Source organism: Plecotus auritus, assembly GCF_963455305.1.
Source record: "Plecotus auritus genome assembly, chromosome: 2".
Lineage (NCBI taxonomy): Eukaryota > Metazoa > Chordata > Mammalia > Chiroptera > Vespertilionidae > Plecotus > Plecotus auritus.
Window position 1 is genome coordinate 139872717 of NC_137771.1, and position 72089 is coordinate 139944805.

The 72089-nt window shown below is 37.1% G+C and overlaps 1 pseudogene across 1 annotated transcript; it reads left to right on the plus strand.

The window, feature by feature from the left end:
* Positions 1-11053: 11053 nt before the first annotated feature.
* On the plus strand, positions 11054-45908 carry LOC308241216 (large ribosomal subunit protein uL10-like; annotated as a pseudogene). The gene is made up of 2 exons: positions 11054-11127; positions 45039-45908. The product of its transcript is annotated as a large ribosomal subunit protein uL10-like (transcript).
* The last annotated feature ends 26181 nt before the right edge of the window (positions 45909-72089 follow it).

Here is a 72089-nt window from a genome sequence, read left to right on the forward strand (position 1 = left end):
CTTCCATGTCAATTCATCAGAGACTTCCAAGAATGAAAAAAGGAGGGAGGAGGAAGTCAGTAACTGGAATCATTACAAGTTCATTTCATGTATTCTCTAAAATATGTCAGATATATCATCAGTAACCCAGTCCATGTCCATTTTGGGCGAGACACTACATTTCAATAATTGAATTAAATTGTGGCGTAGGAACTGTTTCAAATCTCTTTGTGTAGTAAGGAAAACAATTAAAGGGAAACACTGACAATCCATCTGGGCTTTCTTGTAATTCAACCTTGATCAAGAAATAATGCTTCATATAAGACTGTTTGAGGCAATGTTTCCAAATGAGGTAAGGCTAAGAAATATATATGGTGTCCCCAAAATATATATACACTTTGAATAATTATTAATTCCAATAAGTTAAATCTGAAAAGAAAGAAACATAAATTCAGCTATCAGCTGTTAAGTGTGTATTTATTTTTGGGGATGCCATATGTATATTAAGAGAGAAAGGGAGAGAGAGAGAGAGACTGCCTGAAATACAGTGGGACAATAGGTCATTAAGAATGTTATTTCCGCCCTAACCGGTTAGACTCAGTGGATAGAGCGTCGGCTTGAGGAATGAAAGGTCCCAGGTTTGATTCCGGTCAAGGTCATGTACCTGGGTTGCAGGCACATCCCCAGTAGGAGGTGTGCAGGAGGCAGCTGATCAATGTTTCTCTCTCATCAATGTTTCTAACTCTCTATCCCTCTCCCTTCCTCTCTGTAAAAAAGCAATAAAATATATTAAAAAAAAGAATGTTATTTCCTTTTGAAAGATGAAGATTGTTTTCTAAATGCAGAATTAAAAAAGGGGCTATCCTATATAATAAAAGCCTAGGTGGTATCATGTCCTCACGTGACATCATCACAAGGTGGCCACCACAAGATGGCCATCACAAAATGGCCACCACAAGATGGCCACCATAAGATGGCCGGCATAGGAGGGCAGTTGGGAACAACCAGGCTGGCAGGGGAGGGCAGTTGGGGGCAACCAGGCCTGCAGGGGAGGGCAGTTGGGGGTGACCATGCCAGCAGGGGAGGGCAGTTGGGGATGACCATGCCAGCAGGGGAGGGCAGTTGGGGGTGACCAGGCCTGCAGGAGAGGGCAGTTGGGGATGACCAGGCTGGCAGGGGAGGGCAGTTAGGGGCCATCAGGCTGGCAGGGGAGCAGTTAGGCATCCATCAGGCCAGCAAGGGAGTGATTAGGGGGCGATCAGGCTGGCAGGCAGGCAGGTGAGCAGTTAGGAGCCAGCAGTCCCAGATTGTGAGAGGGATACCCGACTGCTGGTTACCGGCAGTTGGACAACCCCCAAGGAGTCCCAGATTGGAGAGGGTGCAGGCAGGACTTAGAGACACCCCCCCCCATGCACGAATTTCATGCACCAGGCCTCTAATATGGGTATAAGAGATGGTCCAAGTGAGTTAACTTTACCATGAGGAGACAGAGCACCATGGGGGCATACCATCCTTCTGAAGAAATAAATCTTGAATGATACTCTCCTTCCTAACTGATATAAAGGAATAGCTATCCTAGCTACCATTTCAACCTTTATTTAAGGTACAATAAAATGTGTTTCTTAGAATTTTACATTTAAAAAAATAAATAATATGTGTATTTCCATGGTAGACTAGCATGACTGTATTGGTAACGTTTGATGATGTAAGGATGGCTCAAAGAGAGCAACAGTCTGACTTTCCTAGTAATTTCCTGAACAACTCAGCATAAACAAATGGGAGAGGAATCAAGCACATCTTGTATAGATAGACTCCTATGTAAAATTCTCTTTGGTTCATAAGTACTGGCAAAGATATCTAAAATTCTAGGAAATGCCTAACATCTACAAGATGTTGGAGAAGTAAGAACTGATTGCCACTTTATATGGTAGGAAGTTTGGCCTATGGAAATAAAAAAATATGGATGTGACCACTGCCACACCTGAATGATATTATTTATCTCTGTATTGATCTTTTTTTATTCCTTATTGAATTTCTTGCAGTTACCATCACTAACAGAAAAGTTACTATTATAACTCTTAAAAACTTACTTCCAATTCACACTTTACTTACCCCATAATCTCAAAGGTTTACCCATCTGGCTATACTGGAAATATTAGGGCAATTTAATAAAGACCCTTCAAATTTTCTATTGCATTTTTAACCTTATAGATTTTGCTAACATCTACTTAACTGCATAAAAATGCATTTATATTTTCCCTTCCAAAAAGAAAACATAATGAAATGTTAATTGAAGCATTAAGATTTCTGTTACCTGTTACTGTTATATAATTTATTCCATTTCCCCTTCTTCTTACAATGTACATTAAAAATCATTTTTTCATGTTGTCAGAATTTATAAGTGTTTAAGTAATCTTTTAGAGAATTTTACCTCAAAAACATGTTTGTAACAGTTTTTGTCACTATTTCACATTGTTTCTTAATCCTGAGTCATAGCCTTACATCAGTAAGATCATAGGGGATATCTTATTGAATTTTTACAAAAGAAAATATGAAATAGGTAGTATTATTTTCTTATGTTATAATTTAAGATGTCAAATATAAGTAACTTGTTCAACATTGCCTTATGGGTAAGTGAAGCAGATCTCAATTTGTCTTTTTCTGGATCTTATACTTATTTGTTAAGTCAACCAAAAAAAAATAAACAATCTACCAATTATAATACACTGTAAAATAAATACAATTTAACAATCTATAATAATAAAAGCATAATATGCAAATCGACCAAACGGTCAAACAGTGAACAACCGTCTGTTCAACCTTCCAGATGACCTTCCAGACAAAGCCAGGGCTGTGAGGGCTGAGGCAGCTGGGGCTGCAAGGTTTGAGCCCCTTGCACAAATTTCGTGCCGTGGGTCTCTAGTATATTATAATGACAAAATATTTATTTAATCTTAAATTATAGTAATAAAAGTGCAGTGTTACTATCAAAGGAGCAAAGTATATTAACCTCTATACTTTTAATTGGTCAAACTTTAGCAGATATTATGTATTTATTTTTTTAATCTTTTTATCGATTTCAGAGAGAGGAAGGGAAGGGGAGAGAGAGAAAAACATCAATGAGAGAGAATCATTGATGGGCTGCCTCCTGCATGTGCCTACTGAGGATGAAGCCTGCAACCTGGGCATGTGTCCTGACCCAGAATCAAACCGTGACCTCCGGGTTCATATGTCAACATTTAACCATACTGGTTTGGCAAACTTTGGCAGATTTTAAAGAGGATGTTAGTAAACAGGAGCTAAATTAGTGGTAGTAAGAATGATGTTAAGATCTAAAATCATGTCATATGAATAATGTCTTGAGAACATATACCATAGAAATATAAACATAGGAGGAGAGAGAGGCATTTTGCAAGTGCCCATTGGAAAGAGGTTAAATTTGATATAAATAATATTAGGAGGTAGAATGAAGACCAAGAACTAGTAGATATAGAAAAGCAGATTTTTTCTCAAAACAAGACAATATTAAAGTTATTAAATTTGGAAAGATTTAAATCATCATGGGAAGAACATAACAAATGTTGGGGTGGCCAATTAAAGCATGATGTAGAATAAAGTCCTTTCCTAAAATAAAAGTTTGTCAAGTAATTTAAAATAATTCACTTCTAAAATAAAAAGCATGACTATAGTAACAAAACTTAACAGTAATGAAAATATGTATATTTTCATAGACCTCTACATATATTACATGGACCTCTAGTTTCTATTCTGTCCCTTCCTGGGCCCTAGGCCTATTCCTTAAAGACTTACCTATATTATCAGTTTCTTGTGCATTGCTCTAGAGATGTTCTATCTCTATACAAGCATTTAACATAATTAGTAGAACACACTATAGACATTTCTGAACCTTCTCTTCCCTTTATAGATAATTTTATATCAGGATTTAAGACATGTCTTATTTTTCTTAGTAGCTACATAAAGTTCCCTTTAATATATGAAGTATAATGTATTGCACTCGTTTTCTATTGTAATTATATGGGTGTTTTCAGTATTGTTCTATAATAAATATAAAAATGTGTTTTGCTTATATCTGAGTCTATATTAGAATATCTATAGTATATATTTCTAAACATGAAATTCCCCAGTTAAAGGGGATATTTATGTTTGAGATTTTGATAGATATTTGTCCCACACAGAAATTTATATAGTTCTGCACACACAAAAAATGTGCAATTAAACCTTTCATAAAAATGCAGTTTTTAATTTTTCTTAACATAAAGTTAAGTGTCCTTTTATATTACAAAAATGCATTTGTATTCTATTTTACAAATAACTTCTGTTTTCTTGCCTATACTATTTTGTTAATGAGCTGTTGATCTTTTTCCTATCAATTTGCAGGAACACTTGATATTTTAAGTAAAATCATTAGAACTGAACTGTCAAATTGTTGCAAATAGGTTTTCCAAAGTCTGTCTTTTGATTTTGTTCCTGCTATTTGTAATGTTAATCTATCTTTTCCTCACTGTTATGTGACACCTTTACTGTGTAATGTTTCCTTATATATGGTCTATCCATTCATGTGTCAGAATCTACCATGATGTTTCAAAAATATATTAACAATTGTGTAGGTTGATTTTGCCCAATTACTTTCATTTTTCAGATATCTTGTAACTGTTATTACATATTTTTCTCATATCAACTATAGTGTCAACTTAGATTAAAAATAAAGCACACTTAAATTTGTTTGAATTATTTTAAATTTTTAAATTAGGCATCAGCAAATTCCAATTCAGATCCATATTTATTCATTTAGATACTATCTATGGTTATTTTTTTTTATTTTTTTAATATATTTTATTGATTTTTTTACAGAGAGGAAAGGAGAGGAATAGAGAGTTAGAAACATCGATGAGAGAGAAACACTGATCAGCTGCCTCCTGCACACCTCCCACTGGGGATGTGCCCGCAACCAAGGTACATGCCCTTGACCGGAATCGAACCTGGGACTTTTCAGTCCGCAGGCCGACGCTCTATCCACTGAGCCAAACCAGTCAGGGCATCTATGGTTATTTTTGTGCTACGACAGTAGAGGTTAAGTAGTGACCAAAACCGTATACACTGTAAAACCAAAAATAATTAATATCTGAACCTATACAGAAAAAATTTCTTGATCTCCATTCTTGATTAATGTTCTGTAGTTCAATATGTTACCAAATTTCCAAGGTAATCATCAAAACTCACTGACTTAACACAATAATATTGTATGACTTGTGTCTATTATTCATTCAAAGCAATTCAACAAGAGTGGTGGTGGGGTAGTCAGTTCTCATAATAGCTACTCAGGGACTTAGGCTAACAGATTTCATTTTGAAATTTGCTACCATAAATTCTGTAGAAAAATGTAGTAAGTTAAACATGTTAAATCATGCACTGGCAGTTAAAGCTCTTTCCTGGAAGCAACACATGTAACTTCTCATATTTTATTGGCCAAAGTAAGTCATATGGCCATATTTAACTTCAAGGAAGCAGGAAAGTCAATTCTACATGCCCAGAAGAAAAAAGAGACAAAAGATTTTTGATGTGCAGTGTTAATGACTACCATAATTAATGTAGGCAGACCTCTCTTTTCTTGAATGTTGAGGCATCCTACTTAAGAATATTATATGCCTTGCCAAAACCGGTTTGGCTCAGTGGATAGAGCGTCGGCCTGCAGACTGAAAGGACCCGGGTTCGATTCCGGTCAAGGGCATGTACCTTGGTTGCGGGCACATCCTCAGTGGGAGGTGTGCAGGAGGCAGCTGATCGATGTTTCTCTCTCATCGATGTTTCTAGCTCTCTATCCCTCTCCCTTCCTCTCTGTGAAATATCAATAAAATATATTTAAAAAAAAAAAAAAAAAGAATATTATATGCCTGGAATATTCATTAAAATTTCATATCAGTCCTTTGTATAGTGTGTTCATTTATTTCCATCAAACAACTGTTGAATAATGTTTGGTATATTTACTGCTCAATACTGTAATTTGTTATTTATATAAGTGGGATTTATAATTACTTGTTGTTTACATAGTGAAAAATATTGATTTTATGTATTACTTTTTATTCCTATCCATGTTATTAAAGATTATTATTGTTCTTAGTAACTTTTCATGTGTTCCCTTGGATGTTCTAGGTACACAATAATTTCTTGAGAAAATAATCATTTGTCTTTGACTTAGCTTATATTTAAGGTGCTTTCAATGTTTAAGTTTCTAGGGTATGCTTTGCCTGAATTGGTATCCTACAGTTTCTTGCTTCATTTATTGATTCATTGATTTACTCACTCATTTAGTATCCAATTATTACTTAACATATGAAGAATATTTTATTGTGAACCACAGATTGAAAGTTGAACAAAGCAGAGTAAGTTCCTACAGGAACTTATTTATATAGGCAGATATATTAATAAATAAATATGCAATATAAAAATCCTATATGTAAGATAAAAATGATGTCATGTGGAAAAATCTAGTAAAGTATGTCAGGTTTAATACTGAAGTTTAGCTGTGAGTAAGTGCATAGGTATGGTCATATTCCAAGTTCAGCTAATGTCACTGTAAAACTATTATTTAAAAAATCATTGAAAATAAACATATTTATATCTTAAAATAGTTGTGTCATTTTTGGACTTAAATCTTACCATATGCAAATTATAAATTTCAAAATATAGGGGAAGTGTAACTTTTTTTTCAGCAGTACCTAGTATTATTATAACCAGTGCATTCCCAATTAATTGTGTCTAAATTTGTTAATAGCAGCTTGGTTACTACTTGATTGAGTTCAGATTATTTCTAGAACAAAGGAAAGATTACTGAGCTAACCAACATAAAAAAAAAAATCTTAGCAGGTTTGAATGTGTTTTGAAATTATCAGTACCATGTTTAGAGACAATAATCGTAATAATAATAATAATGATAGCCTTTATACAGAATTTTACTGTAAATCCACTTGCATTTCCTGCATTATGCACTTTGATTTTTATATTCATGACTGAAGTAGGTGACCTGACAAAATTCAAGAACATCTAGAAATATTTACTTTGCCAGTACCAGTTTTGAAATAGCTCCACTGGGGAGGAAGTGGCCTTTGCCAGTTGCAAGGGTCTCAACACTTCTGCTTCTGTTTCAGAAGCCTGGGGGTGATTTGATGACTGATTCTTTTTTGGCTCCCTAGAGGATATAGTTAAATTGAGAAGAAAACAATCATCATAAATCATACACAATGTCTTGAGACTTAACATTCTTCATATATAACTCAGAGGTTTCTCTAATCATGACACTTGAATGACATAAAATAATAAGGTACATGTATCTCCAATTATCAAATCAGCGAGATCTCAAAGGAGGATAGGCATTTTTAAGATTGCAATATATGGCTAACAAGTTGTGATTAAACACTGGGTCAGGTTAGCAGAGAAATTGTCTCATTCTGATCCTATCCATTTTATTAAGTTGGGATTCTAGCAAGCTTAACAGAATTACAGAAGCAATCATACAAACTGGTTACTGAATCATAACTATTGCATCAGATATCTGTTCTAAGATTTTTTTTCTCAATTATTTGCAGCTTTATTCTGGAGACACACATTATTATAGAGAACCCAGTGGTACATTCAAAAGTAGTAGCTCAAGTATACACACAATTTCCTTTTAGTCAAAGACTTTTACATGTTGAATCTATACACATGTGTCCATCTAAAAAAATTATTCTTAGATTTTGTTACATTCCTAGAATTAGATTTTTAGTGAATGTCATTTAAAAAAATCAAAACATTTTTTCAACTCTTTGTTTATATTACATCTAAGAGAGGTAGCAATAATTCATGAATATAATTTTATGGCCATTATTTGATAACACATGAAGGAAATGGAACTAAAAATCCAGAGATTAAACCTCCAATGCCTTCTTTTTATCTACTTTTCCCCGTCATTCATGGGTCTCCCAAAGCTTCCCTCAAACCTACTTTCCAAATTTATTTCCCACTATTCCCTTATATTAATATTTTTTGCTAAAATCAAATTCACTTATTCATTATTTCCTGCACAAACCTCACAACTAAAATGCTTATGAAAACTACACTCATATTTTATGGACTCTTACATACATTTTTATGTGTGTAGTTTCACAAACTCATTCCAACCCATAGTGATCTTTCTTTAACCTCAAGAACTTAGTAAACAATGCTTCCCAAGTTTTTCATGCAATGAAAGCATAGGAAATCAATAGAGCTGTTCAACACACTGTGGTAAACCAGCATGTCTTTTTACAACATTGGAGACAAACAAAATAGACACTCTAAATGCCCCAGATCCAATAAAACCATCCAAGATTCAGAATGTGGTTCAGGGAAAGTCAGGCATGTCTGTAGGAAAGAGCTGAATTCTATGTCAACTCCTTGATGGCTTGTTGGGCACTTTCCTATATCACGACTTGCATCATTCTTCATTATTGGACTCTTCTTGCCCTTTTTCTTTATATATATATATATATATATATTATTGATATTTTACAGAAAGGAAGAGGGATAGAGAGCTAGAAACATCGATGAGAGAGAAACATCGATCAGCTGCCTCCTGCACACCTCCTACTGGGGATGTGCCTGCAACCAAGGTACATGCCCTTGACCGGAATCGAACCCAGGACCCTTCAGTCCGCAGGCCAACGCTCTATCCACTGAGCCAAACCGGTTTCGGTCTCTTGCCCTTTTTCTTGAACAAACCACACACTTCTTAAAACTAGAGATAATGTATTCTTAATCTTATTTATCACCTATCATCCATCTATCATCTATCAATCATCATCTATCTATCTACCTATCTATCCATCCATCTATCCATCTACCTATCTATCTGCTTAAAATTGTGATAACGTATGTAAATATACATGTACTAGAGGCCCAGTGCATGAAATTTTTGCACAGGGGAGGAGGGTGTCCCTGAACCCAGCCTGCACCCTCTCCAATCTGGGACCCCTCGAGGGATCCCACCAGGATCGGGCCTAAACGGGCAGTTGGACATCCCTCTCACAATCCAGGACTGCTGGCTCTCAACTGCTCCCCTGCCTGCCTTCCTGATTGCCCCTAACCGCTTCTGCCTGCCAGCCTGATCACCCCCTAACCACTCCCCTGCCAGCCTGATTGATGCCTAACTGCTCCCCTGCCAGCCTGTTTGACCCTAACTGCCCTCCCCTGCAGGCCTGGTCCCCCCCTACTGCTCTCCCCTGCTGGCCATCTTGTGGTGGCCATCCTGTGTCCACATGGGGGCAGGATTTTTGACCACATGGGGGCAGCCATCTTGTGTGTTGGAGTGATGGTCAATTTGCATATTACTCTTTTATTAGATAGGATAGAGGCCTCATGCACGGGTGGGGGCCAGTTGGTTTGCCCTGAAGGGTGTCCCGGATCAGGGTGGGGGTTACCTTGGGGCGTGGGGGGTCCTGGGCCTGTGGTGGTTTGCAGGCCGGCCATGCCCCCTGGCAACCCAAGCAGAGGCCCTGGTATCTGGGGTTTATTTATCTTCTACAATTAAAACTTTGTAGCCTGGAGTGGAGCCAAGCTTCTGCTTGCTCCATGGAGGCAGCCATTTTTTGGGGGATTTATGTATCTTCTATAATTGAAACTTTGTAGCCTTGAGTGGAGGCCTAGGCCGGCAAGGGCAGGCAGAAAGCTTGGCTTCCTCCATCACCGGGGAAACCCAAGCCTCCCTCCTGCTCTCTGTGGCCTTAGCCATCTTGGTTGGGTTTATTTGCATATTCGCTCCTGATTGGCTGGTGGGCGTGGCTGATGGGTATGGCTTGTGGGTGTAGCGGAGTGATGGTTAATTTGCATATTACTCTTTTATTAGATGGGATAACAAAATGTAAGTGTACATTTTAATGGCATTATATACATGCATTTTGTGCCCTCATCACTATCCTCTATCTCCAGAACTTATTTCATCTTCCTAAACTGAAACCTTGTATTCCTCCCTTTCTCTTAAGTTCCTGCCACCTACCATTCTACTTTCTGTCTCTATGAATTTGATACTCTAGGTACCTCATATAAGTGGAGTCATATAGTATTTTAATGTTGTGCCTGGCTTATTTAACTTAGCGTAATGTATTCAAGGTTCAAGAAACAAATATATATTATTTTGTATTACTCATGCTGATCTCTAAGAAGCTTACATTGCATAGCAAAAATTATATATTAGACAAGTTAGTTTCTGAATACATTAAAAACTGTGATCATATTTAAGCTTTATCTTATCTAATATCTTTGATCTCCTTTAAATTATTATGAGAATCAATATAACCATTTGTTTGAAGACAGTTATGACTGACTGACTTAGTTGCCAATTGACTTTGATGTATGGATTATAGTTTATAAGACAAAATAACTTAGTCTTCAATTAATTATAATAATTCAATTATTTTAAATTAGATTATAGTGTCATAGTCATTAATAAGACCATGTCTCTTGATATTTCTTATTTTCTGGAAGGCTTCTAATATACTTGTTAAGATGATTATTTCTAACACCCATCATTTCCTTAAAAATAATAATGATTTACTATTTTACATAGGCAAATGTAGTACACTAGATTTGTTAGAGTTTGTTTTGAGGAAAAATATCACTTATCTATTAGAAAACTCAAATATCTAAGAAATTCAATTTTGAATAAATCCTATGTTATTATATCATTATAATGATCTACACATGTAGTTTATGTGTGGATGAGAAAACTATTATTTAGTTTTACAATCAGATAAATTTCTAGACAGAAAGCATTGTTTTAGAAAAATACTGTAAACTGACTGACAACTATAGCTGAAACGGGAAACAAATCAGCAAAGACATTATTACAACTTCTATATTCTGATGTACAAAAGGTACTAGTTACTATTCAAATTAACTTTGAGAATGTGAATGAGTTAGTACTTGGTGGATGATCTCACATATTCAAAAGAATCTCTTGCCTTCATTTAGTTCTTCCTGCGCTTCAGAATTTTCTAAGACATGGAATGTTCTGAAAGGCTGAGAAAGGCTGAGTGCCAACATGGTCACAGCTGGGACGGAAACAATACCACCCATCAGTAAGCAAGCGAGTGAACCGCTGGAGGAGCTCCTTAAGTAACGCCACCGTAAATGTGGCAAGGCTGTCACAGGGCATTTTAATACAGCGTGCATTCATATTTACAGGCCACCTGCCGAGAATGTGGCGACCTTCCCCTGCTGTGATTTTAGTGAGTTTTAAAAAATATCCCTAAATGTTATGTCTTCCCCAAAATATTGGTCCTGTAGTACTTTCTGAGTTAATATTGAGAGGGTTAACTTGAAACGCCGGCAGCTAGGACGGGGTCCCGTGGAAACCAAGGCAGGTGGAACCCAGGCAGGGGCCGACACAGCAGTCTGAGCAGCCGAACCTCAGGAACCAACCAAGCAGAAATAACAACATGTTCCTGGACTCTAAGCGGGAGGCCTGGGAAAACAAGGCAGTAAACAAGATGTGGGAACACACAGAAACAGAGGAAGTTCAGCACAGGAACAGAGAAAGAACACATAGAGACAGGGACAGTTTAGGTCCGCTGCTCAGCAAAAACAATTGAGGGAATCAATCAGGTGACGACACGGGTAGACATAGAAGCAGGCTTGCAGCAACTCCGTACCCCTGGACGACAAGGCTTCCCCGGGCAGCCCATGCCTGGGTTCCCCTACCCCGGCGGGGAGTCTGAGTCTGCTTGTAATACATTTTCCACACTTTGCTTAGACCTCCTGGTCTGCGGAGCTCATGCTTCGGCGTTGTGAGACACGACCCGGGAGAACACCTTGGCTCACCGTTCCGGTTATCAATGTCAAGCATGCTCTTGCTTCTCCTTCTTAATTTAAAGGTAGGTAAACAGGTTCAAGCTAAAATGTGTTGATCTCACATTTAAAAAAACCAATCCTGTAGTCTTCTACAATAAAACAGAAACAAATAAGAAAACAGATTAAAAGAGAAATAATCAAATATATAATTTAGCATTTAAACATTAAATAAAACACTTAAACACTTAGCACAACTGATGAATTTATTGTCCTCATTTGGAGCAAATTTTAACTTGGATCTGGTATAGATTTATGCTATCCATGTAGCTACATATTATTTTACAAATAATGTAACTCCTACAATAACAGTATTTTTAAAGAAAATATTAAATGCCACTTGTCAAGTTAATAGCCTATTAAAGTCAAGTCCCCTTAAAATATGTACCTATTATATGTATTAATGATCTTTAGTAATTTAGAATTGCATACAATAACTGTGAACTGAAACGAAACTCTGATTGATTCTTTGTGGAAAATTAAAGTTGCAAAATAACCTAATAGAGTTTTCCTCAGGAAAGAGTACACAAACAAATCTTTAAAATGATGGACAATTTTTAAAGAGAGGATCCATTTTAAAAATTGTCCATCATTTTAAAGATTTGTTTGTGTACTTTTTGGCTGAATCTGTTAAATGTATTCAGTACTTCCCTGTAGCGGGTTTGTTAGAAGTGCTTACTGCTTCCATGCACAAGGTATCCTTGCGTAGTGGAACAGTGCAATTTATTGCAAAGCAAAACAGATATATATTAAATAAAAGAAAAGAACATCTTCAACTTGACTTGCCTTGCTAACACAAGTACACCTGTCTGTATTTAGCCTATGGTACATTAGCATTTACTCAACTATTAAGATCATTTTATGCTTTGAGAGTTAACATAGCATAATGGTAAAGATTATGGCAGCTGAGTCAATTTATGTGTGTTAAATACTTATAGATGAGGCCAGTTATGAGGTACAAGATTTGGGGCAATTTACTCCGTATCTGTGACTCTAATTTCTTATCTATTAAATAGAGATTCTCTACCTTTGAGTTTGTTTGAGGACTAAGTATACAATCCATATAAAGTTCTTATTATTGTCTCTTGCCCACAATAAATGATCAAAGAGATTTACTATTATCTTCATTATTATCTTTAAGAACAAAAATTTAAAATTATGTTTTAGTTATTTTTTGTCTATTATTACCTATTGTTCCATTCATTCTGTTATTTTGTCTGTATAAAAGGTTTATGCTGTCACCTTATAAAAATATTGATCAATATATTAAATAATTCACCAGAAACAAAACATCTACTATGCTTTGAGCATTGTTAGTCCTTGATGAAAAAACAGGGACTATTCTTACTTATTCCTATAAAATGTGATCCATTGAATCAAATGGTTGAGTTTTTCTGCTGTGCCAGCTCTGAGAGGCATCCTGAACCAAAATCACTGATAAGAAATTCTCCCCTCTGCCCTCTGAGTGTTAAGGAAATATGTAAATAGAATGTGAGTTTATTTATAGTTAAAGTGTAAGCAAAGTGCTTTGGAAAAAAGAGAAATAAGCAGAAAGAAGAAACATTTTATATTTTATATTTAACAGTTAATATATATAGATACATATATAAAAAAAACAAGAGTTCTAAATAAAAAAATCTATGTAAGAATATTATAAGTATTATGTAGTATTACTACTACATAAGTATTATTAGTATAAGTAATATATTACTTAATATATAAGTAATAGAAGAATATTTTATTGAAAGTAGAATTGAAATTATAAAAGTAAAAGAAGAAACTGATAAACAACAGCTGTTTTTTGGCTTGGGAAAAAAATGTGTGGACAAAAAGGGGCCACATGCTAACCTGACTAGCTCAGGAAAGGCCTGCATTTCAGCCTTACAAACTCAGAAACCTAAAGTAACCACAAAGGATGGTCTGAAATTAAAACTTTAATTAAAAAACAGTTTGTGGTGGGTAGTCATGTCCTAGGAAGGTACCTTCCCTGACAAAGATTAACTTTGATCTTAACTGAACTTGTCTTTTTGCATCAAGGATAACATACTTTGGTTATCCTTTATAACTTCCCTTTTTCTGGATCCCTCAGGGCACAATCAATGCACCAGGGTAGAGATCACAAATTTCCTCATTGTTATTTTTATTGTGTTAACTGTTGACTGTTAATTATCCTCTACCTACCTATGTAAAAGAAGCATGTGCCCATCATTTTACTTTTTATTCAGTTCCAGAGGTCCCCCCTGACTTTGCTTTCTCCCACCTCTTTAATCTATCATCAGTGAATTCATGTAATCCACTTATGTCTCCTCCTTTGATGGAATTTATACAAATAGGTGAAAAACTGCCATTCTCTGGAGCATTATCTCAATGCTTTGAGATTCTGCTTCCTGGCAATTGTCGACCATTTGGCTCAAATAAATTCACAAAAATTCTTTACAGGTTTGAATGTTTCTTATGTTAACAAATATTATGAAAACACAGTGAGTTATAATTTTCTTTTTACTGAAGACAGTGCAAAAGGAAGCTAGCCTAAGGCTCCAGATTAAAAAGAATTCCATCATAACACTGGGATATATTTTAGGAAGTTTATGAAATTCTTGTTGGTGAATATTTACCAGTTACAATACAGAAATTGTTTCTTAAAGAAAGAAGACATGCCTTATGCACTAAGGAAGTAAGCTAGATCTTGCAGCTATCTGCAGGATGCCTCTGAGGCAGAGCATTAACACTCAAATGACTCTTATAAATGGCCACATGTTAACAGTCTATAAATTTAAAGACAAACATACACTAAGTTTGACATGACATTATATTCACAGAGTAGCAAGACCACCTTCAGATTTCCGACATAAGGATGTCTTCTAAATCTGGGGAAAAGCCTTGATTATTTGTTAAAGACATATGTAATAAGAATGAAAAAGAAATCTTCTGTAATTCTGAGGACAGATGTAATTCCGAGGACAGATGTAATTCCATTCTCTGTTTCTGATGATGCTTACCCCCAAAACCAGGGCCACAATGACAGCAACTTGGAGCTTTTAGTTTAGGATTATTTATATAAATATTCATTTTTAAAATTTTTTATACATTAAATATTTGTATTCTTCAATTACAGTTGATATACTATATTATTTTAGTTTCAGGTGTACAACCCAGTGATTAGATGTTATATAATATACTAATTAATCATTCTGATAAATTTAGCACCCAACTGATATTATACATAGTTATTACAATATTACTGACTATATTCCCTATTTAGTACTTTACATCCCCATGATTATTTCATAACCACTAATTTGTACTTTTTTAAAGATTGATTTTACAGAGAGAGAGTTAGGGAGAGAAAGAGAGAAATAGGGAGAGGAATATATACAATTGTTGTTCCATTTATTTATGTATTTATGCATTCATTGGTTGATTCTTGTATGTGCCCTGACCAGGGATAGAAACTGCAACCTTGGCATATCAGGGAGATGCTCTAACCAACTGAGCTACCAGGCAAGGATCCAATTTGTACTTTTTAATCTCTTCACTTTTTTCACCCAGCCCTCCAGCACCCATCCCCACTGTCATCCATCAGTCTAATCTCTGTATCTGTGAATTTATTTCTGTTCTGTTTGTTGGTTTATTATGTTTTTTATATTTCACACATAAGTGAAATCATATGGCATTTGTCTTCCTCTGACTTATTTCACTTATCACACAATACCTTCTAGGTCCATCCATGTTGTTGTAGATGGCAAGATTTCATACCTTTTTAAGGCTGAGTCATATTCCAATGTCTACATGCACCATTCCTTCTTTATCCATTCATTTATTGATGGAAACTTAGGTTAGTTCCATATCATGGCCATTGTAAATAATGCTGCAGTGAACACATGGATATACAGTATATGTTTTTTGAATTTAATGTTTTGGGCTTCTTCAGTTAAATATTCAGAAGTGGAATTCCTGGGTCCTTTTTTTGCCTCCTGTTATATAGCCTTTGTTTTAGTCTGTTTTGTCTAGTCTAAGTATTGCTAACCCAGCTTTTTGCTTGTTTGTTTCTTTCCATTTTCATGAAATATCTTTTCTATCTTTTTACTTTTACTCTGTGTCTTTTTTTTTTTTTCAATGTGACATTTTATTTTACTTTATTTTCTTTTCTTTACTGATTAAGGTATTACATATGTGTCCTTATCCCCCCCCCCATTGCCCTCCTACCTCACCCCGCCTGGTGTCTGTGTCCATTGGTTAGGCTTATATGCATGCATACAAGTCCTTTGGTTGATCTCTTCCCCTTACCCCCACCCCCCCCTATCTATCCTCTGAGGTTTGACAGTCTGATGCTTCTCTGTCTCTGGATCTGTCTTTGTTCATCAGTTACTTTCACTCTGTGTCTTTTGATCTGAAATGAGTCTCTCTTAGCATATGTGTCTTGTTTTGTTATCCATTTAGCAACCATATGTCTCTATATTGAAGCATTTAATCCACTTACATTTAAAGAAGTTGTTGATAGATATGTATTTATTACCATTTTATTATTCATATTTTTAATTTTTTTCTTCTTTTTAAAGAAAAGCCTTTAACATTTCTTGTAATACTGGTTTGGTGGTGATGAATTCTTTCAGCTTTTTCTTGTGTGGGAAGTTCTTTATGTCCTTCAATTTTAAATGATAGCTTTTACTGGTAGAGGTAGGTCTTGCTTTTTATGCTTTGAATGTTTCTTGCCAATTCCTTCTGGCCTTCAAAGTTTCTGTTGATAAATCAGCTGGCAGCCTTGTGGGAGCTCCCTTGTAGGTAACTGACTGTTAATCTCTTGCTGCTGTTAATATTCTCTATCTTTAACTTTTGTATTTTAATTATGATGTGTCTTGGTGTGGGCTTCTTTGGATTCATCTTATTTGGTACTGCCTATGCTTTCTTGAGTTGTAATTCTATTTCCTAAACCAGGTTAGAGAAGTTTCCATCACTATATTTTTAAAATAGGTTTTCAGTTCCTTGCTCTCTTTCTTCTCGTTCTGGTATCTCCATGATGCAAATGTTGCTATGCTTGAAATTGTCACAGAAGCTCCTGGTACTATCCTCATTTTTTAAAATTCTTTCTTTCTTTCTTTCTTTCTTTCTTTCTTTCTTTCTTTCTTTTTTTTTCTATTCTAATTAGTGTTTCTGCTTCCTTATATTCCAAATCTCTGGTTTGATCCTGTGCTTCATCTACTCCATTGTTGATACCCTGTAATGTATTCTTCATTTCAGTTTTGGTATTCTTCATTTCTGACTGGTTCTTTTTTATTTTTTTCTATCTAGGTTTTTGTTTCCTATATCTTTGTTGAAGTTCTCTCTAAGTTCATCTACTCTTCCTCCAAGTTCATTGAGCATCCTTATAATCATTGTTTTGAACTTTGCATCTCATAGTTTGCTTGTCTCAATTATATTTAGTTATTTTTCTGGAATTTTATTCTGTCCTTTCATTTGGGATATGTTTCTTTTTCTACTCATTTTGGCTGCCTCTTTGTGGTTGTTTCTAAGTATTAGATAGAGCTGCTGCATGTTCTAGACTTGGTATAGTGGGCTTATGTAGTAGGTGTCCTGTGAGGTCCAGTGGCACAGCCTGCCAGAGCACCAGAGCTAGACACTCCAGCTGTGTCACCTGTGTGGGCAGAGTACACCCTCCTGTTGTAGTTGGGGCCTTGATTTCTGTTAGCACCACAATGGGAGTCATTTATCCCCAGATCAATCAGCTGCAACCACTATGGAGATCACCTGTGTATGAACTGACCCCAAAGGCAGGACTTACTTCAGTGGGGCTCTAGTACCTACTGAGTCTGCTCCTCAGTTTGTTGCTTGCAGAGGTGACTGGGTGTTACTTCAATGTGGTAATATGCGGTCCACCAGGTGTACTGATTCTGGGGCCTCCTCAAAGGTTCAGGCGAAGCGTAATTGCTACCTGTGCCTTGCCCAGGGCCACCTGACATAAGCTACAAATTGATCTAGAGATGGTTTGGAGGTGCCCAGGAGAGGCCAACATGCAAACTGAGGCCAGCTGAAGCTAGTACCAGGTCTGAGGCCTAATTTCCCTTCACCAGGTCAGTTAGTAAAATTTTCATATTATTAGAAATAGTCAATCAAGGGGAACATAATATATTTATTCCAACATTCCCATTTCCCTAACCTTTTTAACCCCTTTCTCTATAGAGTATGCCAAGGAAGTTCTGGCATCTTAAACTCATTGATTCTAAGTTATTACTGAGATAAAGATTTTCTTAACCAGCAAACAAAACTGTTGAGGTCCATCCAGGCTAGGGGCTGGAGCTATGATTTTAAATTCTGAATCCAAGTAATATCACACATATCAATATATTTAGCCTAAAATATATTGTATCTTCTTTCCCCTAACATAATTAATATCATTCTCCACAAAGAATGGGGGGGCAGTGTACTACCAAGATTAAGTAATTAAATGTTGTTTTTTCAAATTAAGATACATTTGATATATCTTAAGACAAGATTTTGCTGCTAATAGAGGTTTAGGAGAAATTGAGGGTTCAAGTTTCTAATCTTTGTTGAAATAATCTAGCATCCTTCAATTTACTATAATTTGGCTTTCATCCTCACAAGATCATTCTTACATTAAACAAATATATAGTGACATCTGTATCTATAAACACATGAGTGAATAAAACAAAAATCACTGTCTTTATGGTTACATTACAATAGGAGAAGCAAATAACATGCTAAATAAAATATAAAAATGTTAGTGATTAGTTCTAGAAGGAAAAATAATGCAGAAAAAAGGCCCTGACTACAACATGTAAGTTATAGAAGAATTGTAATGTCTCTATTGGGCTTCCACTAAGAAGATGACAGAAAAAGTGAGGGTTTAAAACATAAAGGTGAGATCCATTTGAACTTATCATTCCAGGCAGAGAAAACCTTGAGGGCAAAGTTTTGAAGCAAAATGAACAATAAACTGGTTCAATAAACAATGAGAGGCCAGTGTAGTTGGAATGAAGAGAACCAAAGGGAATATGAGATGAGGTGAGAAGGGGTCAAATATAAAAAGCCTTGTATATTTTAAGAATGTTACATTTTAATTTCAGCCAGTTGCAATAGATTGTTGTTGCGGGGAGGGGGTGTGGAAGCAGGAAGTTCTAGGCAACTGCAATAACGTCGAGTAGCCAGGTAGGAAGGTAACTCAAGGAGAACAAAGACATTTCACCAAGTATGAGGTTAAGAAACTGCTTTAAGTAGAGATATTTTCAATGTAAGGGATAACTAAGGTCTCCATCCTCTTTTAATTCCATTCGCATCAGATTTTTACCTCCAGACACCATTTGAACTACTCTTGTAACATCTATTGACAGATTGGGCAAGTGGTAGCCAGATTAGCCTTAATGAGGAAAAGCCACTGGCTACCACCATGTTCTCCATGCTCTGCCTTCTGTTGTTCTATCTTTTTAGATTTCAAAGATTAGAACAATCTTGTATAGAGAAAATAGTCATGCTTAAGACTTCAGTCTCAGTTTATAACCCAAATATGCAAAGGTTTATCTGAGAACACCAGCTGCTTGGCACCAGAGACCTTTAGGGCAGTGGGACTCAAGCTTTAAGTGAGCAGAGCCAAGATCTTTAAGAAAATTGTATTCAGACAGAGCCCCTTCCGATGCAGGAGGACAGCAACCAACTGCATCAATCAAACATCCAAGCACCATTTATTAAATAATTAAACAATTCTGCTTTTGCATTCCATGCCAACAAGAATAGTGGCTTGCACTAGGATAATAACAGTTGGAGATAGAAAAAAAAAGTTAAAAAATTCTCAAATTCTGATTACATTTTATAGGGTTAAGCAGCAAGATTTTCTGGAAAATCTAATGTGGAAAAGAATTCAAAGTTAACTCCTGTTTTTGACTGAGGAACTGGAGAATGTTATTTGCCACTAGCTGAAACAGGAAAAATTGCAAAAAATATCTGAATTTAAAGGGTAAGGTAGATCTTAGACTTGGACATCCTAAATGTGAGGTACCTGTTAGCATTCCAGAGAAGATGTCTGGAAAGAAGTCTGGGATGAAGATATAAATTAATATATAAACATAGTCACTGTCAGCATAAAGTTGGAGTTTAAACCTCAATGAGAAGAGCATAAAAAAAGTGACTCTAAATATAAAAAATTAGATATCCATCCAAGGACTGAACTTGGATACTCTGAATTTAGAGATAATGGAGGTGAGAAAAATTGTCTAATGACACTGAGAAGGAAGGGCCAAATATAGTAGAAAAATCAAGAAAGTGCTATCGCCTAAGTTTAGAGAAGTTGGAATAATTGGACTTGACTGTGAGTATACAGTTCATTTATTTTAACAGAAGACAATATGGACTCTTTTGAGGGCAGATGTGGTCATGGGAGCCTGTGAAATTTCTTTTCAGATTGCTTTTATTTTCCAGAGAAACAGGAAGCCCAGTCAACATCTGTGCATTAGAATGAGGAAGGTTTGAAAAACTTGAGGGGAGAAAAGAAGCTATGAATGTGACAAACAGGATGGTTTCATTAAATTTTTCACCAAAAATTAGCAATGGATTTTTGGGGTATAGAATAGAAGGGAAGGTGACCTTGGATAAAACCCAAGCAACTCCAAGTATTAAGTTACAGGAAGGGAAAACAATTTCTCAAAAAATGCACTGAGAAGGAGTAAACAAGATTATTTGGGGGGAAAAAAAACAGTGGTGACACCAGTAGTGTCAAGGGGGAAGAATGCTACAGAGATCACGATAAGATGTTAAGGCCTGAAAAGTTTCTAATACATTTAATTAAAAAAATTAATTAGTTGCTTTGACAATACCTATAATTTGGGCATATATTAGCAATAATAATTTATATCTATTAAAAACTTAATATATTCCAGGAATTGTATAAGAGACTTTATTGTGTTATTTTGTTTGTTACCCAAACAATTCTGTGAGTTAGGCATAGTCAAATTCTAATTTGACAGATCAAACAATAAAGCAATTGAGGCACAAAGAGATTGGTAAATATGTCAATGACACAGGGAACATAGAGATTTTGAACCAGGCCTTTTGATACAAAACATTCTACCTTAACCACTACATTAAACTGCTTCCCAGCAGTCAGATTCCCATGGCTCACGGGTGAGTGGATGTCAGGAAACACAGGAAAGACTATAGACAACTTTTCAAGAAATGTACTGTGATAGAAAGAAGAAAGATAATGGGAAAAGATAGTATTGGGAGAAAGTTGTAATTATTTTGTTTGCTTATTTTTCACCTAGCTTGTAAGTTCGGAGAGTCTTAAATATGTTTAAATATTAATGGGTAAGAGCCACTAGAGCAGGAGACATGGAAGATATAGAAAAGAGAGGTAGAGAAAAAGACAGAGACAGAGAAATTTATTTGTGGAGTGCAGTTTCTAAGGAGATAGGCAAAGATAGAATCGAAAGTGCAGGTTGAAATATTTAAACAATGAACTTCAAATAATATGCTAGACACTTTGTATTGTAAGAGAAGGAAGACATTTCTTTTTTTAATGGATGAAAATGTAGGTCTATTTCTGTGTTTAGTGACAGGAATTTGAGAGTGAGCCTTTCAGGTCAATTATATACTAAGAGGCAAGATCATCTGCTAAGAGTTGGACAAAGGGAAATAATGAGGTAAAGACACGGTGGAGTGCAGGACATATCTCTTAACCTTTCTAGGTGGTCATAGGTGAATCACAGTGGGAGCAGGATTGACAGTGTGTATGTAAGGCAGAGTTGATAATAAAAACCACACATTTTTTATTATACCTGTAATAATATTAATAGGTAAAACTCATATAGCATTAATATGGACCAGACAGTGTCTTAGGCACTTTGCTATATTAACTCATTTACTTTTCACTACCACTCTATTGGGTATTATTCATGTCCCCATTATAAATGAAGAGCTTGAAAACAAAGAAATTAAATAAATTAGCCAATATTATAGATAACAAATTACAGAACTGGTTTTTGACCTAATGTGGTTATCACCACTGTTTTATACCTCAAAACTATGAAGTTCTATGTTTTGCCTTTACCATTACAAAGAGCTCAAGGAAATGGGACAGTAAGATGATAGGTCAAGTTGGTTAAGGTTTTTGGCAAGAGACTACTTGAAGTGAGAACTCTACCATATAAACTATATATGGAAGGCAAGTAGGAGCTGCTGTACCAGAGAATATTATAGTGGAGTGTGAGAGCATTCTGTCTGCATTTGAGAGCACAAAACTGGAAAGGAGTTCTAGGTTTCAATGTTCAGGAAAATGTTACATTTGTTACAAAGGCCTCATATATTAATACTAGAGGCCCGGTGCACAAAATTCGTGCATGGGGGGTGGGGGGCAGTGGGAGGGTGTGTCCCTCAGCCCAGCCTGCACCCTCTTCAATCTGGGACCCCTCAAGGGATGTCCCACTGCCCATTTAAGCCCTACCAGGATTGGGCCTAAAAGGGCAGTGGGACATCCCTCTCACAATCCAGGACTGCTAGCTCCCAACCACTCGCCTGCCTTCCTGCCTGATTGCCCCTAACTGCTTCTGCCTGCCAGCCTGATCACCCCCTAACCACTCCCCTGCCAGCATGATCAACGCCTAGCTGCTCCCCTGCCGGCCTTATTACCCCTAACTGCCCTCCCCTGTAGGCCTGAGTCCCCCCCAACTGCCCTCCCCTACCACCCTGGTCACCCCCAAATGCCTCCCCTGCTGGCCATCTTGTGGTGGCCATCTTCTGTCCACATGGGGGCAGCCATCTTTGACCACATGGGGGCAGCCATCTTGTGTGTTGGAGTGATGGTCAATTTGCATATTACTCTTTTATTAGATAGGATGTGTTTCAAGTTAATTTCTTCTATAGCTGTCTTGTATAATAATTTTTTTTATATTGGGCTTTAAAAGTTAATTTTTATCTTTATTTTTTAAATAAAATTTATATTTAAGGTATAAAACATGATTTTTCATATACATAGTAAAATGATTACTACAGTCAAGCTAGTTAACATATCTCCTCCTCACATAGTTACTATGTGTGTGTGTGTGTGTGTGATGAGAGCACCTGAAATCTACTCTTTTAATAAATTTCCACTGTTCAATACAGTGTTATTATCTATAGTCATCATGCTATACTTTAGGTCTCTAGACTTGTTCATTCTACATAAATGCAACTTTGTACCCTTTAACCAAAAGCTCCACATTTACCACATCTCCTCACCCTCAGTAATCACAATTCTACTCAATCATTGTATGTGTTCAACTTTTCTAGATTCTACTTATATAAATAGGATCATGCATTTTTTTCTTTCTGTGTGGTTTACTTCACTTAGCAAATGTCCTCTAGCTTCAGTCATGTTGTTGCAAAAGATAGGCGGATCTCCTTCTTAAAAGCTGAATACTATTTCATTGTGCATATATACCACAATTTCTTTGTCCATTCATCTCTCAACAAACACCTAAGTTGTTTCCATATCTTGGCTACTATGAATAACACTGCAATGAACACAAGAGTGAAGATTCTCTCTTTGAGGTACTGATTTTATTTCTTTACAGTATATATCCAGAAAAGGGATTTCTGGATCATATGGTAGTTCTATTTTTAGTTTTTGAGGAGCCCCCATAGTGTTTTCCATAGTGACTGTACCAATGTACATTTCTACCAACAGTATTGTGCCAAGGGTTGCCTTTTCTCCACATCCTTGCCAACACAAGCTTGATGTGATATTTCATATGGCTTTGATGGGTATCCTGATAATTCGTGTTGTTGAATTCCTTTTCATATGCCTGTTGGCCATCTGTTCATCTTCTTAGAAAAGAATCTATTCAGATTATTTAGCCATTATCTATTGTGTGTGTTTTTGCTATTGAGTTTTCTGAGTTCCTCTTATCAGATAGATGGTTGGCAAATATTTTTTCCCAATCTGTAAGTTTTCTTTACATATTTATTTATTAACATGGTTTAGAATTTCAAGTGAAAACTGATCTTTAAAGTAAATAATATAAACAAACAAACAAGCATGCAACCAGGACATAGTTTCACAAGCCATGAGATCTTTGTTTTTTAATTTGGTTTTTCTTTTCATGATTTAAAAGAGATACTATATTATATTGTAAAATGCCATTTCTACATTCTGCCCATAATGAATGAAGTTACATTTATTACTAGATATCCTGTTTCAAATTAAGCAAGAAAGGTGGCAATAACAAATACATTGTGTTAAGAGGAAGAAATTTGAATCACAGACTGCAATTATCGTTTTTGTAATATTAGAGAACTCACCGATGTTCCCAATTGAGTATAGATAAAATGGTGCTGAGCTGATTTTAGTATTGCCTGGTTATATTTATACATGAAGTACGTGAAAAATAAATTAAAACAGTATGTTTCCTTTATTGATTATTATTATACTAGAGGTCTGATGCACGAAATTCATGCCAGAGTAGGCCTTCCCTCCCCCGCTGCCAGCATTGGCTTCCTCTGGCACCCAGGACCCGGGCTTCCCTCCCAGCCCCAGCTTCATCCAGAAGGTCATTCGGAAGGACATCCAGTCTAATTAGCATATTACGCTTTTATTATTATAGATTTCATCCACTAATTGCTGTGTGAACTAAAATTAACTTAGCTTCTAAAGAGCCTCAGGTGTGGCTACATGTGCATAGTTGAGAATTACATAAATTTTGGTATTCTTTTGGAGAATATGTGTATTTATATTTGTAAAACTTTTAAGAAACACTAATTAAAGGTAGAAAAAGCTCCCTGTAATAGTTTCCTACGGCTGCCATAGCAAAGTACCACAAACTGGGTGGCTTGAAACTATAGAAGTTTATCCACTCATGATTCTGGAGTCTAGAAGTTCAAAGATTTGTTCCATTCTAGGCATCTCTCTTACTAGTAGCTTCTGGTGAGAGCCAGCAAGTATTGGTATTCCTTGGTTTGTAGAGGCATCATTCCAATTGCTGCCCCCACCTTCATGGCATTCTTCCTGTATCCCAGTCTTTACATGCTGTCTTCTTATAAGGACGCTAGTTATATTTGCTTAGGGACCCACCCTACTCCATTATGGTCTTATCTTAACTAATTAAATCTACAATGACCCTATTCACAAACAAGGTCGAGTTCTGAGGTACTAGTATTAGGACTTCAACATATATTTTTGCAGGAGGTATGAGCGCATAATGATGACCAGAACAGTGAGCCGAGATGTTTTCCCGGGGCCCTGTCTCATGACTCCGAAGAATGAGCTCTGTAGACCAAAGGATTTAAGCAAAAGTGTGGAAAATTTATTACAAGCAGATTCAGACTCCTGCAAGGGGAGGGGGGCTGAATAATGGGCTGCCCATTAAAGCCTTGTGGTCCAGTAGTATATGTTTGCTACAAGCCTGCTCTATGTCTCTCTGAGTTGTCACCTGATTGATTCCCTCAATTGTTCCTGCCCAGCAATGTAGCTGAACTTCCCCGGTCTCTATGTGTTCTTTCTCTGTTCCTGTGCTGAGCTTTCTCTGTTTCTATGTGTCAGTACACACTATTGTTGCAGGCCCTCCCTTGCCTTCCCAGGCCTCCCGCTTAGAGTCCAGAAACATTATATTATTTCTGCTTGGTTGGTTCCTGTGATTAGGCTGCTCAGACTGCCGTGTCTGCCCCTGCCTAGGTTCCACCTGCCTTTCTTTTCCCCTGGACAACTCCCTGTCTGCTTGCGTTTCAAGTTAACCCTCTCATTAATGCTGCCCTATTGACATGCATTTATAGACATGACTTAAAAGTAAAGATCTTTTTCTAGGAAACCAAATTAGATTGGAATTTGTTTTTCACTTTTTTCTATAGAGCATGTGGTACTATTTTTCTATGATTTTTAACTATTCTCTTATAATCAGAGATCAAGAAGAAGCTGAAAACTTAAGTAAATATTTTGGTTACAAGCTTAAGTACATAGTCCTTGAGGTAAATACTATTTTAATTAATGTAACTCAGGCTTCGTTCACAGAGAATCCTTTATTATAGGCAAATAAAAATAGTTCAGTGATGATCATAAAGATAAATCAAATTTGTCCTTAGTCATAACATTGAAAGCTTAATAGTGTACCAAATTTCTACTAGCCTCACTATCACCAGAGGTCCGTTTTAAATCCAAATCCCTAGTGTTAAATAGATTAAAACAGGTTGGTTTCTCATATATCTTGTGACATAGATTAAAGGAGGCTTTAGGATTCCATATGCATTAAAAGTATTGTTTTATGAGACAGCATGCTCTCATGGGAAAAGAGTGGGTCCTGAAGTAACATATGTACGAGTTTGAATCTCATAATTTCCTCAGTTCTTTATTTTGTCATCATGTGTAAGATGGAGATAAGCTCACACCTAAAGAACGCAAGAGAAGATAAGATAATATATAATCAGTAGAGGGGAAGCAAAGCAGCCAACATAGTGCTGTCATATGGTAGGCACTAGAAATATCGATTTCCATTTCCTTTCTGACTATATGTGGTTATTATGTCATTGCATTGCACATCTTTATCAGGAAACCAATGCTCTCCTCTGATCACCTTAATAGTATAGAGGTAATGAAACAATACACCTTGCCAAGAGAATCAATTGATAATGGTTAAGAATCTCATGGAAATACAGTTATGAAGATCTAGGAAATGCACAAGGTAAATATCTGTATGTGGTGCTGACAGAATCCAGGGGGATTATGGGATTTAGGAATGTGAACTAGTCACTATAGCACAGGACATGGAGGCATTACTCAAGTGTACAGGTTCAGAAATTTAGTCCAGAGATCCCAAGTTACCCCAGATAGTCCCCATTTCACTGGGAGTCCTGAAGCAAATTTTGAGAATACCTCTCACTCCCATTTTGAATACAGGCACATGTTCAAACTTCAGGTGTTCTCCAGGACTTGCCCCCTCATAAAATTGTGCTCCATGGAAGGCAGAGGCCATTGAAATAGAACCACATTTATTATGTATTCAAATGTTTCTAAATAAATGTTACTTGCAAATCAGTGATGGCTTCCTGGAAGATGTGGAGTATCAGATAAACACTAAGGGAGAAAAAAATATTTAGCTAGTAAAATAAGGTTGAGATTAAGAAGAGAAGCTTTAAAAGCAGAGGAAATAACAAAAGATAATTCAGAGTGAGGAAGTAGTAGATTGGTTCAAAGCACATAATACAGTTCATTAGAACGAGATTGTTAAGTGCAAGAAAGCCACCCAGCTGGTGTGGCTCAGTGGTTGAGCACTGACCAATGAACCAGGAGGTCATGGTTCGATTCCAGGTCATGGCATATGCCCTGGTTGCTGGCTTGATAACAGTGTGGGGAGTGCAGGAGGCAGCTGATCAATGATTCTCTCTAATCATTGATGTATCTGTCTCTGTCTCCTTCTCCCTTTCCCTCTGAAACCAAGGGGCAAGAAGGGACCCTTACAATATGGTCCTATAAAATGTATTTTACTCTGAGCAAAATGGGGAAACATTGAAGGTTTTTAAGCTGGGAAAAGGACTGATATGTTCAGTTTTATGCTGTAAAACAATACAAGAATGACTCCTAGGGGGTCGAAACTGGAAGCTAGGAGATGTTAAGATCCTGTTTCAGGAAACATAGGAAGATCACAATGTATTTAAGAATGGCAGTGGTGTGAAAAGAGGGAAAAAATTATAAAAATAAAGAACCTCTAACAGTAAAGAGGAAGCTTAAAAACATAGGACCTAAAGATAAATTTAATATGAGAGCAAAGAAAGAGAGGAATTTAGGATTATCTAAGGATTTCTAGATAGGGCAGAGAGCGGGTGGTGTTGCTGTCTTCAGTTCAGTAAGCAAAGGAAGAGGAGGAGTTTGGGGTCGGGGGAACCTGATTACTACTAATTCTGTGCCACATTATATGAAAGTGATTATGATATTTCAGGATGAAACTTAGAACTACAATCACCTCTACATCTCTGAGACTGTCTCAAAGACAATGACTTTTCATACCAATATATCCAAATTCTATCATAAAGCTAACATTTAAAAGGCATTCAATGAATATGTATGCATGTATTCGCAAATACTTATTGAACATCTACTATATACCAGGCATGCCTATGTTGGTAATTTTCTATCATGGCTGCATGTTAAAGCAGCTTGGAATGTTTAAAATTCACTGAGGCACTTGTCTTTCTTTGACTGGCTTATTTCACTTAGCATAATACTCTTAGGTCCACCCATGTTGTTGCAAAAGGAAATATTTCCTTTTATTTTTTTTTTGTAGCTGAGTAGTATTCCATTGTGTAAATGTACCAAAACACCTTTACCCACTCATCTACTGTTGGACACTTGGGCTGCTTCCTAATCTGCACTATTATAATGTTTGTTTATGATTCTTGAACTTTCATAAAACTAAATATTTACAGTGAAACATATTCTTGGTTTATTGATAAAAAGGCTTGAGCACTTTTAGTGTAGGTAAAGGGATTAAACAAAGAAAAACAACTCACAGACAACAGTATGGTGATTACCAGAGGGAAAGGGGGATGGGGGAAGGTAGGGAAAGATAAATGGTGATGGAAGAAGACTTAATTTGGGGTGGTGAACACACAATACAATATACAGATAATGTAATATAGAACTGAACCCCTGAAACCTATATAATTTTATTAACCAATGTCACTCCAGTAAATTCAATAAAAATAAAATATTATAGTCTCAGGGTCTTTCAAAAGCAATGAGAAAGAGTAAATATTTTATTTCAGAAATTAAGCATTAATTATCTGGAAATTTTTACTTATCCTGAACATCTAATTTCCCAGAGGGTACAGTATAAATGAAGCATGACTAGCTTATTATAAAAGGTGATCCATTATTGCCCATTACATGGAGCAAACTATTAATTTCATTTACCATTTGCCTTCAAGTAGATCATGAGAGTCATTACTCAAGAGATAATTAAACCATGGCTGCAGCATATTATCCAGAGTCAATAAGCACAAAATAGCATATAGCATATAGTTATATACATTTGCTACCTTAAATAAAAATTATATACACAAATAATTTAATTCAAGACTAAAGCACACATTTATCATTACTTTAGAATAATACATAATATAGATTTTATAGATTTTCATAGGTTTTTTATTATATATAGTTCAATTAATTTAATGGATTAAATATATTAGAATAAAAACAAGTCCTATCATCCTATCTAATAAAAGAATAATATGCAGATTGACCATCACTCCAACACACAAGATGGCTGCCCCCATGTGGTCAAAGATGGCTGCCCCCATGTGGACACAAGATGGCCACCACAAGATGGCTAGCAGGGGAGGGCAGTTGGGGGCAATCAAGCCTGCAGGGGAAGGCAGTTAGGGGTGACCAGGCCAGCAGAGGAGGGAAGTTGAGGGTGACTGGGCCTGCAGGGAAGAGCAGTTAGGGGCAAACAGGCTGGCAGGGGAGCAGTTAGGCATCAATCAGGCTGGCAGGGGAGTGGTTAGGGGGTGATCAGGCTGGCAGGCAGCAATCAGGAAGGCAAGCAGGTGAGCAGTTGGGAGCCAGCAGTCCTGGATTGTGAGAGGGATGTCCGACTGCCCGTTTAGGCCCGATCCTACCGGGATCGGGCCTAAACGGGCAGTCGGACATCCCTCAAGGGGTCTCAGATTGGAGAGGGTGCAGGCTGGGCTGAGGGACACACCCCCGTGCACGAATTTCATGCACCGGGCCTCTAGTACCTAATAATAGACAAACATGTAAATTGACCGTACCTCTGCTATGCCCACAGCCAATCAGAGTGAGTATGCAAATTAACCCAACAAAGATGGAGGTTAATTTGAATACATAGGCACCCAGCAGCCTGGGTCCTGGGAACTTTCTCAGCACCCAGGTCACTCCAAGGTAGGCCCCATGGGTCCTGAGCAACCTGGGAAGGGCCTGAGCCAGGGTGCTCCTGGGCAGGGGCAGAGCGGGGTGATCGGGTGATCCAAGGGAGCTGGGGGTCCCCTGCCCAGGCCCCAAGCCTGGGCCAAAAGCTTGGGGCCTGGGCAGGGGCAGAGCTGGGTGATCAGAGGGAGCTGGGGGGCCCATGCCTAGGCTCCGAGGCTATAGGCCTGGTAATGGTATAGCTGGCGATCTGAGGGAGCTGGGGGAGCCCTTGTCCAGGCCCCAGGCCCCAGCCAGAGGCTTGGGGCCTGGGCAGGGGCGGAGCCGGGAGATCGGAGGGAGCTGGGGGTCCCCTGTCTGGGCCAGAGGCTTGGGGCCTGGGCAGGGGTGGAATCAGTGATCGCAGTGAGCTGGGGGGCCCCTGCCCAGTCCCCAAGGCTTTAGACATTGGCAGGGGTGGAGCTGGCGATGGGAGGGAGCTGGGGTGCCCCTGCCCAGACCAGGAGGCTTTAGGCCTTGGCAGGGGCGGAGCCAGAGATCAGAAGCGATTGGTGTGAACTACAGAGGAAATACCTTTTCTGACCGCTCATTGGCTAAGCTTCCTGTATGCCACTGGTAATGTTCTTAGTAACTTGGGTATAAGAATCCAAAAGGGTAATCTAGGGTTTTTCCACCACACTCCTGGAGAAAAAAAGGAAGGTCCGCTGCTGGAGGGCTAAGAAATGTCATATCCTGCCCTAGCCAGTTTGGCTCAGTGGATAATGCCTAGGCTTGCTGACCCCAGGGTATGGTTCAATTCTGATCAAGGGCAGGATCCTCCCTGGCTGGGGCCCAGGTCAGGGCTCATGCAGGAGGCAACCAATCAAAGTGTTCCCCTCACTTTGATGTTTCTCTCTGTCTTTCCCTTTCTCTTCCACATTCTCTAAAAATCAATGGAAATATATCCTCAGTGAGGATAAAAAAATAAAAATAAAGAAAGAAATGTCATATCCTATGAAAGACACATCTTGAAAATGCCTAAAGAAAGTTGTCATTTTTTTCATGGTGAAGGGACTGGAGTCCGTGTTGATGAAAACACCTTGGTGGCTGTGGTGACTGGCAGTGGCTGCAGCAGTGGGGTGATGAGACTGCTGCCTTCCCCTGATCAGCCCAGTCACCTCAGTAGGACTTCCCCTGAGGGCTCCCATTATGTGAGAGGGGGCAGACTGGGCTGAGGGACCCCCCACCCCCCGCAGTGCACAAATTTCATGCACTGGGCCTCTAGTGTAATCATATTTATCAAGTACCAAACAATATACTAGGTATTTTCTCATGTAATTTCACAATAATTTCTACAAAGTCATTCAAGATAAACACAAACATTCTCAGGTTTTAAATGGATGAATTAATTAATAATTGATAAATTATTATGAATAAATAGATAAACCTCTGAACATCAGAAAACTTGGGAGAATTAATCATGATGTCAAGCTACAAAAAAGTAGAATCAGGATTCAAAACCTGATTCTACACTTCAGTGGTTCTCAAAGTGTGGTCCCCTATAGCATCAGTGACATTTGAGAATTTGTTAGAAGTGCACATTCTTGGGCCTTACTCCAGACCCACTTACCAGAAACACTGAAAGTGGCCTAGTCTTCTAATAGCTGCTTCTTATTCAAGTTAAAGACAGAGGATCATCATGAGAGTCAATGCTTTTCTCTCTGTGCTGCACAGCTCGTAATTTAATGAAATTTCAGTCACAAACACTTTATAGCCTTCATTTTCCACATGTGCTTCTCCAAATCCATGCTCATTCTGCACCCAACTTTGCAATCAGAGATAATGACCAGTATAGACCACCATAAAAATGTCCCTTGATGTTGGACTTCTGTTTGGATTCTGTCAAAGGATAATAATAGAGGGAGATTTGAAAAAGGAAAAAAAAAGGGGGGAGGGCTTTCAGTTGTGCTTAAGGCCCCAGTTCCTTCCCTGTCATATTTCTATGACTTAGCTTCACCCCTAACTAATTTTAACAGCTACATTTTGGCAGTACATTCAAAACAATTCTTTCTTTAGGCCAAGGTAACCATCTCAGCCCCTTGTGCCTTCATTAATTGGAATAGAAATAAAGCCATATTTTTTTTTTTATCCCAGGCTACTATCCACTGTGTTTTTCCTACACAATAACCATACCTTTTATTATATTATTTTCAAATTTCCCAGTTAAGTATATCATATTTTACACATAAGGACACTGACTAATTTACCTCCATTTATAATCACTAACAAAGAATATTTTGTATTATTTATTTTTCAAATGTTCTTTATTAAATTTGAAATTTATAATTACTCAAACATTATTAAACTATATCCCGCTAAACTACATATAAATTTTTACAATCCATTTATAATTGTCCTGTATTTATAATTACTATTAACACAAGTTACATTAGTCAGGTTAGGTTAAAATATGCTATGGTAACAAATTCTAAAATCTCAGTGGCTTGACACAATAAAAAGATTTATTTGTCCTTATACAGAAACTGACAAGAGAGGGGGAAGCCCTTTTTTAAGCAGTGATTTTAATATCTATGTGGCTCTCACATCAAAGACAATGAGAGATCAAAGACTTACACTGTTCCATAAATGCTTTGGACAAAAAGTGATAAACAAAATTTTTTTTGTTTGGCCATTTGTCAGAAATTAAAACACAGATCCAACTCACTGCAAGGGAATCTGGGTAATATGGCAAAACACACATTTTTTTTAAATATATTTTATTGATATTCTACAGAGAGGAAGGGAGAGGGATAGAGAGCTAGAAACATCGATCAGCTGCCTCCCGCACACCTCCCACTGGGGACGTGCCTGCAACCAAGGTACATGCCCTTGACCAGAATCGAACCCGGGACCCTTCAGTCCGCAGGCCGATGCTCTATCCACTGAGCCAAACTGGTTTCGGCAAAACACACATTTTTTTGTGTGTGTAAACACTGCCAAAGAGATGGTTTTCATTCACTATGGAAAGGGTAAAGTATGAGAAAAAAAAGTGATATAGAAAAAAAATTTCCCTGGCATAACTAGTATAAGCTTCTTCCTAATAAATGGAGTCACCTTTTTGGTTTGTTTTTAATGTATAACAACTTTATTAAGATATATTCACACACTATAAAATTTACCAATTCAATGGTTTTTCATATGTTCACTGAGCTATGCAACTATAGCCACAATTAATTTCAGGAGATTTTCACATACCCATATTTATTAACAGTCACTCCCCATCTCTCCTGATCTGACACAGCTTTAGGCAACCATTAACCTATTTTTCTGTCTCTATACTTTTGTCTCTTGTGGACATCTCATATAAATGGAATCAGGCAATGGGACTTCTATGACTGGCTTATATAACTTAGCATAATGTGTTCAAGACTCAGCCATGTTATGCATGTGTAAATACTTTATTCCTTTGTATTGCCGATAATAACACATTATATTGATATTTTACATTTTGTTCATTAGTTGATGAACATTTGGGTTGCTTTTACTTTTTAGCAATTATGAATAATGCTGTTATGAATACTCATTACAAGTTTTGTGAAGACACATCTTTTAATTTCTTTTGTATAGACCTAGGAGTAGAACACTATGCTATCCTTTTGGGAATAGAACACTATGCTATCCTTTTGGGAAACTGCCAGACTCTTTTCCAAAGTGGTTGCATCATTTTACATTCCCATCAGCATTCCACAAGGATTCTGATTTCTCCACATCCTGCCAACACTTTTGATTATAGACATCCTAGTGAATGCAATGTGGAATCTGATTATGGTTTTCATTTGCATTTCCCTAATGACTAATGTTGAACAACTTTTCATGCTCTTGTTGGTCATTGGTATATCTGTTTGGGGGAAATGTCTAGGTATAGCCTTCGACCAATTTTTTATTTGGGTTGTTGTCTTTTAGTTTTGAATTGTAGGTTTCTGTCTGTATCCTGAATACAAGTCCCTTATCAGAGACATAACTTGTGAAAATTTTCTCCTGCTCTATGGGTTGTCTTTTCACTTTTTTATGATATCTTCAAAGCAATTTTTTTTTCATTTTAAATCTTTATTTATTTTTACTTTTATCTGATACTTTTGTGCTCTATCTAAAAAGACTATGCCAAATCCAAGGTCATGATCATTTACTCTCGTATTTCCTTTGTTCTTACATGTAGGTCTATGAACCATTTTGAGTAAATGTATATGTATGGTACAAGAAAGGGATTCAACTTTATTCTTTTGTTGAATATTCAGTTATCACAGCACCATTTGTTGAAGACTATTCTTTCTTTATTGAATTTTCTTGACACTAATGCAGAAAATCAATCGACCATAAGTGTCACAGATTTTTCTGGAATATAAATTCTACTTAAGTGAACCATATGCATATCCTTATGCCAGTACCAAATGGTTTTAATTCTTGTAGGTTTGTAGTAAATTTTGATATAGGGAAGTGACTCCTCTAAATTTTTTATTCTGTTTCAAGATTATTTTGCCTTGTCTTCGTCACTTGAATTTCCATAAGCTTAGAATCAGCTTATCAATCTCTGCAAAAAAGAAAGTTGAGAATTATATAGCATTTGTATTGAATCTGTTTAGGGAATATTGCCATCATAATAACATTGTCTTCCAATCCATGATTATAGAATATCTTTCCATTTATTTAAATATGCTTTGATTATTTTCAACAATATTTTATAATTTTAGTGTATATTTTTAAACTTATTCTTTTATATGTATTCCTAAGTATGTTATTATTTCCACTGCTATTATAAATATAATTGCTTTTTAAATTCATTTTTGTATTTTTCATTGCTATTCTATGAAAATGCAATTGATTTTTGTATTTGACATTGTACCCTGCAAACCAGAACTATTTTGGTTGATTTTTAGTTCCCATAGCTTTTTAGAGAGTTGCATAGTATTTTCTATATACAATATCATGTCATATGCAAACAAAGATAGTTTAACATCTTTTCCAGTTAAGTTCCTTTTGATTATTTTTACCTAATTGTACTAGCTCTAAAGTCCAAGAAAATATTGAACTGAAGTGGAAAGAGTGAACATCCTTGTTCTGTCCTTGAATTTAGGTGGAAAGAATTCAGTCTTTCACCATTGGGTATGATGTTAGCTGTGCTTTTTTTTTTTTCATAAATGTCCTTTATCACATAGATTGTTTCCTTCTATTTCTAGTTTTCACTTCATGTATGTTGGAGTTCTGTTTTAGTGCATAAATTTTTGTAATTATTGTATCTTTCTGATGCACTGGCCTTTGGAAATTTTGATATCCTTGAATATGTAGATTGATATTTACATCAAATTTGAAAAGTTTTCAATTCTTATTTCATCAAATAAAAATATTGACATAAATAGAAAGACCTCCTATATTCATCCTTTCTCTCCTCTAATTCTGTTACTTCTATTATGCATCTGCTGGTGTGTTTAAAGATGTTCCATATTTCTCTGTAGCTTTGTTCATTTTCCTTCATTCTTTTACCTTCCTGTTCTTTGAACTGAATATCTTTAAATCTATGTTCATGTACACTGATTCTCTTATCCATTAATTTAAACCTACTTAATTTAAATCTACTAGTACATTTTTAATTTCATTTATTGTATTTTTAATCCATGTTTTTGTGGTCAGCCTCACCTCCTCAGCAAATCTCTGAGCCACCACTCTAGAAAAAGGATAGGAAAATGTCCTGCTCTCTCAGAATGGCAATACTGGTTTGCAATAAAGACATTCAGCAAGATGGTAGCCTTTTTGGTTTACTATTTTTAGCATGGAACCTTTACTCTATGAAGTAATTGGGGTGAAAGTACTAAGAGCCAAATATTGTTGTCCTGCCATGTTTAGTTATAGCTTCTATACTATAATTTGTGCCTGGCTACACTCTCCAGGAACTAGTCTCTACACCATAGAGCTGGAGGGTGGGTGAGAAATGCTGACAGCCTGCCCCTTCTATAGAGATACCTTAGCCCTTAACTGGGAACTGAAAGAAGAGGGATTCCCAGTTTCTTGGCAATACCCACCAGGAATAGAGATTCTTTCCTGCTAAGCTGAGGTATGGTAAGAGGGAGTAGGTCCTCTCTGGAATGCCACAGACTCTCATTCTAATTTGGGTTAGTCGTTTTCTTAAATAAAGTGTCTTTATGTACTGTTTTCTGTTATGAAAAATTCCAGACTTTAACTGGTTGTGTTTTATATTTTGTGTTCATTTATTATTTTGCTGGGGAAAATGGAACTCTTCATACAACCATTCCGGAAGTGTCTCAGGGTTGTTTACACTTTTTAAATTCTAATTAATTTTTTTTGAGGGATTAAGAATTTATTTTATTCGATCAGCCCCCCTAATTTCTTGAACTCACTTTTCTGATTAGTCAGAAGACCAAAATCTCTTGAGTACCCCATTATTCCATTAAACACAGTGGTTTACTCGGTATTCTTACTCAGTGGTTTATAAGAATAAGATATCATTCTTACTGAAAGCTATAGATAGAGAAAAAGGGGAAAATCTTCAAAGTTTCTGGTTGCTCTGGACCAGTGGTTGGCAAACTGCGGCTCTGTTGACTAATGAGTTTGCTGACCACTGCTCTGGTCTAAATTGTGCCTCTTAAAATTCATATGTTGAAACAGAAACCCTGAATATGACAAGTATTTGGATCTGGGAGTTTAGGGGGGAAATTGATTTAGATGCTATTATGAGTGTGGGGGCCTCATGATGGAATTAGTGCCCTAATAAAGAAGAGACACCAGAAAGCGCTCTCTCTCTCTCTCTCTCTCTCTCTCTCTCTCTCTCTCTCTCTCCTGCTCTCTCTGTCATGTGTGGACACAACAAGAAAGCAGCTATCTACAGGCCAGAAAGAGAGCTCTCACCAAACCCATTCATGCTGACACCCTGATCTCAGACTTCCAGACACCAGAACTGTGAGAAAATTAAATTCTGTGTGTTGTGTGTTTTTTTAATTCAATCCATCTATGGCATTTTTTATGGCATCCCAAACTTACTAGAAACTGATACTTTTACTTTTGGTCTTATTATATGATGTTGCTATTGGATATTACTCTCATGTAGTTTAATAAATATCTGTTCCCAACAAGGGTTCTGTCTTTGGTGACCTAGATCCCTGCACCAAATCCGGCATTGGATTTCAGTGTTATAGCTCATTCTGTTCATTCACAAATGCCAAGTTTAAACTTCCATACCACTGGAATTGATTCTAGAAAAGATTGCCAGCTGAAGACATATATATTCTGAAACTAGATATTCCTTAAAACATCCAGCCCTGGGGATTAGCCTGGGTTATTAATTCATATTCCCGCTTCCTTGTTGTGAGATTTTTGGGGTCTCTAAAAAATTTCCTTCCAGTCAACATCAGTTAGGCCAATGACAGTCCATCAGAGAGATTTTAATAATGTTAAACTTAAAAAAAAATGGCTGTGCTCTCAATCTTTTTCCTTTCACAAGGTTTATTTGTCCCAATTCAAATATCTCCACCTCCTCCCTACTGATCAGTTCTACATTTGAAGCAGCTTTGGGAGAGAATCAAGGCTACAGATGTTTTATTTCACAATTCTCCAGACACAGTGGCTTCCTACTTGGTTTATATTTATACTAGAGGCCTGGTGCATGAAATTCGTGCATGGGGGAGGTGTCCCTCAGCACAGCCTGCACCCTCTCCAATCTGGGACCCCTTGAGGGATGTCCGACCGCCCGTTTAGGCCTAATCCAGGGGCCTAAATGGGTGGTCAGACATCCCTCTCACAATCCAGGACTGCTGGCTCTCAACCGCTCACCTGCCTCTGCCTGATTGCCCCTAACCGCTTCTGCCTGCCAGCCTGATCACTCCTAACCACTCCCCTGCCAGCCTGATCGACACCTAACTGCTCCCCAGCCAGCCCGATTGCCCCTAAATGCCCTCCCCTGCAGGCCTGGTCCCCCCCAACTGCCCTCCTCTACTGGCCCAGTCACCCCTAACTGCCCTCCCTGCTTGCCTGATCACACACAACTGCCCTTCCCTGCAGGTCTGGGTCCCCCCAACTGCCCTCCTCTGCCAGCCTGGTCACCCCTAACTGCCCACAACTGCCCTCCCCTGTAGGCCATCTTGTGGCAGCCATCTTTGACCACATGGGGGCAACCATCTTGTGTCTTGGAGTGACAGTCAATTTGCATATTACTATTTTATTAGATAGAATATGTAACTATATAGGGAACATTCCAGTGACTTCCCTGAACAAGCAACTCTCTTTTAGGGTGATTTGCTCTGTCCACCAATAAAGAGAGCTGATAGTGTCCTTTTATAGAGTTTTATAGGCTTTTTAAAAATCTTGCTAAGAAATCACATTACACATTGAAGAACATTTTAACTGAAAGATTAGTAAACCTAAAAACTGACAGATCATCTAATTCATTCTAAAATATGCATTAATATTTTCACTAAATTTCCATTATTATATCTTCCAGGCCTTCAAAATGAGCAATGCATTTTAGCTCTTGTCATGGGTACACAAGTCCACTGTTGATATATTTTACTACACAAACACAAGATATAGTTTACATAAGAGCTCAGGTTTTTATACATTTCTCCCAAAGGGTATTCATTTTTGATAAATCACTGATTGAAATCTGAGGCAATTAAGTTGTGATGACCTTGGCATACTAGTGGATGTATTTTCCATTAAGACAATGTCAGTACTTTATTAGAGTTGGCCTGACTATAAGAGAGCCAAGTTAAACCCACATCACATTTAATTTCTTATCCCTCAAATACACACAATGTTTGAATTCACACTGATCAAATCTACCTGGCAGCCTCTTGCTTTATTAGGCCAAGGTGAATGCCTTGCATAGAATTTCCATTCCTTAATTGAAGTAATAGCCATTAATCACCAAATGGCAAAACAAGCATCTAACATTTAATCAATTTTAATTTTTTATTTGTCTTTTTGAAATAATGAATAGAAAACTCTACCATGGTCTATGTTGTTATAATCCAATACTTAAACATATTTTGACTATAAAATATTCCAACAATATCCAAGTTTATAGATAATATGGCCATTCACTTTCACATTTTGTTCTCACTCTCTCTTTTCTCCTCAGAGGTAATCTTTCTCACTAGCTATTATGTTTTTATGCAGGCCTTTCTATTCATTTTTAGACACAATTTGCAAGTTGGTGAATGGGACTTCTCCTGTTACCCTTTTTTCTCTACGGTAATCCCAGATACAGCACATAGTACCCAACCTTATCAATCTGGGCTTCCTGGAAATTCTGTGAACCATCTAACTCCCCTTAATAAATTATTGTTCCGCTTACACATTTAGCATATATTCTGTTGTTGGCATAAGAACCCTGAATGACACAGGCTTTTCTTGACTCTTGTCCTCAGACAACAGCCATGGATAATAGACTTCTTAAATTTCTAATTATCATTAAATGAATTTACCAAATGATAACTAAGGACAGTGCTTTCATGCCGCTCTCCTTTTAGCTTAACATCGTGCACATACTATTCCGTTTTTCTCTTGATGTGTGTTTGCAGATAAAAAGGGAACATTTGCTTCTCCTTTGAAGGCACCTTGTTCTTTTTGCCTTAAATTTTATAAGATTTCCCCTGTTAATTATTTTTTGTTAAATTGAACTAGAGAGAGAGAGAGAGAGAGAGAGAGAGAGAGAGAGAGAGAGAGAGAGAGATCAAAGTGAGAGAGAAACATCAATCAGTTGCCTCCTGCATGCACCTCAACTGGGGATCAAATCCTCAACCTTGTTACTATATGCACTGACTAGGAATTGAGCCGGCCACCTTTTGGTGTAAGGACAATGCCAGTTGGGTACTGGAAATATCAAGAGGAACACTATATGAGGTATATGATTACCTAACCACTAAGCTGTACCCCTGAAACTAATACACAATAAAAGTGAAAGAAAAAAAAATATTGTGCAATATTTTCTTTTTATATTTTAATACTGCTTTTCCTCTTTTCTTAGTGGAACTTAAACAGAATGTGAAATAAACAAAGAGTGGATTCAGCACCTGTCTTAAACTTAAAACTAACCTTTCACCTACTTATCTCATTTGTCTCTAAATTTTTATACCTCTTCTCCCACAACTCCACTTTTCATACCTATAACACTTCCTCTCAGCTGACAAGCATGCCAGTGGGAATCAGTGTTGATCAGGGGAGCTTACAGTGCTTGTCAAATCACACCATGTGGAAACCCATGCCCACAGTGGCCTTGCTGTTAGTGCTAAAGATTGCTATACTAGTAGATGCTTTTAGCATCTAGCCTTTGAATTTTTTGTTTCTAGATTTTTAAGCCATGATTTCCACCTTCACCATTTACCTGTTGAGATAATATCATTTTATCGTCTTACATTATTATGAAACAGATACATTCAATATAACTTGAAAGAATATCCTTTTGACTTGCTGGTCAACAGCTTCTTAGAATCATTTCTATCAGTTCTGAACATGAAAATAAGAAAAGAATGAGTTTTGAGATGTGTCTTTCTTGCCTTCTTTCCCTTTGGACAATGCATTCCTTTGATAATAAAAGATCATTTAAAAGCAGACTGTATCTTGCTCAGCATTCAGCATCCTCCCTGATTTTATAGGTCTCTTTAAATCAAATTTTTAAAATGACAATGTAGTTAAAAGATTTCACCAAATTTAATCAGTTAATTGAATCATACCACATGAAGAAGGTTATGGATTTGCTGGAGTTATGATATTTTAGCAGTATTTTAAAATTTCCATAAACATATTGAATATTTTATTCTAAATATTTTGCTTTTTACATTAAAAGCTTTAATCAATCTGGAATTTATTTTTGTACTTTTATGGCTATTGTGAGAGAAAGATCTAATTTTGCATTTTTTCATAGAGTAAGACAATCTCTCATGATTTATTTTTTAAAATGTATCCCTTTTCTAGAGATTTTGGTAAAAGTATGGTTTTATATTTAGAATTATTTATTTTCATGTCAGTTCTTGTTAATTATTCCTAACATATTGGCTTTATAAGGCAAATGTTAGACTCAAACGTTGACATCTAGATATTAAACCAATTGAGGAGCATCATCCAAATCAAAAAAAGACCATTGTTTTTTGGACTTAGTTATTTTTGTTGAAGTAATCACTATACTCACTTTGAATCAAATGTAATCTTTTCTTCCAGATGTATTCAAGAGTTTGACAATGATTTCGTATTTTGAATAACTGAGTCCCATATCTGTTTCACTTTCCGCTATATGATGGTTAAACCTTTTTAGGTGGCACTGTAAATTTCAGTACAGTTTTAAGTTATATTTTTTATTATTGTAAGGATATATATGCCATGTTGAAGAAAGGGAAGGAGCCCCTAGGGAGTTTCTGTCTGGCATAACTATGCTTCACTAAGTAAAAGTATCTCATAGTACTGGAAAAATCTGAGAAATGGGAAGAAGGAATAGTGATGTAATATACACAAATATTTTTTAAAGCAGAAAAAAATGAACTTTATAATTTGATACTTGCTTTTGCATTTGGAGCAAAAGATTTATTTTTACTCAGAAAAGCTGTCTATCACATATCTGAACATACCATCTTACTCAGATATTGTGTTTTATTTTCAATTTTAAATACAGTCCTAGATTCACCTTGTAGACTGGAAGTGTTACTTTTAGACAGTGCTCTCTGTGGTGCTAATTACAGAAAGATATTGGTAAAAGCAGCTGCATCGTATATATGGGCTTAATGTGCAAAAACACACTATTTTGACATATAGATCCTTGCAATAATTAAAAATATAACTTAAGTTCTGTATAACCTTGTGATTAGAGAAACTTTTTACTATGTCTGACTGATTCATGCACATATTTAAGAGAAGTAGGAAGCTCAATTTCTAATCAAGAATTTATAAACTTCCATTAAGAAATTTCACTTAAAAATTAATGGGAAATAAATAAGAGATCTTACTTATTTTAAAATAAAATGATATGATATTTCTTAGAGTAGAAGTGAGAATGCCCTTGATAATTTGCTTCGGGCAATAGAATATATTTAATTCTTATATACATAAATATAACTTTGATTTCAACTTCTTATATTTTATTTCTCTTTAGTTTGAGGTCCTAAAGATGAATGGAGCCAGACCAGCTGCTTCATCCTTGTTGTAGCAGATAATATTAAGTGTCTACTAGGAATTTGGCCCTCTATGATTACACTGGCAAATATATATTTCTCCAAGGAACCAGTCAATTGAGACCATATTTCAGAAACATATGAATTTTAATAACCTCAGGTTTAAGCTGAATTAGCCAACTAGGTGAAGACAGCTCTAGCCATTAGCTACAATTTTCTAGAGTTCCCATCTGCCAGGTGGTTTAGACCAGATCTCAAATAAAGGAAGAAATGCATATCAAAAAGTTCCATTTGAAATCTAACTGTCCCCCTGCTACATCTGTGAATATAAATGTATTATATTTTAAATTCATTGTGTTATAAATCACAGCCCTAAGCTTTCACTTGCATGATTAACAAAAAAGTCCAATAATTTCCTGGTATCTTCATCAATTATCTAGGTATCTGGAGAGGCATATATGTCCAAATATGTAAGGATTGGTTGGTTATCATCTGATATTTTGTGGTAAAGACTTGATCTTAGTGTTATTTACTTAACAATTATTGATTATCTACTATATAAGATATAATTCTAGATACTTGGCATAATTAATATATAAGATTACAAAGGCCTCTGGCCTCCTGCAGGTAGTATTCTAATATCGCTGCCTTCACCATTTTTTCTGGGTCATTAATACTGTTGGTCTTCTGCCCTCACTGCTACCTAAGTCCTGGGCCCCAACCTCCAAGCTCCCATCAGCTGCCTCTCGGTAGCTGCAGACCTCTTCTAGGTGCCCTTTCTCTACTCAGGTCAAAAGAAAACTTCTTATGCTTCCTGGGACAAGCTCTTTCAAAGAAAATTATTACATCAGAGCTCTTGCACATTTTATGAGACAGTTTTTTCTTTTATGCCAGTGCTCCATAACCTTGGCTATGGATCAGAATCACTTAGTGAGATGTTGAAAGGATTCAGATCTTCTGTTTCACTTCATGTTTCCTTAATTAGAGCAATTAACAACAAAACCCCAACATATATATTCTTAACCATCTCCCCAGGTGATTTTGATAGATGTAAAGCACAGCCTCATATTTCATGTAGTCCTATTAATCCCTTCAAATCTGAACCCTGTTGTTCAGTTTCACTCACTCTAGTAGTCTATCCATTGTGTTTGTTGTGGGCTTGCTTGTTTCACCATCCCAGCTTTCTTTTCCATCCTTCTGACCCCATACAATAATTCTCAGTCCATCAGGTTAGTCTGAATATGCCCAAATTCTAATAGTAGATAAGCTCAAGTTCACTCGCACAGAGCTCTGCAAAACTCAAAGTTGTGGTTTAAATTTTTTATGTCCCTGGGCTAGAACCAGCATTGCACAAAACTACAATTTTTTCACTACTTACTGAAAAAAACAAAGGCAATGTGCATGAAGAACAGTGAGATACTCCAGAGGGCATTGGTATCAAAACCCAGGAAACTAAATAAATGTCATCTTCAATTCAGCCAAATACAGTTACTCATAAAATTTCCGTGGGAAAGAACATTATTAAAGACAAAGATAAATATTAGAACATTAATCTAACAAAAATATCTTCAGATTTGTCTAAGCTCCGCATCTGGAAATATGAAGTTATCTTTGGTAGGACAATGGTGGCAAAGAGCACATGCTGATGATGCATAGCCACTTGGATGGATTCAAGTCCTGGCAAAGATGTATTCTATCAGGGTGGTCAGGATAGTGTTTCACTTCCAAACACTAGTTTCTCCTCACTGGAGCAGAAACCCTAGCAATGTCTACTTCATAGGGTTTTCCTGAGCATTAGTTTAAAAAATGTACATTAAGCACTTACTATAGTATGTAGTACATTTTAAGGACTCAAGAAACTTATGACAGTTATTGATATTATAATCATTATCATGATTAAATGTATGAAGTCAGAAGTAATAGATGGGGCTTCCCTCTGGGTAACTTCTACAACAAAAGTATTATGGCATGTATCAATAAGCATTTTTTTTCAATGGTCATTATGCATCAGTTATTATGAAACATTTTTTTAGGCCCTAACCAGTTTGGCTCAGTGGATAGAGCATTGGCCTGAGGACTGAAGGGTCCAGGTTCGATTCTGGTCAAGGGCATGTACCTTGGTTGTGGGACATATCCCCAGTGGGGGGTGTGCAGGAGGCAGCTGACTGATGTTTCTAACTCTCTATCCCTCTCCCTTCCTCTCTATAAAAATATCAATAAAATATATTTTTAAAAAAACATTATTTTTAGATTTTTAAAATTGATTTCTAGAGAGAGTGGAAGGGAGAGGAAGAGAGAAACATCACCAGGAGAGAGAAACATCTATTGGCTGCCTACTGCATGTTCCCCACCAAGGACCCAGCCCGCATCCCAGGCATATGCCTGGACAGGGCATCAAACCAGCAACCCTTCAGTGCACTGGACGATACCTAACCAACTGAACCTCACTAGCTAAGACCATAAATGTTTTTTACTCTTTTTTTTGGGGGGTTGGGGCGGGGGAGAGAAAGATTCTCACAATCTCTCAAGTCATCATGAACAAGCCTGTTCCTATCTAAAGTAAAAATATGTATCACTTTCTTTTGGTTAAAATAGCAGCTGTGTTTATATTCATAAAATATGTATGATAAGACTACAGTTCACAAACTATTTCTGTTTCAATTAGAAGAGCTCAAAAGTTTACTGAATTTTTCAGGGGTTTATATTCCAAAAAAATTATTTTAGGCATATAATTTTTTTTTACAACTTCTGTTCTCAAAGGGCACTTTCTAAATAAATCTTTTAAATCAAGGTAAGAGATAATTTTAAATACAACTTTTAAATAATGTACATTTCTGCTATGAAAGAACATAATTATGATACAAAATCATTGTTAATTCTGTTGTTGTGTTTTCTTTATTTTATTTTATTTTGTTTTGCCATCACCTTTTATTTCCTCTATACCTTCTTCCACTTCCCTATCCCCCTCCCCCCTCAATCACCACACTGTTGAACAGAATATCAACATAATGATCTGACTTCATTTATGAGCATTATAAGGGAATTAACTTATCTGACGGCTACCTATATCTAATTCTAAAACAGTTTTGCACTTCCTCTCCTCAAGTGCCCTTGTGAGAGTGACATCATTTTTGAACCTTTTGTGGCAATCCCTGATTCACCACTGTGCTGCCGAGGCAAGACAGGGCACCTGGAAGTCCAGCTACTTCCTTAACATAATCCAACTTCTGGATGATTATCCAAAATGCTTCATTGTGCCAGCAACACTGTGGGCTCCAATCAAATGCAGCAGATCTGCATGTCCCTCTGCAGGAAGGCTGTGGTACTGGTGAGCAAGAACACCATGATACACAGGCCATCCCAGGACATCTGGAAAACAACCCAGCTCTGGAAAAACCATTGTCTCATATCGGGGGAATTCGGGCCTTATGTTCACCAAGAAGGACCTCACTAAGATCAGGACTATACTGCTGGCCAATAAGGTAGCTTGTACCACTGCCATGTGTGAAGTTACTGTGCCAGCCCAGAACACTGGCATCACCACTAAAATCTCCAGGTGTACCATTGAAATCCTGAGTAATGTGCAGCTGATTAAGACTGGGGACAGAGTGGGAGCCAGCAAAACCACACTGCTGAACATGCTCAACATCTCCCTCTTCTCCTTTGGGCTGATCATCCAGCAGGTGTTTGGCAAGGGCAGCATCTACAACCCGGAAATGCTTGACTTCCCAGAGAAAACGGCATTCCCACTTCCTGGAGGATTTCTGAAATGTTGCCAGCATATGTCTGCATATTGGTTACCCAGGTGTTGCATCAGTTACCCATCCTATCACAGTGGGTATAAGTGGGCCCCAGCTTTGTTTGTGGAGAATGTTTATACCTTCCCACTTGCTGAAAAGGTCAAGGCTTTCTTGGCTAATCCACCAGCCCCTGTGGCCCCTGCCTCCACTGCTGCTCCTGCTGCTGCTGCAGACCCAACCAAGGTTGAAGCAAATGAACAGTCAGGGAAGTAGGACCAGAATATGGGATTTGGTCTCTTTGGATAATAACCAAAAAGCAACCTGCTCAGCCAGCTTTATTTGTAAAACAAGGAAATAAAGGCTTACTTCTCTTTAAAAAAAGAAAGTTTTGCAAGTTGTCACTGGTTCATTGCTCAATATCTAATCAAAAGTGGTCTTTATAGAGCACCAGCATGGAGCTGAGGGAATATGCAATATAAGTTAATGGAATCTAGTATACTTACTTATTTCTTTTCACCTTTTTTTTCCATAAAAGGAGTCAGTGATAAAATTCTGAGCATGTAGTGTTACTTGTTTCTTTCAGAAAGTCTTAAATATTATAAAATTGAATATTTAGTTGCTTTTAAATAAAATTTTGTTTCATATTGTAATGAATAACACTGGTTTTCAAAAGAAAATCTACTTACAATGTATATATTTACCTTTTGTAAATTATTATAATTTAAAAGTCTTATACTCCCTCCCAGTGATAGCTCCAGAATTTCCAAAATACAGGAAAAGCCTAGGACGTGGTTATCTGTTTGAAAGGACATGTCTTGACAGGGTGGTAAAATAACAACAGCATCACTGTGACATACAGCTTTTCTACCTGCAATGGCTTGGGCCCACAAATAGTTATGTGACTATGTAGGAGAAGGTGGCAGGAAGGAAATTCCTCCCTTTGTGCCACCATGGCTCCCTTTTCTAATCAACTTTTACAAAAATAAAATTGGTCACAGTAACGTTAACTATAAAGGGAGGAAAAATTAAGAAACTATAGTCTCTCACATTTCAAGTTATAAGCTCTGTACCTCAGTTATCAAAATCTAAGATATCAAATGCAGAAATAAAACCTAACATATCATACTTACTTCTAACAATCTGAGATTATCATATATTATACTTGTGATTCTGTACTAGACCTATTATACATCTTGTGGATAGCTATGACTTCCAAATATATTTCATTATGAAAAATAATAATGCTATGGTGCGACATAAAGAAGAGAACATGAAACAAAGACTTTTTAGTTAATGAATCCATGCAGAATCAGCCTCAGGGCAATGGTGATAATGAAAAGGATCATATATTATGAGAATTAACTATTGAATGACAAGGTTCATTTTCTTCTTCTGATACATAGAAACCACTAAAGAAAAAAAAAACACACTTTAATTCTCTTGTTTTATCTGCAGTTTGAAGAGTTAATTTTTACCTGAGTAAAAAATCCTATGTTAACAAAGAATTTCATTCTGGCACTAAAACTCTTTCCCCAGATTTTTTTTTTTTTTTCTGAAAGCTATTGAAGGAGACATTAGTTCCATTTCTCTAACATCTTAGCTGAGGACTTTAGGGATATAAACAATTATCCTCATCCGGCATAAAGCTGAATTTCCTGTCTTGGAAAGCAAATGTATACACAGTTTGATTCTACTTAAACCATGAATTTCTAGTTTACTTGGACATATTTGCCACTTTCCTTTATGTCCTAGTGTGAAAACCTAATTGGCTATCTGTCTTATACTTTTCCCAACAAAAATAAAAGATTACATTACTTAGTAAGCATTTAATAAGATAAAAGACCAGAATGAATGTATAAGATTCTTCTTTTGTCCCATAAATCCCCAAAGACAATATAAATAAATTTGAGAGAGAGAAAATATTATTAAGAAGGAAAACTGGCTTTACAATCTCAGCCTAATGGGACATGCAGAAGAAATATGAATCATATTGCACCAGAGTTAAGTTGATAAAATGTTAGGTTGACAGATGTTTATGGAAAATGTATGTGCTTCCTCATAGGAAACTGCACATACAAGCTTTCATAACTTCCATAATATACTTGAATGATGTTCCCTTTGCTTGCTGTGTAACTATAACAAGTGGGCAAATATATAATGGTGAAGTCTAAATTTTTGCTTGTTAGTTTCATTCAAAATATTGAGATGCTGTTTTGTGAGTGACTCTGGTGAGTGACTACAGTAAATCCAACTAGACTAACGTTAGTGCTAAGCTTTATTTCTATTGCTGTCATGTTTAGGTGCACACCGGTTTTGTTTACCATGCTAACTCATATAAAATGCACATTGTCAACTGCCCCCTCCTTCTACTTAACTATTTTTAACCTATGGCCCACTTTGTACTTTTGACATAATAAAGATGAAGAGATTGGTTCTGGTACAAATCGGGTTCTCATTAGAATAAATTGAGTTCTTTAATCAACAACATATTTTTAAAAGAAAAACCAATGTTTAGAGATTTTCTGGTTTTCTAATGGTTTGCGTTTCTCTTTTTAAAGTAGCCTTAAGCCAAAGTGAAGTTGAAGTTGGGGGGAGGGATGGAGAGGGAAAGATATGCAATCCAGAAGTTTGTTGACAAAACTTTTTTGATGTCTTCCAGTTTATAATGGAAAGTGAACTTCCCAGAATAGTATGAAAAGCAAGTGAATCTCATTATTCCTAGTAAAAAATTTAAATGCAAAACAGTTCTCAAAATGTTCATGTTTAAATTTTGTGCCTTTGTGGCAGATTCTTACTTCATAAGCAGTTTATTCTGTGTGAAAAACAAATATATACATACCTAATTATAAAAGTACTCAATAGAAGTGGTAAAACTAGTTTCCACAGTAAGAAAATTGCTACTTTTTGTATGTTTCCTTACTTGAAATAAATTGAGATATTCAGATATAACCATTACTACACTTGAAATAGGTAATGTTTCTAAATCTTTTCTTTTTCAATAACTTGTTTTCTGTAACTGTATGATCCACAAAAGAACTCTAAAACTTTTAGACTAGCCTGGTTTTGTTTTGTCCAAAAATCATATTGGAAAGATCATATTGGTGATAATTTGACTCATTTCAGTTGATCTTTATTTTTTAATATGTTTTGTCATCTTATAGTCAAATATCCATCTGTTTCATTGCAATACTGTCATTTTTAATTATTTTGGTGACAAGTCTTTTAAAATATTTTTCTTATGTAACGTATTAACAGGACGTCATTAAAATTTGAAACGTTTCCTCTGCAAACGACAAAGTCAAGAGAATAAGGAGACAAGCCACAGAGTAGGAGGAAACAATTTCCAAAACATACATCTGATAAAGGACTGTTAACCAGAATATATAAAGAATTTGTAAAACTCAACTATAAGAAAACAAGCAACCCAATTTTAAAAATGGGCCAAAGACCTGAACAGACAAGCCACTAAAGAAGATATACAGATGGCAAATAGTGCTTCATATATGTCATCAGGGAAATGCAAATTAAAGCAATATTGTTATACCACTACACATCTATTAGAATGGTCATTCCAGAACACTGAAAACACCAAATTCTGGGGAGGATGCAGAACAACAGGAACTCTCATTCATTGCTCATGGAAAAGCAAAATAGTTCAACCATTTTGGAAGACAGTTTGGTGGTTTCATATAAAACTAAACATACTCTCTCCATATGATCCAACATTATACTCCTTGCTATTTATCCAAAAGAATTTAAACATATGTTTATGTATTGTTCATGTCTAGAGAAATGGGTTATATAAAAACTCTCCATACTTTCCACTCACTTTTGCTTTGAACTGAAAACTGCTCTAAAATATAAAGTTTATCAATTGCATTACCTGAAATATATTTTTCTTTGAATTTTCAGGTGATGTACCTTTTCCATTATGTTCCAATATTTTAAAGCAGTTTTTCCCTTCCTTCACTTTTTCAACATTGTATGGGGAAATATTCAAGTCTTCTCTTTGCAAAGAAGCAGAAGAGTAGGAAAGTTCCATAGTTCCTTTCAGTTTGTCTGGATGTGTATAGATTTTCCTTTCAGATCATATCCTTATATCAAGTTACTGTCCTGCATTGGACTAGCTTCATCTGTGACGCCATTTGCATTCTTTTAGGGCTTGTCTGCTCAAGATTCTTCTGTTCCCTCTTTGGCCATGTTAGATAGCCACCTAAACAATATGGTTGGTATTTTGTCTTTTTCTTTCCTTTTCCCCCAAGAACATTTCAGACAATCTCCCCTTAATGAAAATATCCATTACTTCTAGAAATCTACCTCAATGACATATGAATTCACTTTCCAGGGTATATCACCTTCATCTATTCCTTTATTCTCCCCACTTTGGTTCTTAAATTTTGTATTATTTGAGTAAACTTTAAAAGATAGCCACTGATAGACTGAGATGCAAAACCCTGGTAGTTGCTGGTAATAACCACCAAGTTTTCTTTCTGTTCAAATAGGTTCCTTTACTCTGGATTTACATACAGAGCTTGAATGTAAATTAAATCAATTCCTCTTTCTTTGTGGTGTCTTTATCTGGTTTGGGAATTAGGATAATGCTGGCTTCATAGAAAGAGCTTGGAAGTGTGCCTTTCTCTTGAATTTTTTGGAATAGTCTGAGGAGGATATGCTTTAGTTCATCTTTTAATGTTTGGTAAAACTCCCCTGTGAAACCATCCAAAACAGGGCTTTTGTTTGCTGGAAGTTTTTTTGATTACTGCTTCAATTTCATCAGTAGTTATCAGTCTATTCAGGTTTTTTTATTCTTCCTAATTGAGTTTTGAAAGATTGTATTTTTACAGGAATATGTACATTTCATCTAGGACCTAGGTTCTAGGTTATTTAACTTGTTGGAGTAGAGTTGTTCCTTTTTTTTTTTTTTTTTTTTACAATTCTCTAAAATACCAATGGCATATTTCACAGACCTAGAACAAAAGCTCCAAAAATTCATATGGGATAAAAAAAAAAAGACCCCGAATAGCTGCAACAATCCTGAGAAAGAAGAACAAAGTTGGAGGGATCACAATACCAGATATCAAGCTATATAACAAAGCCACTGTTCTCCAAACTGCCTGGTACTGGCACAAGAACAGACATACAGACCAGTGGAACAGAACAGAGAACCCAGAAATCAACCCAAGCCATTATGCTCAATTAATATTTGACAAAGGAGGCAAGAACATACAATGGAGTCAATACAGTCTCTTCAATAAATGGTATTGGGCAAATTGGACAAATAAAGGCAAAAAAAAAAAATGAAACTAGACCACCAACTTACACCATACACAAAAATAAACTCAGAATGAATAAATGTAGGGAGTGGCTCTAGGGTCAAGCCTCGGGCTGACCTGTGGCAGGGCCACAAACAAGTCCCAGCCTGGAGGGCAGAGCTCTCCTGGCATAATTAAGCCTGACCTTGTAGCCCTCCTAATTCCTTCCTAAGTAGCGAATGGACTGTAGGAGGTGTAGCAAGTAAACAAAGCTTGATCAGGTGCATGTAATTGAGTAGATTCCAAACTCAGGAGAATTTTGTAACCAGGCCCTTACTTTGCCTCCTGGAATCTGGCTATAAAATAAAGACTCAGCTTACAGGCTGTGGCTGTCTCTCCATCAGAGATGGCAGCGTCCTACCTAGCACCCAGCTTTTTTCTCTTGTTTTTCTTTTCTTAATCCTTCACTGCCCCCTCTTAGGCTCATCAAACCTGGCCTTGCTGGCTCCCCACAAATAAAGGAATTAATCATAAGATGGGAAACGATAAAAATCTTAGAAGAATCCATAGGCAGAAAAATATCAGATATATGTAGTAGCAATATCTTTATTAGAAAGATCTTTATTAAAAAAGATCTTTATTAGAACTAAGAAGAAAATAAACAAATGGGACTACATAAAAATAAAAAGCTTCTGCACAGCAAAAGAAACCATCAACAAAACAACAAGAGAGCCCACTGCATGGGAGAACATAATTGCCAATGTTATACCCAAAAAAGATTTAATCTCCAAAATTTATAGGAAACTCATACAACTTAACAAAAGGAAGATAAACAATCCAATAAAAAAATGGACAAAGAACCTAAATAGACACTTTTTGAAAGTTGACATATAGAAGGCCAAGAGACATATGAAAAAATCCTCAAAGTCACTAATCATCCAAGAGATGCAAATCAAAATGACAATGAGGTACCATCTCACACCTGTCAGGATGGCTATCACCAACAAATCAACAAGGGACAAGTGCTGTTGAGGATGTGGAGATAAAGCAACCCTCATGTACTGCTGGTAGGAATGCAGACTGGTGCAGCCACTGTGGGGAACAGTATGGAGTTTCCTCAAAAAATTAAAAATGGAACTCCCATTTGACCCAGTAATCCCACTTCTAGGAATATATCCCAAGAAATCAGAAACACCATCAGAAAGATATATGCATCCCCATGTTCAGAGCAGCATTATTTACAGTAGCTAAGATTTGGAAACAGCCTAAGTGCCCATCAGCAGGTGAGTGGATTAAAAAACAGTAGTACATCTACACAGTGGAATACTACGCTGCTGTAAAAAAGAAGGAACTCTTACCATTTACAACAGCATGAATGGACCTGGAGAGTATTATGCTAAGGGAAGTAAGCCAATGGGAGAAAAATATATAACACATGATATCACTCATTTGTGGAATATAATGAACAACAGAAACTGATGAACAAAAATAGATCCAGAGACATAAAAGCATTGAACAGACTGTCCAACCTTGGAGTGGGGAGGGGGGCAGGTAAGAAAACAACCAAAGCCCTGTATGCATGAATATAATCATAACCCATGGTCACAGACAGTAGGGGGTGAGGAAATGTGCTGGGGGTGGGAACGACTTGGGAGAGGTCAATGGGGGAAAAGGGAGACATATGTAATACTTTCAACATTAAAGAATCCTACATGCAAATTGCAAATTGCATATTGTCCCCTCAACTGGGAGTTCAACCAGGAGTTCGACCAGGGGGCAGTGCCGGCCCACCAACTGCCCATGGCCCCTCCCTCCGACCTGCCCTGCCCCCAGTCAGCACCCCCAACTCTGATCAGAGGCAGGGCAGGCACTTGTGGCTGCTTTGTAAACTGTCAGGTCTTTCTGACCCACGAGGCATTGCTGTCAGATTAGGCAGCCCCAATATAAGAAAAGAGTGTTTTGGTTGAGAGCTTCATCAGTCAACCAAAGATGGGACCCAACAGATTGTCTAAAACCCATTTTACTGATAGGAAAACAGAGGCCGAGAGAGAGGAGGTGTCCCCCAAGGACATACAGAGAGTTGGTGACAGAGTTAGGGTATGAAAACCCAGGCCCTCCACACACGACAGCACAGTACCAGGGCCAGTGAAGTCATCTCTGCTCTAGTCGCTGGTTTTAGAGGCCACATGGCAGAGAGAGCTGCTGGGATGCAACTCTCAGGAGCCCATGTGCCCGCAGCTGTCCTACTAGAAGATGAGGTGGGCTGTGCAGCACACCAAGGGCTGCCAGCACAAGACCAATAGAGGTTGTGGAGTGTGCAAGCAGTTCATGGCCCTTTGCTGCTACCATGCCAAACACTGCCAAGAAAACACACGCCCCATTCCCTACTGCCTCAACATCAAGCAGAAGCTCCGCCAGCAGGAGATACAGCACCGCCAGAAGCACACGTAGCTCATTCGCCAGCAGATGCCACCATCAACTCCCGCACCATGGCTCAGCTGAGTCTGCCTTCCCCTCCTTCAGTACCACCTCAGCTCCCCACACTGCATCCCAGCACACCCTGGACACCACAGCCCCCGACTCTGCCCCAGACCTCACCTGTGAGCATGTCACTAGCTGGCTTCTCCAGCGTGGCCAGAACTCAGCCCCCCACCACAGTTTGCACTGGGAAGCCCACTAACCAGGTGCCAGTCCCACCTCCCCCTGCCCAGGCCCACCTGCAGCAGTGGAGGCACCCGGCAGATTGCACATGAGGCGCAGCAGCAGCAGCACCTGTACTGGGTGAGCACCAACAACAGTATGCCCCTGAGGCACAGTGACCCCTGAGAGCCAGATGGCCCCCATGGTCCTGAATGTGACCCAAGCAGGTCAGTGGGCCTGTTATTCTGCCCCTGCAAGCTCCAGCAGTGGCAGCTGGCACCCATCCCCCAGCAACAGCCAATGTGAGGCATGCCCAGACCCGTGATGTCTATGCAGACCCAAGGTGCAGCCACCTGAGAGCATCTCTCCAGGTGCCTTGCAGGACCTGCTGCGGACCCTGAAGTCTCCCAGCTTCCCCAGCAGCAGCACATGCTCAACATCCTCAAGTCAAACCCTCAGCTGATGGCAGCTCTCATCAAATAGCACACAGCCAAGTAGGTGGCCAGCCAGCCCGGCCTTCAGCTCTAGCCCAGCCTGCTGAATCTGAACACCATGCAAGCCAGCGGGCCATGACCTGCTATCCCTCCGCAGCAGCAAGCAATGGGAGCCCTGAACCCCCAGGGCCAGGCCTTGAACATCATGAACCCGGGGCGCAACCCCCAGCATGGCGAGTATGAACCACAGTACAGAGAGATGCCATGGAGCAACAGCAGCAGCAGCAGCAGCAACAACATTGCGAGAGGCATGTCCGACTGCGGTTTAGGCCTGATCCCTATGTTTCGGATAATTAGTGACTTTGAGCATGGGTGGAGGGAGAGACCAAAGGACTTGTATACATGCATATAATCCTAACCAAAGGACACAGACAACAGGGGGGTGAGAGCATGAGTGGGGGACAGGGGAATGGGGGGATAAGGACACATATGTAATACCTTACTCAATAAAGAAATTAAAAAAATAAATAAATAAAAGAGAAAATTTAGCCCTAAAAAAAGAATATTTTTAAAAATAAATACGTTTAACTATAAAATATAAAAGAAATACTTCCAGTTGTAGATCTAATTGGCTATTTTCCCATGACACTATTTTTTTTCTTTTTGAGAAAATGACCAGTGGAATATAAAATTTGAATCTTTCTGATATCTCATGACCATGTTTTGTTATCAGGTGCACACTCTTTATACATAAAATAAAAACTTGACAGAACAATTTAGGGGGCTAAAAAGTGCTGTGAATTCACATAGTACATTGTCAAATACAGAAAAAATTCCAGTGATGTCAACATATAAGATGGGATGGTGAGGAAGAGAAGAGGTGTACCTAAATGCATGCTTTATTCTTTACTCAGGATAGTAGGCAGTAATAACTCTATAATTCATTACAAAAGCAGGTTTAAATAGCTGTAATAAAAGTATGGGAGGAAGTATTAGAATAGAAGTAGCTGCATCACTTTAAAGCAATAGATAAAAATGAATGCTACAAAAATATTCATCAAAATCACAAAGAGTAAGAAGGATAGGGAAATTAAAATATAGTAAATAGAAAAGAAAATAATATAGAAATTATAGGGTCACACTGTAGTTATAATTATATCTGTAGTTATAATTAATGTAAATAAAAATGTACTTAATATTTATCTATTAAATGATAAGATTTGAGAACATTTATTGATTTCAGTAGCAGAAATTAGGACAACCTAAAAATCCATTCATATTGAGAATAATTATATAAACTTTGCATGCCCATACTATTCAATATTGTGCTGTAAGTAGTTAAAATGAATGATGGAGATGAATAAATACTGATCTGGAAGGGAAGCAAATGATTAAACACTGGCTAATATATAGCACTAGCTAATAATAATAAATATATGTATACATGTATGTATACATATATACACACACATACATATATATATGTATAACTAAAATATGTTATATATTAGATAGGTACATATGTTTAATTATTTGTTCAAAAAAGGCCAGTGGTGTGCATTGAACTCATAAATATGCCTATTTATCATTAAGGGAGTAGAATAAAGTAAATCATCAAAATAAAATTTAGCCTTATTAATAACACTTAAATTTTTAATGGGTATGTTCATACATTACATGTATAATTAAAATTTAATTTGAAATATTAAAATTATGAGTGATAAAGAGAACTACATTATTAGCTATTAGTTGGCCTTTGGCATATATATTATTCACGCTGTCTGTCTTTAAGCATAGCATCCTTATGAGGATTATATAACAATATATATGATAAAATATTATGAAATGTGAAACATAATAGAAATTCTAGATTTGATTCAAGGATTTTTTTTTTGCTTCAGGCAAAATGGTTTTTAACATTGTCATAATGAAACCTTTGCCAACAGGAATATTAATGACCATTATGCTATTGGAAAATGCCAGAAGCTAAGAAAAAATTAATTTCCTCTCAATCATTTTCCTTTCAGACCTGTGTGAATGGGAATCGTCTGATAGATAGAAGAAACCTAGGATGAAACTGTCAGTGCACAGAATGAAAAGAGTAGTATAAATATATGGGGAAACACTTATATGCATTAGAGTTCCATAAGTAGAAGGAAACAAGTCTTTAAATAGGCATTTTGGAGAGCAAAAAAACCCCAAAAAACTTAAAGGTGAAAGCTTGATGGAAGGTATGGCTTTGCTGAATTAATGAAGGCAGTGGCTGTGGTATATTGTTACAGACAAGCTGAAATGTATGAGTATTACAGGCTTCAAAGCTAGAAAGGATCATGCTCATAATCTGACTAAACTCAGCTATTCTAATGGCAGATTATCTAAAAATTAGTACATTATATGGCAGTATCAAAGTAACAGTTTGTGAAGCAAATGTAATCTGAGAAACCACAATTTTGATGCTGTAGTTCAATGATATTTCTCCCCATACTTTAGGGACACTCACAATGGTAGATTTTTCCTATTTACTTTGATCACCAACAATGACCTTTTCCAAAGATATACCCAAATACCATTATATACAGTGAAACCTTCTATAAAACTTAAAGGTATTGGTCTAACTTTTCCACTGTCAACCCAAACCTTGTCTTTTTTCTATGTTCTGCATCTCAGCATCCTGGTTGTTCAAGATGATACCAGTAATATCACTTTGAGAATCACCTACTTGCAGTTAAGAATAAAGAAATAATAAAGTCTAGTACATTTTCCCCTAAATATTATTCAGGTCTGACTATATTCAGCCCCTCCTTATTCTGTCCCAATCTAAGTTCCCATCATTTGCAAAATACTGAGAAATATAGACAAATCCCAAGTATATAAGTTGATAATTTTTACACCATATTGAACACACAAAACATAAGCAAGTAGATCAAGAAATTGAGTCATAACAGTAACACATGGGTCCCTTATCTAATCCTTAACTACTTTTCCCACCCAAAGATTAAAACTATTATAATTTTTAAAATATATTTTTATTGATTTCAGAGAGGAAGGAAGAAGGAGAAAGATATAGAAACATCAATGATGAGAAAAAATCATTGATCGGTTGCCTCCTGCACACCCCCTACTGGGGATCGAGCATGGAACCTGGGCATGTGCCCTGCCTGGGAGTTGAGTCTCCTGGTTCATAAGTCAACACTCAACCATGGAGCCATATTGCCAGGAAAAACTCTTATAATTTTTAATACCTAAATTAGTTTTGTCTGTTTTAGAACAATATGTATTTACCCTATTATTAACCTGACTTCTTGGCTTGGCATTAGGTTTGTGGGAACCATCCTCACAAGCATAGCTGGTTCAATGTCATTACTGTGTAATATTCATTTCTATGGCTAGAGCATAACTTTCTTACCCTTTCTATTCCTAACAGGTATTTCAATTGGTTCCAGTTTAGAGCTATAGAAAATGATGTAAATATTCTTGTACATATTTTTAATGAATGTACACATGCATTCCTATTGGACATATGCTTAAGAATGTAATTGCTGGGACATAGGCTATAAATATGGTAACATTTAGTACTCAATAAAGAGTAATACAAAGTAGTTGTGTTACTTGGACACTTACAGTAATGATCATTGCATAATGTATATAAATATTGAATAACTAAGATACACACTTGAAACTAATAGGATATTGTATGCCAATTATACTTCAGCAAAAAAGTGGTGAAGAATTCCAGCTGGCCCTAGCTGGTTTGGTGCAATGGATAGAGCGTCGGCTGAAGGGTCCTGAGTTCTATTCCGGTCAAGGGCACATGCCTGGGTTGTGGGCTTGATCCCCAGTAGAGGACATGCAGGAGGCAACCAGTCAGTGATTCTCTCTCATCATTGATGTTTCTATCTCTCTCTCCCTCTCCCTTCCTCTCTGAAATCAATAAAAATATATTTTTTTAAAAAGAATTCCAGCTGACTCATGAAAAAGGCATTAATTGCTATCATAGATAGATAGATAGACAGATAGATATAAAATATATATAGCCGTAGCCGGTTTGGCTTAGTGGATAGAGCGTCGGCCTGTGGACTGAAGGGTCCTGAGTTCAATTCTGGTCAAGGGCACATGCCTGGGGCTGTGAGTTTGATCCCTAGTAGGGTATGTGCAAGAGGCAGCTGATAATGATTCTCTCTCATCATTGATTTCTACCTCTCTCTCCCTCTCCTTTCCTCTCTGAAATTAATGAAAATACATAATATATATATATATATATATATATATATACACACACACACACACACACACACACACACACACATATATATATATATATATATATATATATATATATACACACGCACACACACTAATAAAATGGTAATATGCTAATTAGACTGGATACACCTGATGTCATTCTGGACGTCCTTCCTGACAAAGCTGGGGTCTGGCTGACCTGCAAACCCCTGGTGGCCCTTCACCCAGGCCAGCCCCACCCCCCAGCAGGGACCCCCACCCCAATCCGGGGCCCCCTTCAGGGCAGGCCAGCCAACCCCACCCATGCACCAAGCCTCAATCCTATATAATAAAAGGGTAATAACAGGTGTACAGGTTAATAATGCAGATCCTATCTAATAAAAGAGTAATATGCAAATTAACCATCACTCCGCTACAACCACCAGCCATGCCCACCAGCCACACCCATCAGCCAATCAGGAGGGAATATGCAAATAAACCCAACCAAGATGGCTGCAGCCACAGAGAGCAGGAGGGAGGCTTGGGTTTCCCCGGCAATGGAGGAAGCCAAGCTTTCCGCCTGCCCTTGCCGGCCCAGGCCTCCACTCAATGCTACAAAGTTTCAATGATAGAAGATAAATAAATCCTAACAGAAATGGTGGCAGCCACGGAGCTGGAGAGAGCAGGAGGCTAGGGTTGCCCGCGACGCTGGAGGAAGCCAAGCTTCTGCAGCCCTGGCCTGCTTTGGCCTCTGCTTAAGGCTACAAAGTTTCAATTATAGAAGATACATAAATCCCAACAGAAATGGCTGCAGCCATGGAGTGAGCAGAAGGCTTGGCTCCACTCGAGGCTACAAAGTTTCAATTGTAGAAGATAAATAAATTCCAGATACCAGGGCCTCTGCTTGGGTCGCATGGCCAGCCTGCAAACCACCATAGGCCCCTCGCCCAGGCTGTCCCACACCCCAAGGGAACCCCCACCCTGATCCTGGACACCCTTCAGGGCAAACCAGCTGGCCCCCACCGGTGCACCAGGCCTCTATCCTATCTAATAAAAGAGTAATATGCAAATTGACCATCACTCCAACACACAAGATGGCTGCCCCCATGTGGTCAAAATCCTGCCCCCATGTGGACACAAGATGGCCACCACAAGATGGCCAGCAGGGGAGGGCAGTTGGGAGGAACCAGGCCTGCAAGGGAGGGCAGTTGGGGGCGATCAAGCTTGCTGGGGAGAGCAGTTAGGGAAGGGCAGTTGTGGGGGACCGAGGCCTGCAGGGGAGAGCAGTTGGGGGGTACCAGGCCTGCAGGGGAGGGCAGTTAGGGGTGACCAGGCCTGCAGGGGAAGGCAGTTAGGGGTAACCATGCCTGCAGGGGAAGGCAATTAGGGGCAAAAAGGCTGGCAGGGGAGCAGTTAGGCATCAATCAGGCTGGCAGGGGAGTGATTAGGGGGTGATCAGGCTGGCAGGCAGAAGTGGTTAGGGGCAATCAGGAAGGCAAGCAGGCAAGCAGTTGGGAGCCAGCAGTCCTGGATTGTGAGAGGGATGTCCCACTGGGATCGGGCCTAAACGGGCAGTCAGACATACCTTGAGGGGTCCCAGGTTGGAGAGGGTGCAGGCTGAGCTAAGGGACACCCCCCCCCCCATGCACGAATTTCATGCACTGGGCCTCTAGTTTTGTAAAAAAAGAAAACACAATAATTTCAAGAGAAACTTCAAAAGTGCTTTTTTCAAAGTAATGTCCATCACTAGCTACACATTTTCCCCATGTTTGAGGTAATTAGTGGATACCGTCCCAATAGAACTTTTCTTGTTTTGAGGCAAACGATTCAGAGACCCAATTTTCAACTTTTTCGTATGTTTTGAAGTGCTGCCCAGAAGTGCATGTGCCATCCATCAATCGGAACAAGTGCTAATCTGAAGAAGCAAGGTCTGGTGAATACAGCGAGTGGGTTAATACTTCCCAGGCAAGATCTTTTAATGTGTTTTTAACTGGTTTTGAAGTGTCTGATGCAGCATCACCATGAAGCAAAATTACTTTGCCGTGTCTTCTGGCCCATTCTGGTCATTTTACAACCAAAGCCTGATTCAAATTGATTATTTGTTTTCAGTAGCAATCAGTATTAATGGTTTCACCTGGTTTTAGAAGCTCTTAATATACCACACCTTCCTGATCCCACCAAACACAGAATTGTCTTCTTTCTGAAGCGATTTGGCCTTGCAGTAGATGTCGATGGTTGACCTGGATCAACCCATGATTTTGTGCATTTGGGATTCTCAGAATAAATCCACTTTACACAGCCAGTCACAATTTGATGCAAAAAAAAAGGCTTTCTTTTGTGCCATTGAAGCAACATTTTACTGATGACTTTTCGGTTTTCCATTTGTCTTTCGTTCAGTTGATGTGGCACCCATTTTCCTTCCTTTAAAATCTTTTCCATTGCTGGTAAACAATCAGAAATTGTTTGCTGAGCAACGTTTAATCTTTCTGCAAGTTGTTTTTGAGTTTGACACACATCTTCATCCAATAATGTTTGTAATGATTGGTCTTCAAACTTTTTCAGTTGACCTGGACGTTCTTTGTCTTTCACATCAAAATCATCACTTTTAAAGCATTTAAACCAGTGTTCATAAGTATCTTGAAATGGAGCATGTTCACCATAAGCTTCCCAAAGTATACGATAACTCTCAGTAGCACTTTTCTTCAAAATAAAGTAATGAATTAAAACTTCCCACAAATGCTCTAGTTTTGGCACAAATCCTACATTTTTAAGCGTAAAAATATCTATGATGTTAACACCTTCAGAAAATTAGACATATGAAGTTTTGAAGCTTGCTGTCAATACAACAAAATAGCATACATATCAAATCGCATATATATCAACATATGTGTAACTCCATCTATTGAAAAAAATCCACATTATTAACCAGTACACCTGGTATGCAAATTGATCCTTATGGCAGAACAACCAGAACGACCGCTGCACCAGTCACTATGAGGCACACTGACCACCTCTTGGTCCCTTTTCCCGACTGGCAGGCTCTGATCGCCTGATGGTCACCCACAGCAGGGGTGGGGCCAGCGAGCAGGTGGGAACAGCTGATCTCTCGGTCCCTTCCCCCACCGTCAGGCACCAGTCACCTGATGGTGAATGGGAAATTGGGGGTGGGTGGCAGCGGGGGGGCAGGGTGGGCTGCGGGCAGCTGGGGAAGATGGCCCAGACTGTAGGCCAGACCTAGGGACTGTACCTGCACACAAATTTTATTTGCCGGTTCTCTAATACTATCTAATAAAGAAGGAATATGCTAATTGACCATCACACCCTCACAAAGATGGAAGCACCACCACCAATAAGGAGTAATTATGTTAATTGACTGCCATGCCCTCAAAGATGGTGGCATCCACAGCCACAAGATGGCAGTGCCTAGTCCCCTGAGCCCCGCCGAGGCGGCAGGCATGTGGCACAGCGGGGCTTGCCCCCAGGCAGGTCTGGCCACTCCACGTACCTATCTCCAGAGTCCCCCAGTCCCCTCAGCCCCCCAGCTGCCCAGGGCCGGCCCAAGGTGCAGGCAAGCCTCGGATAGCGGCTTCCCAGACACCCAGGGCCACCTGAGGCACAGGTAACCAGGGCCAGGCCAAGCCTTGCGCTGCCAGCAGTGGCAGCAGCAGAGGTGGGATGGGAGCATCGCCTTCCCTTGATCACCGGGTTGCCTCCCGCCCCTGAGGGCTCCCGGACTGTGAGAGGGAGAGTAGGCCGGGCTGAGGGACCCCTCCTCTAGTGCATGAATTTTCATGCACCGGGCCTCTAGTCTATATATATAAATCTTTATTGTTGAAAGTATTACATATGTCCACTTTTCCCCCCATTGACTGCTTCTAGCAAGCCCCGATACCCCTCCCCAGGCCTTCACCACACTGTTGTCTGTGTCCATGGTTATGCATATATGCATACAAGTTCTTTGGTTGATCTCTTCCACCCACCCAAGCTCCATTATAGATGTTGTGGTTGAACTCATTGTGGTTTAAATTTTTATTCATTGATGACTAATAATGTTGAACACTTTTCAAATATATTGCCTATGTAAATATCTTATTTTCTGAAGTATCTCTAAGTTATTTTTATATTGGATTTTTTAATATTTTTCTCACTAATTTAGAATATATAAAAATGTCTATTGTTTAAAATTATACACGTATATAATAATATATAATTCCCATAAAGTGGAAATTTTATATATAATATCTATTTTATATTTATAAATACTAAAATGTATATGTATACCATATATACTGATTTTTCAGAGGGAAGGGGAAGTGGGAAGAGATTTACCAGATAATTTATATGCATAACCCATGGACAAACAATAGTGCTGTAAAGGCCTGGGTAGGGGGTGGGAGCAGGATGGAGGGGCTCCATGAGGGAAAATAAGGGGAAATCTTTAATATTTTCAACAATAAATATTATATATATATATATATATATATATATATATATATATATATACAGTATGTAGTCTAAATATATTATATAAAAATAGTATATATAACAAAGCATATATATTAAAATATACACTAAATATATACCTTATATATTGATATAATTATAAATATTAAACTATCAATTAAATTATTTATATGTATATATAATATATTTATATTCATATAGCTCCCATTATCTAACTTGGATTTTCACTATCTCAATGGTATTTTCTAAGGACCAAAATTGTTAAATTCTTATGTTTTTATGATGAGCTCTTTTTGTGACTTATTTCACACATCTTTGCCTACATCAAAGTCAAGAAGCTATTAGCCTATATTTCTTTCTGGAATTTGTAATGATTTTCTCAAATTTAAGTGTATAATCCCTCCAGAGTGTTTTTGCACATGTCATAAGAATATTTCTTAACCCTTTTTTACATAATGAGAAAATTTTACAATTTAAATCTCTCTCAATTGCTTTGTTATCATTGTTATGTATTTTAATTGTAGATGTTACAAGTATTAAAATACAGTATTATTGTTATTATTATTGTTTCCAGTTAACTTATTTTAATTTTTTTATGTATATTTATCTTTTTTTTTTGTACTTTTCATTTTTTCTAGACTTTTATAATTCCATTTGGTATAATTTTCCTTCACACTGACAAACTTTACTTTTGTTATGGTGAAGTTTTGCAGTTTAGAAATTGTCTCAGCTTTTCGATATCATAAGAGACATTTATTTTGCCTTTAATTCTTTTTTTTTAAGGGTATTTTCTCAAAGTCCTAAATTTTATGTTGGCTTCATGTTTTATCCATTTCCTTCTGGATTCCAAGTGTTTCTGTTTTAAATATTTTAATCAATATTATCAATATTTTTGGTACTCCTTTGAGGAATATAAAATGTCTTTTTCTTGAGTCACTTTCAAAATCTAATTTGTATAATTTGTTTTTCCTCTGATTTGAGCAAATTATAATGTGCCTTTGCCCCTATAATGTGTGGCTTTATATTCATGCTGCTTAAAGAAGTTCAATGAGTTTCTTGATTCTGTGGATTGATATTTTTCATTAATTTACTTTTTTCCCCCCAAATATTATCTCTTGCAATGTTGCTTTTATTCTATTATCTCTCTGTTCTCTCAGACTGGAACTCCAATGACATCTATGCTATATTATGTGACTGTACTGATAACTAGTTTTGTTCATTTTTAAATTTTTTCTATCTTTACTTAAGTTTGAATATATTTTATTGCTTTAGCTTCAAGTTTATGAATCTCATCTTTTACTATGCCCAGTCTGCTTTTAAACTCATATGAGTTCAGCCCTGACCGGTTTGGCTCAGTGGATAGAGCATCGGCCTGCGGACTGAAGAGTCCCGGGTTCGATTCCGGTCAAGGGCATGTACCTGGGTTGCAGGCACATCCCCAGTGGGAGGTGTGCAGGAGGCAGTTGATTGATGTTTCTCTCTCATCGATGTTTCTAACTATCTATCCTCTCCCTTTCCTCTCTGTAAGAAATCAATAAAATATATTTAAAAAAAATTCATATGAGTTCTTAATTTCAAGTATTTTTATAATTAATTTCTAGAATACCATTTTAATTATGTTCACTGTAAACCTCTGTAGAAATTATCCATTATCTATTGGTTTTGTCTTTTTCCCCTCTATTTTCTTTAACATATGCATAAGAGTTGCATTAAAGTTCCTGTCTGCTAATTTCAGTATATGATTATTTGGGCTCTTTTTCTATCATCTTTCTTTTCTCTCAATTATTTTCCACATTTTACTCTTTATTCACATGTCTTTTTAATTTTTATTGCCATATAATGTCTAAAATAATTATAGAGACTATGGATTTTATTTCCTTTTTTCTCCCTTTAAAATAAAAAGTTAACTTTTCCTCTGTTCAGCAGATTAAGTGATCACCTCAATCTAATCAATGATATTCATGGTAGGTGTAATTTTATAAGACTTCATCACTTCTGGTTTGTCTCTGTTCCTCATAGATGATCCTCCCAGGAATTTAAATGACTGGCAAATGACTACATGTAGCTTTTTGGAGAGTTTTGATTTTGTTTGGTTTTGTTTGGTTTTAACTCTATTGCTTCTTGCCCCTATGACTTCAAACTCTGGCAAATGACTTAACCTCAAAACTGCCAATATATTTAAAGCAAGCCCCACTGGCTCTAGTCGGATTTTGTCTCTTGAGTGCCCAGAGATGGCAGAAGATTTGATTCTGCTTTGAGAAGTTTACAAATCAAATCTTTAACCACAAGAAAGGTGGCCATGTACTTGGGTTGCTCTAGATTCGACTCCATCACATCAGCCTGTGGAACAGTCAAAAACTCCTTTGGATTTTTTTTTTTTTTTTGCCTCAGGAAAGTCCATGTCTCCAGGTTAAGCCCATTTCTGCTTATCCTCAGTATCAGCAAGTGAGTCTAGATATGTCAGTGATTGTGGGACTAGTTAGGAAGGGCTCTTCCCACTTTGCAATTTTAGCTGCTTTAGTCATTGTTGACATCACACTTTTTGATATCTTAAAATATATAACATTTGTAAATATTCTTTTATTTTGTATCAGAAGCAGTGGAAAAATGCTTCATAAATCTAGATATTGTATCAGAAGCATTGACCTGCATGAAAATTTCTGGTTGACTTTCAAACTTTTGAACAAATAGGTAATTTTGATGTTTTCTCCTTCTCTTTTTCCTTACTACTATTACTTATTAAGCATTTATCATGTGCCAAACACAATGCTAAATGTTTCACTGTTAAGTACCTTTCAATAGGTACAATTATTATTCCTATTTCCCCTATTTATAGTAAGTCAGGCTCCTGGAGGTTTATACAGCTAGGATGTAATGGAACTAAGATTTTTGTCTCTGACTGCATGACTCCAAAATGCATATGTTTTACCATCATGCTATATAATATTGATATGTATATATACTTATATATATTTCAATACATTACATACATTCTGTATATATATTACGTGCATTCAATATCTTACACACTTTAAATATTTAATATATAATTCAATGTACTTATATTTATATAGATATAAATTTTTTTGTTTTTATAATATCTTCTCCAAGAACTGGTTTGTACACAGGTTTGCCATCAAAAGAATGAGTTTCTACTCTAACACTTGTACTTGGTAGTGTGACCCTGAGTTCAATATTTAACTTTCCTGACTCTCACTTTCCTTATCTATAACTAAAGGAATAATATCTCATTGGGTAGTTCTATGATAGGAGTTAATTGTTAGATCGCTGAAGGAGGAACACAGGAGGCCAGAGTGGTGAGGGATTACCAATTTATTCAATCATCCGCACAGCAGGTGGCTGAGCCTGGATGGCTCCAGCACCCAGTGACAGGAGTCAGCAGCTTTTAAAGGACTTTCGGCGGGCTTTTTCTGGACAGAAACTTCTTTATTCATACCCGGAGGGGAGATAATGGAATGTGGTCACTGCAAGTGAAATGTGGTCTCAGCAAAGGGAATGTCCACAGTGAAATGACCTGAGAAGTCAGTTCCCTAGGGAGGGTTAACATTTCAATTGCTCCATCAAACCTAACATTAATGATATGGAATCAATATTTAAACGATAAATCACCATAAGTATTTTAGTTTTCATTTCCATTAACAGATATGCATGTTCATATCCTGACAGGTTTTTAGTTGTTCATATCTTTCTTGAAGTTCACTTCATCACATACAAATTACAGTTAAACCAAACAATCAAGTAGTTATCCAATTGTGCAGAATAACCAGCTAATCTCATTACTGAACTTGGAACATTATGTTGAATTATGTAGCCTAAGTGTCAAGAAAGGTCCTAAAAAAGCCATTGGCAGCAATAGGATTTTAACCTTAGTTGGCTTGCCAAAGACACTTTAATTGACTGCATTATTAAGCTTGCCGAAGCTACTAGAAGGTCCTAAGAAAATTGAGCTGCCAGTTATTTAAAAAGTAACAGGATGGAGAAGGAGCAATTTATTTATTTTTTTAATATATTTTATTGATTTTTTTACAGAGAGGAAGGGAGGAGGATAGAGAGTCAGAAACATCGATGGGAGAGAAACATCAATCAGCCGCCTCCTGCACACCTCCCACTGGGGATGTGCCCGCAACCAAGGCACATGGCCCCAACCGGAATCGAACCTGGGACCCTCCAGTCCGCAGGCCGATGCTCCATCCACTGAGCCAAACCAGTCAGGGCAGAGAAGGAGGAATTTAGATAGAATAGTTTTTAAAACAAAGACAGATATTATGTTGAAAATCATTCAGATATTAAAAAATGTCTGTACAATATATTCAAGTTCTATTTTCTGAAATTTATGTAACAGAAAAACAGAAAAGCTTAAAATAACTTTTATTTTTTCTTTAAACATCACCAAAGACTGGGAAATTATTTCCCATGGTAATGGACTCATGCAGGGCAGCTACCAGAGCCAACCTCTACATCATCAGTCTGTTGAAATTACGTTCCGCATAACTATGGTGTAATTACAGTGCAATGTTTATTTGTGAAACAGTAGAGTCTTAGCACACACCCATTTAGTTTACACAAATATAACTATATGCTCTGTAAAGATAATTGAAACTGGGAAAGAAAGGGAGAAGGAAGGAAGAGGAAATACAGAAAAGGGAGAGAGAAACTGGAAAGAGGGAAACATCTCTATTTAATTTCTTAAAGTTTAATTTTCTAATTAGTTTTCTAGAACAAAAATGCTGAAAACAAATAAAAATTAACTGTTGTAATTTTCAAGAATAATTTTGACTACATGAAATTTTGTAACTTAGTCCCTTTATAAAGTATTATTCTACTCTGCTTTTAAATAAATAACTAATTGGTTTCTTTTGCTTTTGCAAAGATTCCTCTCCTTTAACTTTATTTAAAACTAATTTAGCTTATGTGGAAATGATGACAAGTGTTACCCTTGTCTAAAATTTATTTAGGAAGTTCAGAAGACTTATGTAAGATCATAAGCCAGTTATTTTCATATATGCAAGACTCCAGTCCTTCCCTATATTTTCACTTTTTATGACTTTATATTTCTGGTAAACTGCACTTAAACACATATGTGTATATGTGCATATAGGCCACACACATTTGGGTATGTCATACACAAACACTAGGAAGTTTAAGAGAATCATGAAAAAAGAAAAATTTTAAAATATGTTTTTATTAATTTCAGAAAGGAAGGGAGAGGGAGTTAGAAACATCGATGATGAGAGAGAATCATTGATCAGCTGCCTCCTGCATGCACCCTTCTGGGGATCGAGCCTGAAACTCAGTCATGCTCCCTGACTGGGACTCTAACCATGATGCTCAACCACTGAGCCATGCCAGCAGGGTGAGAAAATAAATTTTTAAACAGGGAATAAAGTTTCCCCAAAGCATTTTGTAGCTCTTTAATTTTAACTAAACAAGTATTACTATTTTATTTATTCTATCAATTTCTGTGCTTCACTGTGGGTTCTTCAGATTATATTCATTTTTATTCACTTTGTGATAAAAGACTAGTGTTAAACTAACAATTTATGTTTTCCATTTCCTGGTATTTTGACAATTTTTTTTCCTAAATTTTCATAGATTAATGAATGGGCTTTTCCTTAAAAGATAAAGTATGGTATATGTTATGACACTTCATGGATAGCAGTTATGCTCCTTTGCATAATCTTCTCTTCCAAATTTTGTCTTTCATATTTGAAAGAAATGCTGAGAAATCAAATCTGTTGTCTATGTAAATTGTAGGTATACCTAATAGTAACTCTTTCACTTTGACGGGTTTATAATTCACCAGGTAGTCACCTGCACTGAACAAACAATCACACCAAGGAATGCATTATTACACCAGATCCTGGTTAGTGTTAACATTTAGGCTTCAATTGGATTATACCACATACTAACTTATTGACTGAGAGAAATCAGCTTGATCAAACATACTGTAACAATAAACACAACTTCTTCAAAAGAAAATGCATTTTATAATAAAAAGTATTTTTAAAAATGATTTATTTAAGCTATTATAGGATATAGACAATACTGTGGAACAAAGGAAAATATAGAAAAACAAAAAACTATAACAATGTACTCTGAAAAGAATAGTCTACAAATTAGCTTTTTTCCTCAAATAGTAGATTATCTAGTTTTAAATTTTCTTTTTTATTCTATGCCTTCTTGTGATTTATTTGTTTTTAACATCTCACCCATAAATTATAATAAAAATTAAAGCCTTATCATAATCTTTAATATCAACATTTGATCTCAGTCAAAAGGTTGAAAAACAGTTAAAACTTTTTATATCTAGTAGTTTAAAAGATAAACAAGTCCAATACAAACTAAGATAATACATATCGAATTTCTCTGTAAATTTAATGCTCCATTTGAAGTTAAGACTTAAAATTTTTTCAATTTGTACTTATAAACTTGGTAATAATTTTCACCTATTGCCCATCTAACAAACTTTAAGAAACTTTTATATGCTAGGGGTGGTACTAAACACTAAATACATCATTCTGAGGCATAACGAAGAAGGGCTTTATCTTCTCTTCTTGTGAGTAATTAATTATGGAGTGCCTCCTACAAGAAACAGTAAAAACAATAAATAAATAAATAGGGGAAATTTTGAGGCAAAAATGTTAGAACACCTTCTCTGTGTGACCTATTCCTGTCCTCAAATTATTCATAAAATCAAGATTGAAGTGGAAATACCCACTTCAAACTAGAACTGTCTGGCTTACCCTGAACTTGCTAAATCTATGTGGAATTAATAAAGAAAAGAAAAACTAATGGGAATTCTACTTAAAAATAAATTACAGCACCTTTTAAGTACATAGCTACAGGCATTTACATAACCTCCTCTCTATGTTATTAAAGTATTGGAAACATTGGTGATGTACAATTGGTTTTAACTCATTAGGTTTTTCTTTTATTCATTTATTTATTTAGCCATTCAAAAAACAATGACTGAGGATATAGCAAGGACCTAAACAAAGTCCCTGCCCATATAGACATTACTTTCTAATGGGAAGTGATAGATTGCTTTTTCAAAACTAACCTCAACAATATTTCTGGTCCCAATTGTTTGTATAAACCTTTGCCCACCTAAATGTGGAGCTGGAGTTTCATTTCCTTCATTCAGGCTTTGGTGACTCATTCAGTGACTAGAATTCTGCAGAAGTTATGTGCTATATAAAGCCTCAAACAAGGTCATAAAAGACAAAATAACAATGCTGCAGGTGTAAGGGATGTGAGGAGGTGACCATTTTCATGATTTGAAGCCCAGTCACTGTGTAACTGTGTAACTGTATGGGAAACTCTGATAGGGAACCTAGTAGCTAAGGCTGGTCAACTTCCAGATTCATGAGCAAAATAAATGACTTGTTGTTAAGCCATTGTTTGGGTGTGGTGTATTATACAGTAGTTAAGTAGAACATAGGAAGAGAGAAAGTAAACAAATATGCTGAGCAATATAGAGTGTGTCACAAAGACAGAGGAATAAATGCATGGTAAGAGAGATTAGCAGAACCAGGCAGGTAGTAAAAGTGGGAATTCACTATTTTGTATAGGGTTCTAAGGAAAGCCTTTGCTGATATGTAGACATTTGAGGAGAGACCAAAGGAGAGCAAACCCTAAAGAGGTCCTGGGAGAACATTTTGTCAAACAGAACACAGTGCAAAAGCTCTGGGTGAGAGTGTGCAGTGCATGGTGTATTCGGTCAACCATAAAGAGACAGGTGACTAAATCAGAAGAGTCAGAATAGTAGGAAATTAGGTTTTTTAAGTATAAATGGGCCAAGGGAATATAAAGATATAATTAGCTACATTCCTTATAATTAAGGAAAATATAATAAAATATAGCACTGAAAGTCCTCACAGTACCAAAAATAATTCCAGCTTCAAGCTCCTTGCCAAAGTTTTACAATCTACTTTGATTAACGAGCAGAGCCTCATTTTGCTTGGCTAAATTGATATCATACACTATTTGCATACCAATTATTTTTAAGCCACACATAAAACAATTTGCCCTGATGTTGTTCATAAGCACTGGAAGGCAAATAAATCATAGATGACAACTTTTTAAAGCACATATTGCAAAACATTCATCTTAATGTCTTAAATTTTACCGCCTATTCCAGAATAAATGATTAACCCAATTTGTAATTTTATTTGTTAGATTAATGCTATCTTGAAAACATAGCCAATGAATAGGAAAATATCTTTTATCTGTGGTCCAGATTGACTCAAAGTGTTTTATCGTTGGCAGAAAATATGCTTTTGTCTTCACTGGTGGAGTAATATAAAGTCGCATAAACTATGCTTAAGGGATTGTTAGTTGACATGAAGCACTGACTGCATATGGATTTAGATACAGCTGTCACACGGGCTGCTGGGAAATATGGTGTGGTTTTGGACTTGGGAGATGACAGATAACCTAGATAAACTTTATTTAATAGCTCTAACTCCCTTCCCACCGCGATCACGCACACGTTCATGAAAGAGGATACTGGTGACATTTAACTGGCCTGTGTTTAGTAATCACAAAAATAAAGAAAAGGATGAGAAAGTTAAGTATAATTAAGAGAAAGTTAAGCCCTGGAAAAATTCTGCTGGGGTGATTAAGCAGTGACTGACTGCTATTCAATGTAAATGCATCCCAAGTCCCAGGAAGTCATATGTAAAACAATGTTTATTTGTTGAGGCTTATGGGCTCTTATGATTAATTTTTTATGCAGATAGTAAATTATGCGTGCACTATGTTACTTTTCTTTTTTTTTCTTTATATATATATTTTATTGATTTTTTACAGAGAGGAAGGAAGAGGGATAGATAGTCAGAAACATCGATGAGAGAGAAACATCAATCAGCTGCCTCTCGCACACCTCCCACTGGGGATGTGCCCGCAACCAAGGTACATGCCCTTGACCGGAATCAAACCTGGGACCTTTCAGTCCGCAGGCTGACGCTCTATCCACTGAGCCAAACCAGTTTTGGCATATGTTACTTTTCTTGGTCCTTTTGTTGTCTTCTTGCAGCTATTTCACTGTTTATGCCGTAATTGTTACTTTGTTTCCCCCAGGTTTCTGGGGTTTTATTTGTTTGGGCTTTTTTGTTTTGTTTCTGTGTTTACTTTTCAGAAAATAGCAGAGAATTTTTTACTGTTTATGTCCCTGTGGTTTAGCGGCAGGTCCATCATCCCAGGTATGAGGTGGAAGGAAACTTTAAGGGAGAAAATCAAGGCTCTTTCTTTCTTTTCTTCCTCTTGGTGGCAAGCAGCTTGGCATAGATGAAGAAACAGACTTTGCAGGCAGATGAAGATTTGAACCCTGCTCTACCACTTATCGTTGGTGTGACCTGGGTCAAGTTATTGAACCTCAATAAACCTTTCCTTTCTGAATCTTTAAAATGCAGATGTTCAATTCAACTTGAGAAGGTTTAAATGAGATAACATCT